The sequence below is a fragment of the Terrapene carolina genome, unplaced genomic scaffold (assembly GCF_002925995.2).
Source record: "Terrapene carolina triunguis isolate 2854851 unplaced genomic scaffold, T_m_triunguis-2.0 Scaffold147, whole genome shotgun sequence".
In the NCBI taxonomy this organism is placed as follows: domain Eukaryota; kingdom Metazoa; phylum Chordata; order Testudines; family Emydidae; genus Terrapene; species Terrapene triunguis.
This window is the reverse complement of record NW_020664498.1, coordinates 1978674-2050762: the sequence shown is the minus strand read 5'-3', so window position 1 is coordinate 2050762 and position 72089 is coordinate 1978674.

Here is a 72089-nt window from a genome sequence, read left to right as displayed (position 1 = left end):
TTCTGAGGTCTTGGTTCAGTAGTCCATCCCTGTTCAACAAAACACTTAAGCCTGAGCTTAAAGCTCATTAACTTAATCATATGCTTGAAGTTAAGCACAAGCTTATGTGCTTTGCTGAACCAGGATGGGCATAAGGCAGTGCTTAAATACTTTCCTAAACTGGGGCCTGAGTGCAATGATAGGCATGCGACAAGATTGGGAGAGAAACGTCTGCTATCCATCCTGCCCACTGACTATGACTGGGGCAGGGCAAATGAGAGAGTAACCAGAGGGAGAAGGTGAGATTGAGGGAATTTTACTACAGTTGCCACAAATGCCACAGCTAACAGTCATTGTTTTGAAACAGTACTCTAGGACACTGCAGGGTGTTTATCAGGGCTGAGAGCCAATCAGTGTGATTGTTACAAAGCATAATAATTAAGATGATTAGAATTAGATTCCAGTCAAGAAACTGGTCAGTTCCCAAGTGCATATAGCCTGGGGATTGGCTAATTTCCTGGCTTATGATGAGCTCACTAAGGGCTGCCATACATGGGAGGAAGAAGGGTTTGTGATGGGTGGGAAGTGGAGCTGGGTTGGGATGCCTGCCTATGAGATCCACTCTGGCTGTCCTCAAAGAGGAAACCACTCACTTTTCCACAGTTAGCTCTCTTAGTGAGAGGTGCCAATCCTTCCCCTTTCTTCAGTTCAGTAAGCAGCATGCCTTGCTGAATGGAGCCGAAGAGAGGTGAGCAGGGAGAGAGAGGCTGACAGCCAACTTGGAGTGGAGGGGCTCTTCAAATGATCATTGTGAGGGCTGCAACTGGGGCTCATTTTGAGGAGAAGAGAGAAATGGAGGGAACTGTGCCAGCCTGGGCCACGGGCCACATGTTTTGTTGTTCTGTTTTGTTATGTACATAGCCACATGTAGAGCTCATTACTATAGTTTCATTGTGAAGTAAAAAGGTAAGGATGAGTGTAGCAAATCTACATCCTAAAGAAATGGTCACGCTCACTGCCCATCACATTCTTAGCTGTGGTGACGGTGGTGGCCTAAGTTGCCCTAGACAAGTATATCCCTCCTCAGTATCTCACTGCAATTTGCTCAAGGTGTGTACCTTGCCTTGGTGTCCTAGGAGTTAACAGTCAAAGGAGACAAAACACATTAAACTTGTAGCGAGAAAAATGTTCTGAGACCCATACAACCCTGGAGTACAACAAAGAGACTACGGAAGAAAATTAGAGATTAGACTTTATTCACAGGGTCTGAAAAGTCAGGAAGCTAAGTGGGTACATCAACAGGCTAGTAAAATAGTGTGCGGACATGGTATTTATACCCTCACTTCTCAGGGTGAGGCAGGAGACTCAGATGAGACTTGGGGCTTGGTTCATGATCACTGTTCAGCTTTGCTGCACCATCAGCTACAGGACCCCCACTGGGGAATACCTCCAACGTAAGACACCTGTCTGGTAGGTGCAGAGCCAGCTCTGCTGACGCACCCCTCCCCCCTGCAGGACCACTTGGTACAAGGGGTATATTGGGGCATATTAGGAGTGGAAGGGGGCATTGCAGCTGCCAGAAGGCCCTTACGGACCATGCCAGTCAGAGCACAAGGTAGAGTATCCCTGAGGACTGCCCTCAGCTGCACCAAAAGCTGAACTGTGGGAAAGCACAAACCATCTCTCCTCAGTCATCACACAGTGTTCTGTGCCAGTGCAGGGTTGAATCAGACCCTCTGTCAGTCTCATTCTCTCCTGCATGAAAATATTTTTTCGATGGTGGAGGAAGTTCTGTTTTGCTCCCTTTCAGCTGTGCCCTCTGCATACACAGGCTTGAGGATCTGCTTTTTACTTTGGACTTTTGCACAGATTTTAGTTTCCAGATGAGGTGTTTGGAAGATTCCTGGTACATTCCCAAGAGGAGAATGTAATATAGTGAGCAGAGTCTGTAGCTCTCCGTTGCTCTTTAACCAACTTTGCCATCTTGGATTTTCAGGATATTGACATATTGAGTGAGAATTATCTATTCTTATTCAGTGATTCAAGATATGTAGGTAGCAGAAAGTATACGCTCTGTAAGGTGTAATTATCTCTTTTTAGCATTGAGCTCTTCAATGCAGCTTTGATTGTGATACCTCTACATAGCCTGATTAAATCAAAGCCAGGTTAGGGCATTAGGATTAAGGACGTAAATGAATTGTAATTACATCAGAGCCAGTCAAATTAGCAAGTCATCAGTAATATAAGCTATGCTAAATGGCATCTAATTCTGAATAATAATTAATTTGGTTCTTCCATTAAATAAGACCCGACACACTGGTCCTTTATCAGCCCACTAAAGGCTGGTTAGCCTTAGGCACCTCAAGTGCTTATTGGCCCAATGGAAGTACAGGAGTTCTTACAAAACAACATTATAAAGACTCCCTTTTTCATCCTTTTTCTTTCATCCTCCTTCTAAAGTCTGAAACCCAACATGTGCATGACCCTACTGGTTCTCAGTGCAGTAGTTCTCTGCTGCTGATCTCCTTTTCTCTCCAGTGTGTCTGCTCCACTGCTGCTGTTGCCAGAACTCCACTATGGGCACTACATGGACACAAAGAGCTTGACAAGTCGGAGAGAGGGGAGGGGAACAGATAAGAACAACAAAAATGATCAGTGGGTTCCTGGGGGAACTGATGTGAGGCAAGATTTAAGCAGTGCAGTGTGAAGGCTAAGAGAGGACATCGGAGCAATCTAGACCCTTCATAAATATTTGTAAACACCAAGGAGGGAGAGGAACTGTTGGTATGACACATGGGGATGAAATTAAGAAACTCAAAATTTAGGATAAATCTCAGGGAACAAAACTCACCTCCTTGACAGTGAGAGCAGTGAAACTGTGGAATGAAGTCTCAAAGGAAGTTGTGGAGACACGAATATTTGGGAATTTTGAAATTAGACCAGAAAAAAAAATCCTAGCAAATATGCTGTAAAAGCCATCCAGCATCGGCAGGTGGATGGACTGGCAGATCAATAGGTCATTGCCATTTCTCACAACAATAGTTCTATTATTCCGTGTCTATTCTGGAGATGCTGCTGCTGCCCTCTTCCTATTGGAAGTGATTTAGTTTTTGTTTGTCTGCCAGATGCAGTTCACTAGCCAGTCTCTCTGAACTGTGGGACTGATGTCCCAGTGCTTCAAGAGCTTTATAATTATAAATCTTGGGCAAAGAAAACCACATTAGCTGTTCTGAGTTCTTGGCCATGATCTGGCCAGCCTGCGCTCAGTGCAGGGCTAGAGGGGAAGCAAAGCTGGCTTTAAACCACCTTTGCATTCCTCAGATCCCTGGAGCTGCAAGGGGCCAGTTTGGCATGCCTTCCTATGTAATTTGAAGCAGGGCTGTGATTGTGGAATAGCAACACAGCCACTGATTGTGAAGGTGAGTTTCTTCCTGACTTTGTGTCAGATGGGCGTAGGTTTCAGTATGTTTGAAGAAGTGTTATACAGCAGCCAGCATAATCCTGAGTGTGGCCTTTGGGTGCTACTGTAATATAAATATTATACATCAGATCTGTCTCTGTTTAATTTCTAAATAGAGTTTGGGTACATTGCACTCTTCTGTAACTCACCTTTGAAATGATCAACTCCTTACTCTGTTCTGGGGAGACCATATGACAAATTAAAGTGCTGCTGGGTATTAAACCCAGAACCCCATGCTTTCTGAACAATTGCCTCTAGCAAGGAGGTGCTCAGATTAATCAAAATTAACACATTGGGTCTACTATCCAGTTAATTCTGCATGTAGTTCATCTTCAGTCATTTAAAAATATTGGTTTTTTTTCTGATTTGTTTGTGTCAGGGTTTTAATTCCCTATCAAAATATTTCTGTTTATAAAGATAGTGGCTAGGATGATGTCATGTGAAATACTTAGACCCCTGGCATGCACTTACTGTCCCAATGCTGCTCTGCTTACCTGAAAAAAGCTAACATTTCTACCAGTCATGAAGCAGCACAAGCACATGTGATGGGGTTAATATTTAAAAGGAAGCCAGATTCAAGGGGTGGGGAGAGAGAGAGTAGGATTCCAGATGCTCTGCCCTGGCCTACTGGTACACAAAGGCCTACACAAATTTGTAATGTTCTTGAGTGGGTATCTCTCACAGGAAGATTTCTCCCTGAATTATGATCCTTCCTCAGGTAACATAAGAAAAGGGATATACTTAAGCACCTGCTTAATGTCAGGCACATGCTTAAATGGTTTGCTGAATCAGGGGCCAAAAAAAGAAACTGGCTTAACAACATTTTCTCTAAGTGCTGTAGGTTGACAGAACCTCTCCCAGGCCCTGATCCTGCAAAGTCTTACACACATGTTTAACTCTACATAGTGTGAGTAGTTCCAGTGAAGTCATAGGAACTTGACTTCATATAGTGTGTAAAGTTAAGCCTGTGCATATGTCTTTGTAGGATCGGGACCCTACTCATCTGAAAATCTAAAAAAAGAATCTAACCTGTTATAGTAGGTCTCTTTACATTGCTACGAAAGACACCTAACTCCCACTGGCATTGTCACTGTCCCTTTGAAAACCTCCCTTTAAATCTTGAATAGCTAGCCAAAATCAAATGCGTCATGAGAAAATAAACTTAATCATATCACTTTCATAACTTCCTCAATCACATTCTCAGTCCCTCATTTTAAACAAGTGAAATTAACATTTGGCTATTATAGTTCAAACAGATTTATCTCCCTTCCCTTCCCCACCCCCACCCCCAATAATTTTTAACAGAGTTCTTTGCAATGGTGCTTTTCTTGTAATTATCCCTGTGGAGAAATTCTATTCATGTTCACTCATGCTACAGCAAGACAGGATATCTATGTAATACATTTGCTTAATTGTCAGATACCATGAATTCAGGAGAAATGGTAACTGGGGTGAGACCTGCTCTTATTTGTTCTACTCGATTTGCTCCAAAGATTGGCTGCTCCTGAATTCACCTAAGAGCATCCTACTTTTAAAAACTGCCAGTGCTAGTTCTGCATGAAGTAGAGCCAGTGTTATGGGGTTTTATAAATAAAATCCAGTGACATTCAGAGGCTTGCAATCAATTACTTGGCCACTTGGCCAAAGATCTGTTGTACTGTAAATGTTTATACACTCAGTGCCTCAAGGCCTATATAATCATTTGGCATACACCATTTGGTCCACAAGTGTAGCGTGGCCTTGCTTACAAAATATGTTCATGATGGCAATTGGTAATAACGTACTGCAAACTGCACAGGCTAATGGACCCAGTAAATTTAGTCCTGGATATGACAGAACAGGTGAGAAATCTGAGTATCATTTTAGCCAGAATGCCTTCTTCTGAAGTACATGTGTGTGTTTGCACACCATATCTGTATGAATGAATATGTACATGTGTGTGTTGGTATGTAGGTATACATACCCCCATGCACACATCTAATTTATATGCATACACACAAAGTTAGGCTTGGTAGAATTTGATTTTTATTTTTGTAAATTCAGTGGTTAATAATGACTTTTATTTTTAACCTTTTTCTTTCAATTTTTATCAATTGTAATAAATTTTAACAGGAGGGCTGCAGGGGCCCCTCGTGCAGCCACAGGGCTGGTGACACCGGATCCCTACAGACATAAGGTGTAGGGAAGGCGGCAGTCCTGGTGGGACAGTGCAGACACCACCCAGCCAGGACCATAAGGAGGAGACTGAGCCCCCGGCCATGGAGGAGGCCACACCACAGCTGCATGATGCCTGCTCAGGGACAGCCCCTGTGCGCCCATCCCATGACTGAATGGGCAAGGCTCTGACAGTGGGGCTACAGAGAGTTCCCTGCATGGCTGGGATACTGCACGGTGAAAAAAGCTGTGCTCACCCACTGGTATCAATGGGTTTTTTTCCCCATTGATTTGTGTGTGTCAGGTGAAATCGACAACTAGCTATTTAAACTGAATCCTGCCAAGCTTTAACATATTGTGTATGAAAAATCTTGAATTATTCTCACAACATCAGTGAACACTATAATTAATACACTGAGTAGCCTGTGTAAAATATGAGGCATAGATCTATCACACCTATGCAGAAACTATAATTAATATAAAAAGAATGCAAAGAGTCTCCTTCAGCTGTGTTCAGAGCAGGAGAGACAAAGGGAGACAGAAAAACAATCATAAATTAACAAAATTCTTCCTCGGAGACGGATTTCTTCCTGCTTTAGTGACTCATGTGCTGCCTCCTTCATTTCCAGCAGCATGCTTGCAACTATTGGTGAGGTGATGATGGATGTGATGATGCTTAAAATATCCCAGTGTGGCCAGCTCTCTCAATTTTACTGAGAATCTTACAATACTGAATATTTTTCTTAAAGCCCCAGCTACAGGAGTCCTGTGATTACTGGGGAATTTTTTAAAAAATTTACATTCCCATCCCTTGTGCTTGCAGAGAAAGGCTTGCAATCATGAACCCTAAATGCTCCCACACCAGAAAGCAAATGGAAAAAAAAATCCAACATTGATTCTTTTTTTAAAATCTTATGATTGTTAAGCCAGCCTCGAGGTTGGTGTATTACTATCCTTCAGCAGGACATCAACAAATAAAGCAAAAAATTAGGGATTGAGAAGGGAAAAAGAACAGGCATTGCAGTGAACATGGAAGAGAGAGGTTTCCCAAAGCAGCCAGTTTTAATTACTCACATGCTTTCTTCCTGTGACACATCTCTTTTCTTGCTGGTTTAGATAAGCTGTGCTTAGAAACAGATGGCAAATACCCCCAACCCAGACAAACAGCAATGGAAAGAATTGGCCTGGGTATGCAAGCTACAAATCTGACTTGAATATGAGGTAGCTATACACAAGTCACTCATTGATCAAAGATGCTAAAACGTATTGTCAAACTGAAAGGCTGGTTCTGATCTTACTGAAGTCAGTTTCAAAACTCCAGTTGGGGATCTGGCTCTGATTTGGCATAGTTGCTCACAGGGGGATTACCCCAATTCTGGCAATCTTTGGGGGACATAAAGTCTGTGTAGCAGTTCCTACAGCATGCCTCTCCTTGTGGTTGCTGTAAGACAGGGCCAGAAGTGGGGAGTGGCCAGAGCTGCCCTTTGCCCCCTGCAATCCCCAACAGCTGTCACAACCTGGTTGGCCTATTAGACAATTTAGAGCAACTGTTAGGCTCTTATAATTGTGTCAGGAAACCAGCCCAGCAATCAGCTGCAATATGAATAAAGGATAATACTCATCTGTCATTGAATTGGCTGAAAAACCTACAGAAATCAACTTGTTTTATGTTGGTTGGTGCAAGGAAGCATAGATCAGGAACCTGGTTTACAGGCTACTGGGCAGCAGCCATGTCCACACCCCCGCCCAACAGCTCTGGTGAAGCAGGGAACAGCAACCTATGAGTTTGCTACCAAATTCATGGTCCATTTTGGTCAATTTCATAGTCATGGGATTTTTAAAATAGTAAATTTCATGATTTCAGCTATTTAAATCTGAAATTTCACAGTGTTGTAATTGTAGGTGTCCTGACCCAAAAAGGAGTTGTGTGGGGGTCGCAAGGTTATTGTAGGGGGATTGCAGGACTGCTACCCTTACTTCTGTGCTGCTGCTGACGGCAGCACTTCCTTCAGCACTGGGCAGCTGGAGAGCAGTGGTTCCCGGCTGGGAGCCCAGGTCTGAAGGCAAAGCCGCTGCCAGCAGCATCACAGAAGTAAGGGTGTCATGGTATGGTATTGCCACCCTTACTTCTGTGCTGCTGCAGGCTGGGTGCCGCCTTCAGAGCTGGGCGCCCAGCCACCAACCCCCACTTTCTGACCACCCGGCTCTGAAGGCAGCGCAGAAGTAAGGGTGTCAATACTGCGACTCCCTGCAACTCCCTTTTGGGTCAGGATCCCCAATTTGAGAAATGCTGGTCTCTCCCTTGAAATGTGTATAGTATACAGTAAAAGCACACAAAAGACCAGATCTCATGGTCCATGATGCATTTTTCATGGCTGTGAATCTGGTAGGTCCCTACCTATGAGCCCTGTGGGTTCAAGCACCACTGGATGTCCTGCCCCTGGAGGTCCTGACTGGCAGAGCCTACCACATTCCCTCATTGGCCCACAGATGCTATTTAAGGCCTATGGCAAAGAGCTGGAGGTTGTCTGTGAAACTAGGTGGATCCCTGGCTTGCTGCTTAAAACAGACCCTGCTGCACACTCCTGCTATCTTGCCCTGCTCCTGATACCTGGCCTCAGTTCCTGGTCCTCTGCTCCACTCCTGACAGCTCACCCTGCCTTGGTTCCTGGTCCCCTGCTCTGCTCCTGGCATCTTGCCCTGTTTCTGTTCCACTAACCCTACTTCAGGTGGCTCACTTGGTGCGGCTCATTGACCCTTGACTCCTACAGTGAGACACTGGTACAGGTCACAGCTTCTCGCCTTGACCCTCTAGACTGACCTAGGCCCATGTTCTTGAGTCCCCTCCAACCCAGACCCTGGCCTCAACCTATGCCACCATTCCTGGGATCCTGACAGTCAGAGGGAAATAAATTGGATATCCAGATCTCATGATTATCCCACTCTAAAGAACCAGAGCATCAGAACCCAAATTTACTGATGCTCTGTTTATTTAATTCCAGCTCTAGATACTTATCCTCCTGGAAGTGGAAGCCTATATCTTGACATCAAATTGTGCCCCTAGTAGCATAAACAGCTAGTACTGAGAGGAATAACAGTAGTATCTTCCGATTCAGCCTCAGGAGGCCTGGGCGAATTGCCATAGATTATATTTGAGCAATCCAGGTAATAAAAAGATGGCTTTTGGGGTCTGTTGTATCTGAACCTTTGCTGTTATTGTCTTCCTCTTCACACTGAAATGGAAAAGGCATAGTTGTTCTGTCTGTCTTATTTCAGTCTCTATGCCCTGATTGCCAGGGAAATCACAGCCAGGATAAGTACTGTTAGAAACAAGTATGGGTATAGTTTGGAATCTCATTTTTCTTTATGTCATTTTTCTTTATTGATGCCTCATCTTAAGTCTGTTATATACAAGCAAAGTGATAGGCTACATTAATTGAAAAAATAAGCTGTGTCTAGCTAAGGATACTTGGCACTTGAGAGCACTATTTATCGAGGAATCTTAAAATATTTTACAAACATGAAGCTTCACATCACCTAGTGGAAGGGGATATTATACCCCTTTCACAGATGCTTACAGAAATGTCAGGACTTGCCCAGGTTCATGCAATGAGTCAATAGCATAACTGGGAATAGACTCATCACTCCTGACTCCCTGTGCTCTGTTGCAACCATCCCATGTTCCATGGTACAGCCCAATTTCACATGGTACTGCACATGTGAAAAAAAATCAAATGTAGCGTTTTCCTTATAAAATAAATTACACTTTAATAATGATAATAGCAGAGTTGAAAGAGGAGATAAATCATGGGGAAGGAGAAAATATATGTTGGGTTTTTTCGCTCCTCATTAACATCCCCAGAGGAAACATCTGCATTGTAAGTTTTCAGATGCTGTTGCGCCTCATGTTGTCCCACAGTTAAAACCTGTTTTACTATCCCTTCCAATTTTCAACAGATATTGCAGTTAGTGGAAGCGGCAAGAAATATGTCCCTTCAAGTGCCTATGACTTGGGGTGTAGGGTACCACTCAATATGCACCACAGAATCTGACCCAATGTGATATTTTTTGTCCCTGGATGGAGCCAGAGTTTGAACTGGTATGTGTCATGTGACCAGAACGAAATAAAAATGAGGGAGAGGATGAGACTTGGCACCTTCAAACTGCCCAGTTGTAAGTCATCGTTTCATGAGGTACCAAAGAACTTGAAAGGAGAGCACCAGAGTAAACCGTGAAGGTGGAGGATGGTCGTGTGATCGAGGCCCTGAATCAGACCGCAGGAACCTGAGGACTATTCCTGGCTCTGTTAATGGCTGTCTGTGTGGAGTTAGGTAAGACACTTCATCTGTGCCTCAGATTGCAGTCTGTAAAATGGGCATCATAGCACTTCTTTTGTCTGGTTAGATTGTAAACGCTTTGGGGCAGGGACTGTCTCTATGTGTTTGTATAGAGTTTACCTCGTTGAGGATATTACTTTATCACAAATGATAATCAAAGTAACTCTCCAAAGTGTTAACTTTACAATTTCATAGTTGACTTTTTCATATTTTGTAGGGACAGAAATAAACAGTAATGTTCTTAGTCTAGGATTGTCTAAGTTTCCTAAAAGAATTAGATGCCCAACTCCCTCCCCTAACTACCTTACGTTAGTACTGAAAATGTCAACCTTAATTCTCTTCCTGTCTTGACTCTGATTAAGCATGTCCTAGGCTCATAAACTGGATGAAATCAGAGGGCTGTTTCCTGTGAATGAACACACCAAATGATCAAGATCACAAGCTGGGTTTTCCCAACTTTAAGCACTTTTAGGGACCACTCCTTCCCCTCGATGCACATAATGTACATAACTCCCATTAACATTAATGTGCGTTACGTGCACACTTGGAACGGGGGAGCAGCCCTCTACATCTGTGCATCTCTAATTGCTATCGGACATATATTACAAGTTACTTTATCAAGCTACACAGGGGACAATGGAGAGAGGATGAATCACAAACTCTTAGCTCCTTCCACATAACATATGAGGTGGCGAAAGACAGAGAAGCAGAGAATTTGTTTGAAGGGGTGGGGGCAGGGCACTGTGGAAAAGGAACTGCTGTCCAACATGAAGACAGACAAGGATGGTGGACAGGAAGAAATGTGATATTTGGGAGCGTAGGGGCTAGTCTAAAGAATATGTTTGTAATTGATCATTTGGATTTCCTTTGTAGTACACAACCAAGGCATGCTGCTGAGGCTGATTAGCAGCAGAAGCAAGACACTCAACTCTTTTTTTTTTTTTTTTTTTTTTTTTTAAATCTCCTTCCCTTCCCACAGGAGGCTTGGAAGCTGCTGTGCTACTTTCCAGTGACCTTGCATTAGGCTGTAGGGAGGATGAATACACACAGCACAAGCAGGCTTAAAAAGCGAATCACTTTATTTGAGTGTGTAACATACATGGAAAAAGAATGCTAGGATAGTGCAACGGGGTCTATTGGCCTGAACACAGGACTGGCAGCCAGAAGCTCCTGTGTTTTAATACCAACTCTGGCTTCTTCTGTAGCCTTGGGCAAGTCAATTCACCTTAATTTCCCCTCTGTTATTTCATTCTGACCTTGCCTTCTTCCATCCTGCCAGGGGCTGAGCACCCTGGCCCTTAGACAGCACAGTACTTATGCACAAACTTAGCTGTAAACACAAGTAGTCCCTTTGACTTCATCTACAGAAAAAAATGGCTTCACTGGGACTATTCAAGTGCTTTAGGAACAATTCAAAATGCTGATAGGGTGACCAGATGTCCCAATTTTATAGGGACAGTCCTGATTTTTGGGTCTTTTTCTTATGTAGGCTCCTATTACCCCCCACCCCCGTCCCAATTTTTCATATTTGCTGTCTGGTCACCCTAAATGCTGAGCACCTTACAGGGTCCAACCCTCAAAGATATTTGCCCTTTGGGCCCAATGCTATCAGGTTCTGAGTGGCCCCTAAGCTGTTGAGCATGCTCAGCTTCCCCACTGAAGTTGTTCAGAATTGCACATGCTCAGTAACTCATAGGCTTGGGACCTAAGTAATAAGCATTATTGTTATTGGATGGATAGATCATATAGGGCCAGATCCAAAGCCTATTGAAATCAATGGGAAGACTCTCATTGACTTTACTGGACTTTGGATCAGGCCCATACAATTCAGACAGGAGTAGCATGTGTATACAGTAATAATGGTCCAGACCCTGGGTCACGCTGTGGTCACTTTGTATCATACCACTGGCACAAAGCAGCCGTAATATTATTGTAGTTGCCAAAGGGTGAACATCCCACTGTAGAGGGATCCTCCAGTGGTATTGGCTCCTACAATCTGCCTCCCAGCAAACGGGGTGTGGCTAAGGCCTCTGCACACCGACAATCAATACCCCCACCACTGTAAGAGCACCGTGGGGCCATTGGCAGCCAGTTTACGTTAGAGTTTTGAAAGTTGCTCTGCAATTTATGTCAGGGGATCAGCCCAAAACACAGCTTTGTCCAGGCCTGGGGCAGATACAAGAGACTTTGGACCCACTCTCTTCCAAGAGGCACACTGTGCATCTCAGCCATAGCCAAGTATCTGGGCCACCACATGTAATGCCAATAACTGCACTAAAGTCAACAGTGATGGGATAATGGTGGAATGTGATCCAGTGAATTTATACACTTTCATGTAAACAAGGGAAGCAGATTTTCCTGGAGTTTAATAAAGAACTGTATAGGGTCAACAATGAGCCAGTTTTTAAACCATTTAATATATGTGCTCTGTTTAACAGCACAAGTGGCAGTCTACAGATGCCTGAAACTGGTTTCAAATTAAAGAATAGAAAGTTCAGTTCTGGAGCACAACAGGCAACGTGCATTCAGTGGCAGAGGAATAGCCTCCTCTGTTTTAACGATGTATTATTATACTTCTTTCTCTTGGAGATCTCTTTAGTTTTCTGACATTAAGTATGATACATATGGGGAATAGATTGAAGTACATTAATTGCCTTATTCATCACATCATTAAAATTATAGGTATTGCTACGGAGTAGCTGCGATGTCTTATTGTGTTTCTGGTATACATCATTAATAAAAGCACTCCTGTTAGTGGTATGCAAGATGTACTTTCTAAATAACTGCACAGTGATTTGGGGCTCACTTATGCAACATATTGCTACAAACTATTGTAATACCCCTGGCGCTTGCTTAAACTCATTGGGCTGGTGATGGAATTAATGAGGCTGCTGCTGCTGCAGTATGCTGAGCACGCTCAGTTCCTTTACTGTTCTTTGTCTGCAGTGAGGCTCTTGTCTTTCAGGGCTGGCTGCCACTCTGTCTCCAGGGCTGATCCTAGAATCAGATAATGAACAGCATATCAGTGCAGCAGAGGGGGTGGGGATGGGAGAAGACTTATTATTCCTTCACTCTCAAACAAAACAAAATCATTGAACTGTCAGGGTCATTAAGGACCCTGGGGTTGTCATGGAAACGACCTTTGGGGGTTTATGGCTGTTAATGCATGAGTGACTGGCTGTATTATGTGTGTGTGGAAAGGGTCATAGTTTTGTTGGTGGCTTCTAAAAAAACGGGATTGGATGGCTGGCGATCAAAAAGAAATCGCTGTGCTTCATGGTGTGACTATTTTGGATGTAGCAGGCTTTGGGAGGGTGGGGGTGGGGTGGAATGAAAAGCTTTACTGACAAATATTTAGACAGATACATAATTGCTTGTGGATTTATTATTGGTAATGCAACTTTATTTTCAAGTTTTAGGAGATTGTCAGATTTCCTCATTCTGTCTTGGGATATTTACAAAACCATATACAAGTAATTTTGGTTCAGAGAAATTATTTTGGGATCACCCTGCAAGGCGATGCCTTGAGCAGGACCCAGGGATCAACAGTATTAGGGCTGCTCTAGCCTCTGATCCAGAAAGGAAGGATGCGCTTTTGCTAAGTCTCTGGATCAAGGACTAAGGCGACCTGAGTTTAATGCCTCGCTCTGACACAGACTTCCCACATGACTTTGGACAACTCATGTAATCTCTCTGGGTGAAATCTTGGCCCCATTAAAGTCAAAGGCAAAACACTTCACAATCAACTTCAGTGGGGGCCAAGATTTCACCCTCTGTGTCTCAGTTCCCCATCCATAAAATTGGGGCTAATGATACTTTCTGACATCAAAGGGGTATTTTAAGGATAACACATTAATGAACCTGCGACACTCAGATATTGTGATGAAAGTACCCAGAAAGAGAGGCTCAAAGTGGAGTTACACCAGAGATCAATTTTGCCTTAAGCTTTCAGGTGGAAGCCGTCTTGGCCTTTTGCTTTACCAGCTCCCTCTGCTGGTTGGTTAACAAAGTTAATCTTTGTCTTCATTGGAGACTAACATGCTTCTCTTTGCTGGACACTTGAAAAGCTAAAAGGGCAGATGAATGGCAGCAATTGTAGAGAGAACAAAGTGAACCTAATATAAAAACCTGGTGACGCCATCTCGAAGGCAGTCCTGGTGAGGAAACACCACCCTCGATATCAGAAATAGTGGGGGAAATGAGTGATAAACAACTAATATTTATTTTGTAGTCGGTAGTAATATCCTTTAGTTTTCACTTTTCGACTGCCAGTAATTTCAAATCTCTGTTCCAGTAGAAAGCTCCATGTTTAGAGTGGGTCAGATTCTGTGTTTGTTACACCCTAGTACTGAGAAAACTAATGGGGTTGTGTGGGTGTAGAATTTGACTTAGGCTAGGTCTACACTACCCGCCTGAATCGGCGGGTAGAAATCGACCTCTCGGGGATCGAATTATCGCGTCTCGTCAGGACGCGACAATCGATCCCCGAATCGACGCTCTTACTCCACCAGCGGAGGTGGGAGTAAGCGCCGTCGACAGGAAGCCGCAGAGGTCGATTTTGCCACCGTCCTTACAGCGGGGTAAGTCGGCTGCGATACGTCGAATTCAGCTACGCTATTCGCGTAGCTGAATTTGTGTATCTTAAATCGACCCCCCCCCCCCGTAGTGAAGACCTTCCCTTACTCTATGTTAACACAATCCAATGGTTAGGGTGCTAGCTTGGGAGACCTGGATACAATTCCTCCCTTCTCCACAGATTTCTTGTGTGACTTTGGGAAAGTCACCTAATCATTCTGTGCTTCTAATCCTCTGTAAAATAGGATAATAGAACTTCTCTGCCTCACAGGGGTATTGTGAGGATAAAAACGTTAAAGACTGTGAGGTGCTCAGATACTATGCTGACGGGGGTCAAGATAGATTGGTAGACTGTGAACATGGGATCTTTCCTGATCTTTCAAAGTCTGTCCCTTCACTGAAGTCTAGGATGCCATCCTCGGGTAGCTGGCACACTATAAATAGGTAGAAAAGACTTGAAAAATACCATCTAATTTATTGAATTAGCATGATCACTTCAGAGCTCATGGTCTCTTGTAATTACAGCAGTTAAAACACTTCTCTGTTAGAATTGAGAATTTTTACTCAAAGAGATTAAGGAGATAGCTCTATCATTAGAGAATTGAATGTGTTTGATCTGCCAAAGATCTGTAATAGTTTAAAGGTTATGCAACTTCATGTTCAGATACAAATTTTCCTGGCAAATGAAGTTATATAAACAATCCTGAATGAGAATAGGTTGATATAAGAATTCGGGAAAGCTAAAGAATTTGTGCTATTTAATTTCCTATTTCAAATAGAAATGAATATGTTTTCTTTGCTGCTTGTTTGATTGGCTGTTGGGCTAAGGGTCATTTAAACAAGCTATGGAATAAACATCTTTGGAGATAGCAAAACTAGGCTTCCTTTTCATATACAGACACTTAGGGATCCTTATGTGAGACTTGGTAGTTTAGGATTTCAGGCTTACTTGAAAACACCGTCTTCAGTTTCATTTTACAAGGATTTTGTACCCTTTGATACTGAGCTGAAATAAACTCCAAAGATTTAAAGTGAAAGTCAGTCAAGATCAGAGTTTCATTTGTTTTGATGCAAAACTGTAAATTGGCCCAAATTTCCTTGACACTGAGCCCAGGTTCCCTCAGAAGGTTTGCAAGCCATAATAAACATCCTGGTGAACCGAGGACTGGTCTCAAGTTTGTGATGAAACCTGAAACCAGGTGACTCTCCTATGGTCTTTGGTTCCATTGTAAACATTCTTCACAGCTCTGGTAATTAATTCAGTTTTGTAACAGGGTGTAGGAAGTGTCTAGATAGCCCACAAAGAAGGCTCCTTCCAATCAAAATGACTTATTATCCAGTTCATTCCACTCCAACTCATTAAATGCATTTTCTATTGATATTTCCCTGGGCATGGATCTTACCGTTCCTCTGCATGCTTTGGGAGGTGGGATAACACAGTGCAACCATTACTTTGCTCTCCATCAGACTGAAAATACCAGCTCAGCTAAGAAATGTGTATGGATCCTGATCTTGAGGTCTTTACATAAATTTTTTCTCAGTCTTCATGCAGTCAGAATTCCCTCTGATCTCCACAAGGAACAAAAATGGCAAGAATTACAATGTGACTTTTTTCACCGGGAAGATATAAATATGGCTGCATTGTACAAATTCTATTTAAGTATTTATGGGTGTTTGGGGATCAAAAATATTTCCAGCATAGAAACAAGCACCTAAATCAGACAGTTTCACTTCTGTCTCTGCCATGGAGATTATTAAAAAAAAAAAAAAAAAAAAGTATGATGGCTTTGTCTCTTACCAGATATCTATTGCTTGCCAGGTGTTGAGGGAACCAAATTATTCTGAAATGGCTCACACTTTAGTTAGAAATCACTTTTACAAGTTAGGCTCCCTTCTAATGTATTACATTTATTTTCTCTCTCAAGTATTGTTATCTAAATCTACACAGACACCAAAAAGTGAGAAACAGCTTCCTTTGTCCAGGTAGTTCACACACTGCCATATATTTTAATGTACTAATGAGCTACAGTCTCCTCCTCTTCCTGCCGTTTCAGCATTTAATAAATCAAGCCATAGTGTTTCATGGGGCTTGTTTTGTTTTTATCAATAACGTTCTCAAGTCCTCTTTTCATTCAATAAAAAGAGTTTCAATCAAGCACCCCTATCAAGGATAGAATTTGGGTCAATACAGATTAATTAGGCCCAGATCCTCAGCTAGTGTAAACTGGTGTAACTCCATTGACATCAACTGAACTCTGCTGATTTACACCACTTAAGGGTGTAGACCTTAATTCCCACTGCAGCAAACTCACTTGCTTCCTTGGCAGCCTAATGGGGAGCCTAGCACAGGGGCACCATGCTAACCAATTGGTGTCTTTAAACTAGATAACATTCATTTTCTCATTGGGTCTTGGGGGATTACTTTTGTAATTACTCCAGGTTCTGTAACTGTCTCAGATTTGCTCTGTGCCAGAGAACCTGAATTTGTATCAAATAATGCATAATTCATATGGCATGGACTGCAATTATGAGCTAATTGAGGGGTGTAATGTTTAAAGAAAGGATACATTATGAAGAACATCAAGAATGTCGGAAGGAAGGAAGGTTGTTCAGCTCATTGAGTCTCATTGCTTTTAATATTGTTTGCCTTAAAATAGCACTAATTGTTTTTTGAAGGATACAAGAGAACCCTAAGTTTCCCACTTCAACAACATTTCTTGGTAGGTAACATTTCAGTCATTATTCTTCAGGGGAAAAGTAATTCAATTGTCAGGTGTGAAATTATTCCTTTCCATTTTACCCACTGTCCTACAATTTATGCTTGATTATCTACCCAGCGGTATCCTTACTCTTAAAATCAGGTGTATTTCAATTAATATGCCCCTCTTAATCCTTTCTCATCCTTCAGATTATAGGGATGAAGGGTTTTACGTTATCTTCACTGCCATACTTTTTGCTCCCCTGATCAACCTAATAATCAAGTTTTCTTTGTACCTTCTCACATATTATAATATCTACTTTTGTTCTGATAGATTGAATGGTTTGCTGGTAATTTGAACAGAGTTCTTGGCCTCTCTCCATGTCTTTGAATGATGAGGACATATAGCACCATTAAGAAAATATTTGTGTTTTTCATTTCAAGCGGCACCTTGGCTGTATGTATGGGGGAGGGGGAATCCACCCCTTCCATACAAAACCAGTGTCATCAGGCTGTTGGTCTCTCCGGGGGGAGTGAGGGATGAAATTCAAACATTGGCAGGAGGTCGGGAGCTGCAACTGAGGTTCTTGACAGCTGCTACTCCAACCCATAGACTGGAAACAAGGTTGGGGACACTCTGTGCCACTTATGCAGGGAGTCAAGATAACTGGATGTGTGTAGATCCTCCCCTTTTGCTCCCATTTTGTGCCAGTTTATTTGGATCTGAAGTGAAGCCCCCTTCTGTACCATGCAGGAAGTATGGAGACCTCTGCATAGTTGGTCACACCGTGACATTCTGTGCATCTCCAGTGTGTGGCATCAGGGGTGTCAAGGTTCCTTCCCCACTCTGAACTTTAGGGTACAGATGTGAGGGCCTGCATGAAAACTTCTAAGCTTAACTACCAGCTTAGATCTGGTCCGCTGCCACCACTCCCAAGGGCTAGCTCCCTTCCCTGGGTAGCCTTGAGAGACTTTCCACCAATTCCCTGGTCAACACTGATCCAAAAACCCCTTGGATCTTAAAACAAGGAGGAATTAATTAGGTTCTTAAAAAGAAGGTTTTTAATTAAAGAAAGAAAGGTAAAAATCATCTCTGTAAAATCAGGATGGAAAATAACTTTACAGGGTAATCAGATTCAAAGAGCCCAGAGGATCCCCCTCTAGCCTTAAGTTCAAAGCTACAGCAAACAGAGATAAACACTCTAGCAAAAGGTACATTTACAAGTTGAGAAAACAAAGATAAAACTATCACGCCTTGCCTGGCTGTACTTACAAGTTTGAAATATGAGACACTTGTTCAGAAAGATTTGGAGAGCGTGGATTGATGTCTGGTCCCTCTTAGTCCCAAGAGCGAACACCCACCAAAACAAAGAGCACAAACAAAAGCCTTCCCCGCCCCCCAAGATTTTAAAGTATCTTGTCCCCTTATTGGTCCTTTGGGTCAGGTGTCAGCCAGGTTACCTGAGCTTCTTAACCCTTTACAGGTAAAAGGATTTTGGTGTCTCTGGCCAGGAGGGATTATAGTATGGTACACAGGAGGGCTGTTACCCTTCCCTTTATAGTTATGACAAGGGGCATGAAGAGCACTGCATAAGCCTTCTGCACCCTACTAGTAGAAAAAAAATTCACAGCTGAAAACAAAGGTATATTTCTCTTTAATTACTGGGTGGGGAGCATTTTATTCATCAGAGTATCACAACTAGGTGTGGGAGAATAGTCTCTTCACCAATTTGCAAAAAAGTCTTCAAATTCCAAAGAGACTTTTGATTCAGTTGTATTTACTCTGAAAATATTGAAACTCAACTAAAATTAATACCTACAAAAAGCATACTTTTTCAGGTCAAATCTCCAATATTTATGTAAAAATTGTATTTTAAAAATATGACTTAAATCGGTGTTAATAAGTTACACTAGTAAGCCAAATCAGAGAAGAGATCCAATACACGTGACTTACATAAGTATCCAAGACAGCACAGATTGCATATTGCAAAAATTTGTAATCTACAATTTAAATGATTTTCAGACCAAGAATTATCAGCTTAAAAATTCACACTACAATGTGAGTAACAGAGAAAGTGGGTAATTTCATTATCTGCATGTGAACAATTCACTAAGAGGAAGAAAACAGGCTAAATTAGCCAAATAAATTATCCATTTCGAATTGAGCACTCGGCTTTAGACAGGACACAGTTTGTGCAGTGCAATGGCTGAGACAACAAAAGATGAAATATCTGGTTCTATCAGAAAATTGTTAGATGTACTTTTCTTACAGTTGGGGGAGTCTCAAGTAGCTGAATATTAATACAGAGATAGTTGTTCAGGTGCAGACTAACGTTCCATTCATGATATGTCCAGTCTTCCACAATGGCTAGTACTAGCTGCTTCTGAGAAATGTGTCAAACCCCATAATGCACCAAACAGAGCAACATCATTTCTTGGGCTTGGTCATGGAGAATTTGTCTCTGACCCTATTTTTGTGTTTCTCAAAAACGTTCTTTGTCTTTACTATCCTAAAAGAAATTCTGTTAGCTAATATTTCCACATCACTGTTTACCCTCTTCTTCCAGGTCATGTATAAATATGATGAATATCACCTGTCTCCATTCTGATGTCTGAGCTGGCAATTTTTCCCATGGTATCCTCTGCTATGGTAGCTATACTATCTCTTACCTGCATTTTTGTCAAAGGTTTCTCAGCTCCTGGTTCCCAGATTTCTCTAATAGCTTGTGTGACGCATGACCAGAAAGGGTTAAGCATCCTGCAGGATAATTGACCCAAATTCAACTCTTAAAGACATTTTGGTAGATAATGTTTGTGTTTTTGTGTATTTACATATATATTGTAAAAGGTTAACAATGTAATCAAACAGTCCCTCTCTATGCTGTATTCTGTTAATTCAGAGATCAAAAGGACATATTAACATTTAGATGAACTGTAAACATAGGATATAGTTGTATTCATCTCTCTTTGAAATGTATAGCAAATCACCTGAGAATGATGAAAAATGGGCAATTGTCTTATGTTAATTGGTGTTGATAATTACCTGTGATGCTTAGGAAATTGATATACTTCAAAAGTCCCCATAATTGCCTATTGTTCACCAAAGGACTTGGAGTTGTCACAAGAAGGCCTGAAACTGTATAAAGATGCTTTGGGTCCCAATCCTTTTTATCTCAGACCTGCTTAATGCTTCATGTGGGGGAAGCTTGAGTCGAAAGGTTGAGATCTCCAGAATCCCAACCTGGAATTACCCTGAATACAAACATTGGACTATAATCTATTAACTAATTCTGAAAGAACTCTATGCAACTACAATGCTCACCATCTGTGCTATGAATCTGAACCTCAGATCTTTTAACCAATACCCTCTCTCTTTTCTTTTTTAATAAATTTTAGTTTAGTTAATAAGAATTGGCTGTAAGCATGTATTTGGGTAAGATCTGGAATATTCATTAATCTGGGAGGTAATGTGTCTGATCCTTTGGAGGTATTGACCCAAGTCAAATATCCTCATCATATTTGACTTGGGTGTCTGGGTGGAGGCCTAAGGCTGGGTTGCTTTAAGGTAACTGTGTTGTTGGCTTCTGGGTAACCAGTGAGGTACTATAGAAGCTTTTTTGTGCTGGTTTGGTAAATCTAAGTATTGGAATATCCACCAGCTTTGGGGATTGTCTGCCCCATTCTTTGCAGTTCACCCTAACTGAGTGACCTCAGCTGGCTCCCCTGGGACTCCGGTCACAGCTTGTTTTAAGTGTTCCTAGCCCAACTTACTGTCAAGTCCCTTCCTCTCCATTTCACTACTTGATCTATTCCAGCCACACTGCTAATAATGGGCCCAATCAAAAGTTTGTGGAAATCAATAGAAATATTCCCATTAACTTCCGTGGGCTTTGGACCAGGCTCTATGTGTTTAGTGTCAAAGTGTCTCCAATCACTTACCCATGATTGCACATCCTCTCTCTCTTCTCCTTGTATAGCCACTGTGGCTACTTGCTGCAATTGGATTGACTAGTTGCTGGAGGGAGTAAAGGCACTCAAACTTCTGTTCAGATAGCCTTAAAGTAAAACATGGCACACAGGCCACAGGGTCTTCTTCATTGCCTTAACATTTCTGAACTGATTTTATTCAAACTTGGTTTGCTTTGTAAAACTCACTATGTCTCAACTGTCAAACCAGGACTGGAGACTGGCACTGCATTTTGTATGCTATTATCAGTTGTATTACTTGGCAAGCAATTTAGACAGATATAAAGAGATACTATACTTTGAGGCAAGGCACCTTCCTGTCTTAGGTCCGCACCATGATGTCATCCTATCAGCACAAAGTCCAGCATTGTGAAGTCAGCGGTGGGAAGTATTTCCTGTCTTGTGGTGTATTTAATAGAAAGGAATTGGGAGGTTATAAAGTTCGTTCTTTCTTTCTCTCCTTCTTACCTTCTTTCTTTCGGTTTGTTGCAAGATCCAGTGTAAATTGTCTTACTTAAAAAATAGCTCCCTTATTGAAGGAGTTGGATTTCTTTTTTTTATTTTGTTTGGTTGGTGGAACTTGAGTACAGATTGAAAATGATGAAGTTCTGATGAAAAGGGATTAGGTATATTAAACAAAGCAATGTTCCATCTATCCCAGTTGAACAGGGACTTTGAGGATCTCAGTAAGTTTGCAAGGAGAAAGAGTGGGAACTTTGAGCATCTCTAGTAATTTAGCTGGGAGGGACTGGGGTAGAAAGCAGAGGATTCATGGGTCTAATGGTGTTTGGTGTTGAAGGATTGCAGTGGGTATTTTGTGGAGTTGACTGCATCAGCTGCTGTATTGCTAACTCTGCTTCTCAGAACCAGACTATACACTTCTTCTTTCCCCGCTGAAAGATGACTAAATTAGGGCAGCTTCCAACTTTGTCCTCACAAAGCCATCAGGCAGAAACCTGGGGCAGCCTTGGAAAATCAAAGCCCACTGGAGACATGGAACAGAACAATTTCACAGAAATTCCAATAGTGATATATCTGTATATAATACACACACACACAGCGCCTCTATTTAGGGTGTGTGTGTGTGTGTGTGTGTGTATATATATGTATACATACACACACACCCCAACCAGAGGTATGTAGCTAATGATTCCTATATATATATAAACTACAAACCTCCTCTCATTCTCCTATTGTGAATTCTGACATGACTAAGGGCATGTCTACACTTACCTCCAGAGCGATCGATCCAGCAGGGGTCGATTTATCTTGTCTAGTGAAGACACGATAAATCGACCGCCGAGTGTTCTCCCGTTGACTCCGGTACTCCACCGGAGCAAGAAGCGCAGACAGAGTCGATGGGGGAGCGTCAGCCGTCGACTTACCGCAGTGACGACACCGCGGTAAGTAGATTTAAGTACATTGATTTCAGCTACGTTATTCACGTAGCTGAAGTTGCGTAACTTAGTTCAATTCCTCCCCCCTCAGTGTAGACCAGGCCTAACACAAAAGAGATTGCACATCAGAATAGCGCGTGAGAGCTAAGCTCTGAGGAGTAAAATATCCCCCATGAGGGACACAGGTGGAGACCTTTCTTTGGGACTAGTTGCTGTTTTCAATCTAGACAGCAGGGTTCACCCTCTGATGACAGTCCAATCTGTACCCGCAGGTTGATTGTAAAGGGGGGGATTCATACCCCCTTAGGGAGGATAGACAGCTGCGCCCAGGCACACAGAGCAAGTGGCTGGGGAGTGGCCCCACTGTCTACTACAAAGGTTCTAGCTCTGTGATGTCCAGGTCACAGTAGTGGGGCAAAAACTAGTTCTTTGTTTCTAAGGGCACCTTGGCTTAGTGCACTGTAAGAAGAGTGAGAGGGAAGAGCCTCGGGGAAACCATTGCAAAGAAATACTTCAGGAGAGGCATAAATATGCAGTTTCATCAATACTCCTGACTCAATCCTCCCTCTTGGGGTCTTTGCTAGACCGCTCTATGAGGGAGGAACATGGCAACTATTGAGCTGGCAGGCCAGCCTATTTGATCGCATCTTTTCGGGGAAGCCTGGGAGAAACTGTGGTTTCCCTGCTGCCTAGATTCAAAGCTGTATGGTCTGGGTGTGAAATGCAGAGGCTCATCAGAGTGTTGTTAAGCAAATTAGATGCTATAGAGATTTGTCCTGCTATTGAGTGTTAGTTTCGTGATGCTGAATGCACAGAGCATTTAAAATACCTCCTGAATTGTTTATCTCTTGCAACCTGGCTTGTTTTCAAGAACTCACAATGTCTTAAGTATCAGACCAAGTCTAAAGTCTGTATGTATGACTGTAAGAAATACCAGTTTGCATGATATTATCAATTGTATTATTTGACAAATAGTTTAGAGAGGCATGAAAAGATGCCATACACTGAAGCAGGTCAGTTTCCTCTCTTTGCTCTGCATCATGTCATCTATAAGCACAAAGCACATCATTATGAAGTCAGTGGTAAGATCAGCACAGTCTCTGAAGAAGTATCAAGATTGTGACACATGGTTCTGTGATGCTGGCCTCCCTTTCAGGATGGGACTGGAGGGCTCATTACAGGGGTACAGAGCAGCTGCCTGCACAGGCTCCTGGCCCTAGGGAAATACTATATTTAAGACATAGGCACAAGGGGGCAGAATTAAACATGAAATTTCAATCTTAACTCTGCAGTTTCCTTCTACTCCCCCAAAACTATTACAGTGTACAGTTATGGATAGAAATAACTATGGAAAATATAAATTAGGTGCGTGTAGCATTAATTTGGCCCTTTAAGGATTGGTAAACAGTAGCTTCAGACAACAATAATTGCAAGCATTTTAAAAAAACCTTTGAAAAATAATTTCTCAGCAATGGAAAATATCAGCAATTAAAAAAAATTCACCATATTTTTCAGTGTATTTGAATATTTGTAAATACTTTTTTGAAAGAATGGTTATAGACCATGATCTCCATCCCAGCCATGTATGCTCTCCTTTTTTGGAATGACTGCTTTAGACTTTATATGCTTCCTTTTCTTTTTCCTTTTAATATTTCAAAACCTTTTTCTTTTTCCTTGTTTTGTTTTTGTCTGTTGCTTGTTGTACAGGCTATGCCTTCCTTCACATAATGTCAGCTTTAACCACAGCTTAAAGTAGTTTTGATCTGGGTATTTCCATAGTTTAGCATTAAAGTGTTTGCATCCTACATAAGTAGCAAGGTAGGCAGACAGCAGAACACCTTGTGCAGGTCCTGAGCTCTGGCAGGCAATGGGATCAGATGAATTAAGGTTTTTTAGGGCACTGTGATCCATGGGGAGCCAGGGAATGTTTGACTCTAGATTCACAGGTCCCCAGTCAACCTCTGAGAATCACCCACTCCAATTGCTCTGTTTGATTGTGTGTACCCCACACTTACACAGTGTGGCTGTTTGTCCCCAGCTAATGGCTGGACCACACAGAGGATTATGACTCTGCTACAGCCTTTGAGGCTTCCTGAAGACAACAACTCATGTAGGGGCATTGAATTACATGTGTATATAAATAATCAAGTACATGACACATGTACAGTCCTCTCACATCACTGACTTATGCCAGACAATGAAAATCATAATAACTAGATACAAGAACATTAATATGTACAAATGTACAAATATAAACAAAAAGAAAATTATGTATGCAATTAAGAACTTTGCTTAATTGCATACATAATTTCTTCAAATGTAGCTTACTGTGAGGATCAAACAAGCAAAAGAGCAATGCTATTGAGTTGGGTGTTAAGCCTCACTTTGCTTAGCTCCACTGTTAGTAAGGTTTGTAAGAAGCCCTTTGTTATCTGGAGGAGTATGGAAAAAAGTGACACACACTCAGAAAAATTCTTAGAGCCAGTTTTTAATTGTCATTCATTAAGAAATTAACAGGTTTACTTGTCAATTCCCAGAAAAATCATTCTGAGTAATTTATTTTATATCTAAAATTATTCAAATAAATTTTGTAATTACAAACACACACATAGAACAAATGCTGTCTGTTTCCGGCAGATACACTAGGGTTCTAGTCCTCCAAAGAACTATGCATGTGCTTAACTTTACACATTGGAGTAATTCCATTGAAAGTCAATAGGATGGCTCACATGCCTAAAGCTGAGTGTTTGCATAAATCTGGTCTGAGGCCTAGACTCAACAAAAAGGTTTTAAGTGCAAAACTCAACTCTTTTTTAGCTACGGAGTCACAACCTGCAATGTAATAATTTGGAGCTAGTGGCTAGTTCCTATGCAAATCAAATTGTCATGCTGTGCCTGTGCAAGCAAAAGTATTTAACTCTATCAAGACTCTTTATTGAGAGCATTGTTTCCTATTTTCAGCATAACTGGTTCAAAATAATGTGAAGAGATCGATTGGTTTTTGTTAGTAGCAATTTGCTACCATAGAGAAAATAAAAGGAAAATGTGATTGCGTCACAAAGATGGGGAGTAAATATTTTATTGTCTCTTTGTTTCAGGATTTTAGCTTTCTTAAAGATATTGATACTTCTAAAGTGTACTGTATGGTACCATGACTCACTTGCTGAATGGGCTGTCACTTCCTGTGATTCACTGATGCCTGTTATAACTTTAGATTAAAAACAAAAACACTAATGAACAGAAATGGGTTTATTGCTTCAGGTAATAATAATTAATCCGAACTTTTCCCTAATTTAAGGGCTTGTCTTCATGTACAGTGCTATAGCAGCACAGCTGCACCAGCTGTAGCGCTTTAGTGAAGACACTCCTACATTGACAGGAGAGCTCCTCCCATCAGCGGAGTTAATCCACTTCCTCGAGAGACGGCAGTTATAAAAACAGCCCTACTGGGTCAGTCCATCCAGCCCAGTATCCTGTCTACCGACAGTGGCCAATGCCAGGTGCCCCAGAGGGAGTGAACCTAACAGGTAATGATCAAGTGGTCTCTCTCCTGCCATCCATCTCCACCGTCTGACAAACAGAGGCTAGGGACACCATTCCTTCTCCTATGTTAGTGGGAGAAGCCGTTCCAGTGATATAGTGCTGTCTACACAGGAGGTTAGGTCGGTATAATTACATCACTCAGGGGTGTGGATTTTTCACTATCTGGGGGAGGAGGGATAGCTCAGTGGTTTGCGCATTGGCCTACTAAACCAAGGATTGTAAGTTCAATCCTTGAAGGGCCACTTCAGGATCTGGGGTAAAAATCAGTACTTGATCCTGCTAGTAAAGGCAGGGGGCTGGCTTTCAGGGTCCCTTCCAACTCTATGAGATAGGCATAACTCCATTATTATTACCAGTATAGGTCTGTAGTTTAGACCTGGCCAAGCCAAACTGAATTCAAGCCATTCCTGAGTTTAGAGAAGTGGAATTACCTTTAATAAACATTGTGATGCTTTGTCAGAAGCACCGCCAAGAATGTGAGGGGAATGTTCTCACATTTTCCTTATGGTATTCCAGGACAGCTAAGATCAGGAAATATTAGAAATATCTGGGAAAAGTCTGATTACATGACATTTTCAGACTCTCAGTCAAAGTGGTTTACGTTAGCTATTATCGGAACTGAATCACCAAAGGGTAGATTATCAGTTTGCAATCTAGCCTGGAGTATGGGTGCCATGTTGTTGTGCTGTTGCAGCCTGTGAGGGAGATTGACTCTCCTTGGGTCATAATCTACCTTCTGGTCTCCTCACTGCTCCGGGAGGGCATAAACCTCCAGGTCTTTATCTGTCGCACCATATACTCTCCAGTGTGCTGGTTAATGTCCTTGGGAGCATTAGAGAGGATGGAGTAAAGTTACCCCCGCTGCTGTTCTTTCATGCCTATCTGAATGAGTGTGGAATGAAATGACTTTGTGGATCTGCTATCCCAGCATGTAGGAAGTCGTGATATAGCACACCAGCACAAGTGAATAAGGGGGCAATTTCTTAACATCCCCTAGCATCCTTGTGCAGGACAGGCCTCAATGTGTGTCCCCCAATTTTTTTAACATTGCCCATTAATGCTAATAAACTAGAAAGACATATGCCACAATAGGGCCTGACTTGAACTTTTGGGGCCATTCTGCACCCACCCAGATACTTGGCTTGCCTTCATTCTCCTCTTTAGGCTGGGCTCCCTGCTCAGACTACATCTCCCCTTATACACCATGGTATCCCTCCGGGTGAGGGGTCATGGCAGTCACATAGCTGCAGTACATCAAGACATAGTCCAGCTGGGGAGCGTAGCTGGGAAATGAGAATGATATATTCAAATTATAAACCCCATGAGGCACCATAGCCGCATTTCAGAATTGAAATATTTTGGTTTTCAACTGTAATATATCAGTTTTCTAGTGTTCTGTTTTTACACATATAAATATAATCTCAAAATTTTCCATGGAAATCAGACACTTTTCAAGAAAATGTCATTTAGTTGAAAACCCAGTTTTCATTGAAAAACAGTTTTGATGGAAAGTTTTCATTAACAGCCCTAGATGGGACCCTTCATGTCAGTAAGGGTTACCTGCATGAGTAAATACTGTAGGATTGGCCCCTGAGAATGATTCACTTGAAGATACGTTTATCCCATTAGGTTTAAATCACGCCAGCATGGGGGCCAAGGTAGAACTTGGATTGGAGGCTGTCTGAAGCCCTAACTAATAGTTTAATCTACGGAGAATCTGTGCTGGTTTTAACATCAGAATTACATTACAATTTTGTTCCCCAGAGTAAAGAATATATTGTTTTCCTAAGAACAGAAAAGTGGGCAGTAAATGAGAATAAAGTGAATGGCTGGATACAAAGATGGCCCTTAATTCAAAATAGCAAATACAATTTAATAAGCAGCTAAACTATGATCATTTTTATTTATTGCTTTGTAAATGTATTTTAAAAGACTGTTTTTCCTGCACCTGGACAGGCTGCTTTAATGTATGCCACTGTTATTAGAGCTGTAATGAACAAGCAGTCCTAAGTATGTGCGCTTTAGTAAGGCTATAGAGCTGGAAGATTAATGAGATGAGGCTGCTGAAAGGCACAGATTGTTTCACGCTTCTATAGTGCTCCTTAGCTCAGGGCTGGTTTGAAAATGTACAGCATTGTTCACTAAAGCCCATAACGGGTTGCTTGGGTCAGACAGATGTCAGAATAATCCAGTAAGGTACAGACTGTTAGAGACCATAGACAAACAGGCAATGGGTTCAAATGTGATTTAAATGGAGTATTAAATGATTAACCTTGAGAGCAATTACTCTGCAGATGAGTAATCTCTCCCACAGATTTGTAGTACTTCCTTTCTTTCGGTTCAGTCCCCAAGGTTGCCCCAGTCATTTTCCAGGTAATACCATTACCATCTCCCGATGAAAGATCTGGTCCTGCTGTTCGAATAGCCCTCTTGAAAATGCCTCAGCCCATCCCCCTTCAAATGGTTTCCTTGCTCTCCCACTGCTAGTGTTCTCCAACAGCCCTTGCTAACTGTACTCTGGTCTTTCCATTTCCAGCATCCTGGTTCCTGATAGAACAATCCAGTTGAGAATCAGCTGCAGAGAGATAGGATTCATGAGCAACCTAGGCTGAAGACTAGAGACTATTTCTGGCAATGGTAAAGCAAGGCTTCAGGGGAGAGTCCCCACCTCCCCCAGTTTCCTGCTGCTAAAAACTTCTGGATCTCACAACAGGCACTCCCAGCAGACCACCTTGCTGATCCTTAAAACAGACAGTTCCCGGGTTCTGTTCGCTTGAGAGGTGGCCAGTGTCTGAAGAGTTAAATGAAAAGCATATAGCCGGAGAAGTTATCCTTGTGCATCAGTTACCTTTTCTCTGTCCCCTGCCCATATCTCCCATTGTTGTCTCCATTAGAACATTAACTGGGATTTGATCTTTTCCATTAAAATCAAACAGAGAAACATCCTTCAAACATCATCTTTTTCAAGACCCTGAAAACACAGCAAGATAAGATCTCTCTACCACTTCATATGTTTTTTTCCCTCAAACTGATTTTAAGTTAAAGCCCATGTAACAATAAAATAGGAAAATATATGGTAAATGAAGGCATATCATACAAAGAAACTACAATAATATTTTTCTGTTGGATGATGTTTGGTTTAATTTCCTAAAGTATATTAGGCAGTGTGTTAATGTAATCTGATATTCACAATATCCCAGATCTCTTTATTATAGCATAAACAACTTGTCCTGCTAATTTGCTGCAGTATGTAACTTGTGGTTGCATATATAGGTGGGTAATGGTTAATTGCTACACAGTTCTTTTTATTAGAGCTGCACAGATAGGTTGGAAACAGTTATTAAATCAGCAGTATGCACATGTTTATGAAAATCATGTACATTTACAAACATGTCAATCTAATTAAATCTGTCAGCAATAATTCTGGAAAATCTGAACAAATGCATTTACAAAAAATAGAGAAAGTGATTTTGAGGAAGGTCTTCCTGTGGTTTCCTTTCTAAAAAGGGCAGTTTTTTTTTTTCCAATTGACAATTTTGCAAAGGCTCATGCAGCGTTTTGATTTTTCATGCTGTAATATTCGTCCCAAGTGGGTTTTAAGAACCCCACATTTAAAGATCTGTCTGGGCATGCGTGCATGCTTGCATTGTTTCCTAGCAGCATGGGTTTCATAGTGGCAATGCATGCCACATATTGTGATATCATCTGCACCTGTATCCATATGTATTTAAGGTAAACCAGATTAACCCTTAGACCTATAGCTCTGCAGGAAGACAAGACTGTTATTAAAATGGTTGCTTTGATGGGTCTGTAAAATGTAACATTATTTTGCAAAATACGTTGATTTTATTTTCATTTGCAGGCTGCTTGTTAAAGAGCACTGAGAAACAGGCACCTTGACTATCTAGTATGTCCATTTTGCTGAAACTTGCTGACCCATTTCAGCAAAACACTTAAGCATACATGTGACGTCAATAGCAGTTAAGCATGTGATTAAGTACTTTGCTGGAAAAGGTTGGATTTAAGAATGTGTTTAAGTTTTCTGTTGAATAAGGGCCTAGCAGTTTTATCTGAGATAATAAGAGCTGCTGAGAAAAGCATCATTATATGGATATGGGCCTATACAAGCATCTTATTCATAAAACCAATGACAAAATTGAGTATTGCCACTCTGAATGGACACAATTGGGCTTGTTATATTAAAGGACACCTAGGCAACAAGCAAGAAAAATTTAAAACCTACATCATTACTGGGGCAGTGCTAAAATACTGTTCCAGGCATGTGTGCATTATTCTGTTGAGTAAGTCTTACTACATTTATATTGTATTGAAGTTTTTGCTGCATACTCGTTTTCAAATTACAAAATCTCTAATAAAGACACTATGTCCAAAGTTTCCAAAGCTAGGATCCTAAGGTTAGGCTCCTAAATTTGCAGTTAGGATTGTCAGTAACTGGCCTGATTTTCAAAAGTGCAGAGCACCCAGCAGCTCCCATTGATTTTAGGGGGCCTAGGCAGGTGAGTAAAGTTACTTATAATTAGAGCTGGGTGTAATACAGTTTTCCCATCATCAGAAAAATGTTGAGATTTTGAAAATGTATTACTTTATTATGATATCATAGCACCCAGGAACCCTATTAATGATGTACTTTGGGACATTCTAGACCCATTCCTTGATGGCATTGTTATATTTTCTGACAATGCTGAACAACACACCATGCATGTATGTTCTGTCATGAAAAGGCTATGCCTACATGGCCTCTATGGGAAGCTAGAAAAGTGTGCTTTTGATCAGCCCTCCATAGAGCTACCTCCGGCTGATATGAAAATGGATCCATGCAAGGTAAAGACAGTCCTTGAGTGGGTGGCACTGCAGAACATTTGGAAACTACGTCTCCAGGGGTTCACAAACTTCTATGAGTGGTTCATCCCAAAGTTCTTGGAATGGATTGCTCCTCTCACTGAGCTGCTCTGCAAAAACACCAGGTCCCTCTGGTCTCCCAAAGCCCAGCAGCCTTCAAGCAATTAAAACTTGTATTTACCACCAGTCCCATATTGGTCCATCCTGACGCCTTGCCCACTTTCATCATTGAAGCGGACGTGTCCAACTTGGCTACTGGAGAGGTGCTATCCCAAATGCCCAGTGCTCAACAGCTACTACATCTGTGCACCCTCTATTCCAGGAAACTCTCAGCCCCCGGAACAAAATTACAAAAGTTAGGACAAAGAACTCCTGGCAATTAAAACCATGTTTAAAGAGTGGCACCACTAATTAGAAGGGGCCTGATTCCTTGTCCAGGTGTGCACCGATCATAAGAACCTTGATATCTGCATATGGCCAAGACCTCCAACCATTTATAACTTCAGTGAGCCTTATTCTTTTCACACTTTGATTTTGTATTTCCTATCCCCTAGGAATCAAAAATAGCTAAAGTCAACACTTTGTCCTGTAAGGGCAAATATTACGCTGACCTAAAGCACTTGAACCCAAAAACCTCCTGCCCCCTCAAGAATCACCTTTCTGGGTGTGGCTCCTCACAAGATCTGCTCACCTTCATGCAATAAGCCTTGGCCCATGGGATGCCTCCAGTCAAGCAGGAACCCATAAGTAAGGAACCCCAGGATGTCCGAGACGGGGTAACCTACAGAAAAAGGCATATGTTTGTTCCTCCCAGGCCTTCAAGGACTACAGTCCTACAAATATGTCCTGTAATATGTTTTATGCTAGATATGCCATGTAACATATCTTTGCAAAGTTTATGTTCTACTGAATGTATTCATCCTATTTGTATGCATGTATCATTTTTATATCTGAAGTTATGTGTGTTGACTCTATGTTTGTATTTAAAGTGTTTGCTGTAGGAAGCACGTAAGACAGATTTGGTCAACATAGTGTGAAGGGTTATTCAAGTAATTGGGAGTACTTATCTAACAGTGGGCTTTGGGAGATGCCAATCCACATCTAAGCTTGGTTGGGAACATTCAAACTAACATGTAAACAATGGAGTCGGCCTGCAAAAAGCTGAATCATTCATAGACATGTGACTTGCCCGGGTGACTGCAAAACGCCATCTTGTTGAGGGGATTTTACACAGGAGAAGAGAGGGGTTTCCACCCACAAAAGAGACTATATAAGCCCCTGGAAACCCCTCTGACCCTGCCAGCAGGTAGGAGATCTTGGGGGACAACTACTGCACTGGTGGGGTGCAAAATAAACTTTATTAAGAAAATGCAAAAACAGGGAAAATTCAATAGTGAGGGGTATGGGGTTTGTTAAAGTAGACAATTGGGGAGAGGTTTCTTTTAGTAAATAGGATAGGGGGTTTCAATAGTGGGGTACAATACAGTTGGTAACCAATTAACACTGAAGTATAAATGTAACAGGTAGCTAACAATTTCTATGTAAAGAGTGTGTCACAGCAGCATATAACCAACTAACAGTTATGGGTAAAATGTGTTAAATAACCAACAACTTTAGGTAAAAATGTGTCCCAGTGGTGTAAATGTAAAATGTGAGGGGTGTTAGAGAGAAAAAGGGGTAACCAATGGGGTTTTATGCTAGACTTCAGTAATACAATTGAGGTTTGGCAGCATTGGGAGCGGGGTGAGCACGTGGGGGAAGGGATTAAAAGAGAGAGAGAGAGAGGAAGAAAGTGGTAGAGGAGTGAGGTTGGGGGATGGGGGAAGAGGAGCACGTGGTGGAGCAGAGGCCAAAGGCAGAGGGAGATTTAAACTTAGGGAGACACAGAGAGCAGACAGGCTGCAAGTTTAAACAGCAGGGAGACAATTATACAGAACACAGCAAAATCTTATCTATGATTTAACTTAACCAAGACTACACAAATTAGCAAGTAACAAAACACAATGCAACAATGCTTTAAGCCTAACTTACAGAGTACAATGCAAGCAATTTTCTAAACCTAACTTAACCACAGCTATGCAAAATGAAATTACAACTTATCTAGACTAAAGGCTAAACCTAACCTAATGGGTGCACCTTATACTAGGGGTAGTTTTAGAGGGCAGAGTGATGTGTGCCCAGGATACAGCTTCAAGGGGTTAGCTTGGGTTTGCCTGCTGGGGAAAGAAAGCCAGCAGCCAGAACAAGGGGAGTGTGCAAGAGGTTTTTCCTTACCAATCCCCAAAGCAGCAGCAGGAACAGCAGTTTCAGCATCAGAGGACGCAGAGAGGACTCGATTCACTTACAATAATCAGGAGATCTCCAGGCACAAATTCGTTGTTTGTGGGAGGGGAGTTTAAAATGGGGGTACACTCAAAAACAAATGAGAGCGGGGAGAGGGCCCCCCAAAGACCCCTAGCTGATCAGACCAGGTGGCAAAGCAAGGACCTTCTCTGGGGGTCTGATCAGAAAATGTCTGGTTTTAAGGGCAAACTCAGGCAGTTTCCCGCCAGTAACTTTGATTGGTTCCCCTTAATCCAGGGGAGGAGAGAAGGCAAGGAAACTGCAGGTAGGCACAGGACATGTCTGGGCAAGTTCTGAGTCACAAGTATGACTCATATGCTCAGCTATGTGGCCACTTTAGGTCTTGCATACCTGGGCAGAGCACCCTACACCGAGCCGGGTCCGAGCAAAGAAGCTAGACAAAGGAGTGAAAAGCTCCCCCCTCCCTGAGCAGAGCAATGGCTCCAGTCAGTCTGCACAAGCCATTTCCATGAGCAGGGCCAGGCTGTGACTTTGGTCAGTTCCATGGCCCGGGGGGGGCACTCAGAATCCAGCAGGGGGACAGCTGTAACAGACACCCTCTATTTTGTCTTCAGCTGGCTCAGAAGATAGCCTCTCTACCCCAAAGAGATGCCTGAAATAAATTGGAACAAAGAACAGTAACTACAGGAGTGTGAGGGAATGCTGTACCCAGACTAGGAGGAAGTCTAGTTTGTAAAAGAAGCTTATTAGAACATCTCTGAGGGTGAGATTTACCTGCATTTAGTTTCTTACTGTATTAGGCTTAGACTTGTGTGTTTTATTTTATATTGCTTGGTAACTTACTTTGTTCTGTTATTACTTGTAACCACTTAAATCCTACTTTTTATATTTAATAAAATCACTTTTTACTTATTAAGTAACCCAGAGCAAGTAATTAATTCCTGGGGGAGCAAACAGCTGTGCATCTCTCTCTATCAGTGTTATAGAGAGCAAACAATTTATGAGTTTACCCTGTATAAGCTTTATACAAAGTATAATGGATTTATTTGGGGTTTCGATCCCATTGGGAACAGGGTATCTGGGTGTTGGAGTCAGGAACACTTCTTAAGCTGTTTTCAGTGAAGCCTGCAGCTTTTGGGGGATGTGGTTCAGACCTGGGCCTGTGTTTGTAGCAGGCTAGTGTGTCTGGCTCTACAAGGCAAGGTACTAAAGTCCCAAGCTGCCAGGGAAAACAGGCTCAGAGGTAGTCCCAGCACATCAGGTGGCAGTCCCAAGGGGATCTCTGTGACCCAACCCATCTCGCTAACAATTCCAAATATGTTTCAGTTTGCGACAAACAGAATGTTTTGTTTAAACATTTTCTAAATATTTCATTTAAATATCCACCTTCTTAATTTAAATTGTTTACTATACTTAGCTTAAATTTCAAAATGAAATGTAATTTAGAATAAAAAGAACCGATTTTTTTGCTGCACAATTTGGAAACATTTTTTAAAAAATGTAAATGAGAAATTTGCCAAAACCAACCCTTTCCACTGAAGATTTTCAGTTTCAATTAATTGGTGATGTCTGACCAAAAAAGAGCTTTGCTGAAAAATTCCCAACCATCTCTATTTATACTGCCTAGCTTTTATAAAGCACTTTCTATCAATAGAACTCAAAGCACCTGACAAAGGAGATTAATACATTAATTATACAGATGGGGAAACTGAGCCAAAGAGCAGGAAGTGATTTGCCCAACAGACCAGTGGACTGGGACAAGAACCCAGATCATGAGAGTCCTAGTCCACATCTCTATCCTCTAGACCATGGGTAGGCAACCTATGGCACGTGTGCCGAAGGCAGCACGTGAGCCGATTTTCAGTGGCACTCGCACTGCCTGGGTCCTGGCCACCGGTCTGGGGGGCTCTGCATTTTAATTTAATTTTAAATGAAGCTTCTTAAACATTTTAAAAACCTTATTTACTTTACATACAACAATAGTTTAGTTATATATTATAGACTTATAGAAAGAGACCTTCTAAAAACATTAAAATGTATTACTGGCACGGAAAACCTTAAATTAGAGTGAATAAATGAAGACTCGGCACACCACTTCTGAAAGGTTGCCGACCCCTGCACTAGACCCTTCCCTTATGGCCTAAGTTATACCCCTGCACATCCTCAGTAATTCTATTGGCTTCAGTTGATTTACTTTGAGTATATACAGCTGTAACTGAAAGCAGAATATGCTCCAATGTGTACAAGGGGCTTTTCCTACTCTGTTGAAATCAATGGGAGCTTTATCATGGACTTCAGTGGGTGTGGGATCAGTTTTTAAATTTCCTCCTGCTATCTCACAAAGAGTCAGCTTTTCCTGTAGTTACAAATATTTATAATTTTGTAAGCGTCACGAACAAATTCTTTCACCTTAGAAAATGTCCCAGTTTATGAGTAATATACATGTAAGTATTTTAGTTTTGCAAATACATATTTTAAAATGTTAGAGATAAAGGTGAAGAACTTTGACTTCATCATTTTTTGGTTTGGTTGAATACTGCAACACAGCTATTTTTTCTGGAGAAGACGACAGTAGCTATTATTATTACTGGAAAGCCCTCAAGATGGAGTACTGAGCATCTGCATCTTCCATTGATGACCACTGTACTTGTAGGTGTTCATAGGATTTAGTTTATTATTTAGCACCCCATATTTACAGCCTGTCTTTGTTCCCAGGATTCCAAGCCATTTGTGCCTCTTGATTTGGCTCAGAAGATCCAGTTACAATGGAGATTCTCACATTTTGTGTCATTTTACAATTGAGGTTACATGTGGGTTTCAGTAACTAAGAGAAGATGATGCACATATAATTAATATCACTTAGTTGTTGTTGCATCTCCAGCTCTTGTTTCACCTATTTATGCCACTGGGGATGGACTGGTTTTTGAGAAGCTCATTGCTTTTAGAAGTGCTTTTCTCATGGGGGCATTTAAGATATTCAGAACAGCTTTCTCTGTTGAAGAAATTCAACAGCAATGAATAGAACAGCTTGATTAATCATATTTTTACAGTTAAATACGATAGAGGCTGCCAATACTTTATTATTATTATTTTATTTTAAATAGCTACACTCTAGGATATATTAACCACTAATTGGGAATGTCTGGGGGAGGAGGGGAAGACTTGAGTTATATAGATGAGGAGGGTCTATCACAGCATCCTTCACAAAATATTTCATATCAGGAAGCTCTCCACAGCTGTAGTTTTCAGTCTTTATTAGATCTATTATGCAAACACAGAAGTCTTCTGAGTCAGCAAAAACACAGCAAGTTGGTATGTGGTGTTCATGCAGCCATGTAAATTACTCACGTTAATCACCAAAGAGTTGATTGAAGTGGAGGTTGATTGGTTAATTTGTTCTCAACCTTGAAGAACTCATGAAAATTGATTGTTATAGTAGTCATTTAAAAACATGTATGTCACTCTCTTATGGTTTAGCTACATCCCAAAGACACATAAGAACTCTTGGGTCATTATTAAAAATGTTACTTCTAAATTTGACAAATTCCTTCCGGTAGTGGTACCTGTAAGTCATGTACAATGTCTTCCATTCCACAGCTGGATTACAAACAGGAACAGTTCTCGAACAAGTCATTGCTGTCATGGTGAGGGTGGAGACCTCTACAAATAAGGGAAATACCTGTATTATTTTTGATAAATAGCATATGTACCTCAATTTACCTGTGTGATATTATCCTGGGTGGCTGCATAGAGTTAAATCAAAGGAGGCTCAACAGGAAACAAACAGGCAAAGTTAAGGTACAGCTCTGAGAATACCAAGGGTCCTAGGGGAAACAATGAAGAAGGTATTAATTGGGGAATGCCCCTTGCCTGGCTTCAACTAGGCTCACAAGTTTACTTTCCCCAGACCTAAGCCTAGGGGATAATAAAACCTTAAAGATGCTGGCCTAGGGAAGAAAAGGCCAGAGATTCCACGAGCACAGACAGGGATGCAAGGACAGAGAGAGAAAGAACATGCTGCAGAAGGGCAATCTGCTTCTCCCAACCCAGAGATGGAGGTAGCTGGGTTGAAAAGAACTTACTAAAGCTTTCAAGGCAATATTTTTTTTGTTTTGTTTTATCCTGTTACTCTACATGCTACATACCTGTGGGTGAATTAATAATGCTTTGTTTAGAAGAAGCTGTTTGAGTCATTTTAATCAGCCACTGCCACAGGTTCCCAGAGGAAAAGGCCTAACCCAGTTGGGCCTGTCAGGTTAACACAATTGGTAAGCAGGGGGGAAACAGTCCCCTATGTATTTGTGCATCTAGTTTGATTAATTCCTTGGGAATTAATCAAACTAGATGCACAAATACATAGGGAACAGCATCTGCTAAGTGCCATTTATATAGGTCACTATTTTCTGTCACCACTACCACCATTCACAGTAGTCATTATTCTACAGTAACTACAAAGTATGAGGTGCTGGGTTCTGTCCTCACTGATGACTCTGGTGTCCATGTGTATCATAGTAATTGATGTCTGCCTGTGAAATGAGCTCTAGAGCTGCGGAGTTTTTCCCCCTAACAACCATGTCACAAAATCTGCACAGCAAGGTGTCTGAGTGTCTTACTTCTTGTGCTCACCCCTATTTGATAGTAAATTTGTGTGTCATGCAGCATGGTTTTTCCCGTCAAGAATATATTAAATATACAAGAACCAAGAAAAGAAATTGACCATTGCATGCAAACCTCTGATAGCTTCCGCTGGTCCAGGGCAGAAGGTTACATCTTCCAAGAGCTGCAGATGAACAATAAAGTGCCTGCCAATAAATTCTCTTTTTGTATTCAAAATCCCAGTCTTCTAAAGGTCAAAATCAAATTGACTAACTCATGAGGAGGGGCTATCTGATAACTGCAGCTAGAAGGAAGCACAATAGCATATTTTGATTCTGAACAGGTAGCAGTTTCACTATAGTATATACAGCATTTTTCAGCTGGGCGCTGCACTACCAGTTGATTAGAGGCTTTTTGTGGTTATAAATGACAGTGAATTGATGCAGATCAAATGTTAGCAATAAAGACAGATGACCTCCTCTACTGAGTAGGAGGAATTCAAACCAGTACCCTACAAAGGAAAGGATTTGTATGCTATTAACAGCCTTATCCCCAGGTCTAAAAAAAAAAAATTACAAATTTCTACCCAACTTCTGTGGAGAATTTTTTTAAAATTTCTTATTTTTACAGATGGTTCTTTTTGTTCAATAGAAAACACTCTAAAAGATCCAGGCTCTGCATTCAAAACTCTAGCACCTGGGACAGGCAGCTGAGGAGGTAGAGGCAATGGAAACTTTCAGCCAACTTTATGCTTCCTGTATTCTGAGGCCAGGCAGGGGCCCATGCTGGTGTAAGTTAATTTATAGTCTGTTTATCACCACCCTCTTTGGGCCCTGAAAAGGAGAGAATAGCCATAGTATAGTGTATGTCTCACACACACATACACGCACACACACACACACACACACCCCACCACTGTACTTTGGGGGCTGGGAGCAATGCTTGTGTGAAACCCTTAAACCAATTTCACACCAGCCAGGGAGACTTCCCTGCAGAAGCGATATTCCCAGGGTACTCTTTATGTCCGTGTTAAGGGCCTTATGTTGCCAAAGTGGCCCAAAGCAGCTTTAGCATAATTGAGAACCAGGTCCCTTGTCTCTTCCACGGAATAGCAAATCAGCTAAAACGACAAGGAAGAGCTCTTTGTCAGATAACACCTAGTTAGCAGCATGCTGCCATGCTCCTCCTGCTACACACAGCAGCAGCTTCACTAGCCAACAATTGTTGTGGAGCGACTAGTTCATTAGAAACTTTTACTACAGATGGTGAATTGGTGCAGACCAAATGTTAGCAGGAGCCAAACCTTCTCTTGCTGTTCCTGTTCTAAAAGCAGGGGAAGGCCAAACCCTTCCTAATGGGCCCGCATTTACTTTACTCTGGCACATAATCTCCTGAAAAGAAAAGGGATGGAAAATATTATTATTAATTATGTTTGTTATAGTGATGCCTAAGGGTCAAACAAGTATGGGGCCCCAGTGTGCTAGGCCCTGTACAAACACAGAGTAGTGACAGACTGCCCTTAAGCAGGAGCGGCGCCAGGGTTTTTGGCGCCCTAGGCTGGGGTCCTTCCACGCTTCTGGTTGTCATCGGCAATTCTGTGGCGGGGGGGTCCCTTCCACGCTGCCAGTCTTTGGGGCACTTCGGCGGCAGGTCCCGGAGCGAGTGAAGGACCCGTCGCAGAACTGCCGCCGAAGACCTGGAGCGCGGAAGGACCCCCCACCGCCGAATTGCCGCCAAGGGCGGCAAAATGCCGCCCCCCCCCAAATCCTGGTGCCCTAGGCAACCGCCTAGGTCACCTAAATGAAAGCGCCGGCCCTGCCCTTAAGAGCTTACAGTTGACATAGACCAGACAGACCCAGTTTGGGGGAAGGGGTATAAACACACAAGCAGAGTGAACAATGAGATGGCATCAAATGTAATGGTAGTTCCAGTATTTATTTTTTTGGGTGGTGTGATGCGGTGAATACCTCACAGGCGCAAAAAGAGTTAACATGACCCTGAAAGGCCAGTTGTGCTACCTGGTGGCACAGGGAGAGGGGAGAGGAGAAAACCAGGTTTAGAGATAAAGCCCAGCTAGGGAAGGGCTGAATGGCAGGAAGTTTAGAGCAAAAGAGGACTGCAGACAGACAGACACGCACACACTTTCTCTCTCTCTCTGACTGCAGTCACTTCTAGAGTTAATGAGAAGGAAATCTGAGAGATCAAGCCCTGTATCCTTACCTGAGTAGGGGAGGCTGGAAAGTGGCCACTAGTGGTATAGAACAGCCTGCAGAGCAGGTTCTGGTGGGAAGTCCAGGCAAAAGGGCAGGAACTGGATTTACAGGGAAAGAGCCGTGGGAGGGAGGGAAGTAAGGTCAAGCCCATGGAGGGTGAAATTGTGTTTTTGGTTATAATTTTATGCTGGGATTTTGTTAGGGGATTCCAGGGGCAAGCCCTGTGAGTTCTGGCCCTGAAACAAGAGTGAAGCTGGAAAGGTTGCAGAAGAGAAGGTCTGAGACAGGCTGGGTAGGTAGAAGCCCAGAGAAACTGCAACAAGGAGTGGGCTAGAGCAGATCATAGCTGCTGGTTATGAGGTCCCTGAGCTGAAACCTGGTGTAGTGGGAGGGGACTGGGTTCCCCTACCAGCCCCTGGAGAAGGCGGCGTGAAGCCTTGGGGAAGGGGAAATGGACCAGCCGAGAGCTTTAAGAGAAGGGGTGTGAGGACCACAGGGCTCAGACTTGGGGCTGAAGACCTCTTGGTGAGGTTAATTTGTTGAATTCCATTACCCCAGAAGGAGTGGACTAAATCGTGTCTTGGCCAGAGGGCTGAATTGCCAGGGTGAGTGACTGCCACTATGCTAGAGCAACTGGTAGGGAGAGAGGCGCTACACCATGCCCAGCCAGAAGGAGGTATTCTAACGGTGAGTGAATACCTGCACAGTTGGATTTAATTAGTAGGGGATCAGCTAAATGGAAGGAAGAGGGGTAAAGGGGACTGGGTAGGGGCAAAGAGGGAAACAGGGTCAGGTGTGGAGAGACAAAGAGAGGTGAAATTCCCTTATGATAACCATGTTTACCAGGATGTCATGTGCACAGCATCCTGACTAATGTAACGAACTTTATTCGGCTATAAAAAGGAGGATGTATTGTTCTGTGCTCAGTCGTATGCATGATGTTTGACAACATGAAACCGAGACCTGTGAATGGTGGCTACTTGTTACATTTAATCCTCATCTGTGTATTATGTCTCAGCAGATTTACACTCCAGGTGGAGCATGGTCCTTTTTCAGTGGGACGTTCAGGTGTGTAGAATTACACACATGCTTAAATGTTGACAATGTCAGGGCCTTTGATGTAAGATTCAATTTTCCATGAGAATTCTCGTTATCTTTTCCTGTTCTCCTGATAGTGCCAGTCTACTTTCGTTGAACTAAATCAGTTAATTTGGATAAGTGGTTACTTAGCCAAACTGAAAAGGAAACCTTTTCAGATTCAGCTGCTGCTCTATGTTAAGTAACTGATCACCACTAACTAACACACCTACTACCCCTAGATACGTTCTTAGAAATGGGATGTTAAACATACTTTTAATTGATCCATTTTGTGCTTAATTTGTTTGTACTTTGAGATCCCTTGAGCATGAAAGGTGCTTCATAAAACTAAATGCTCTTCTCTTAGGTTATTTCTTTATATAGTAATTTCACTTAATAAACACAATGTTCTTGCATAATTACTAATTACATGTTTCTACTGACTGGAGATTAGAGCTGTTCTGCAGATTGGGTGTAAAAATAATTACTGTGTAAATCCTGTATGCTGAAGAATTAAGAAAAAAGGTGTTATTTGCTCTGAGCCAAACCCTGATGCCTAAGAAAGAGCTGGTGAAATACAGTGGGATTCTGCTGTAGAGGGGGATAGGTTGCAGGGAGCTGTGTTCTGTGAGGACACTCTGCTCCACCAAATTCAGGTGTGGAGTGGGGGAACAATGCTAGAGGAGAGAGTGAACTACTGGACCCCTAGCTGCAGGAAGCTCTGGGTCTGCTGTTATACATATGGAGCAGCGTCATGCTTCTCTGCACCCTGGGGTGGGAAAGATGGCATTCTTCTTCTGGTCCCTTGAGACCTGCCCATCCCATTTACTTGTCCATGTGCTGGGAAGAGAACTTGTCCTTTGCAATTACATAGTACAGAATCAATTAGTTCCCTGTTACAAGCATATTCCAATAACAGGTACTCTGTTGAATGACAAGCAAAAATCACTGCAGCATTTGGTTGTGTGGGCATGTGAAACAGCTGCATGCTGATTGTATGTGAATATTCATCAGTGGGCATAGCTCTTCTGAGCATTGCTTTAAAAGGGGATAGGAGTTAAATTAATAGCTATCAACTGCAAAAGAAAATTATCAACGCCCCTGTATGTGTAAGTTAAATAGAATCTGAAACACTAAAATGAACCACTGACTTAAATCATCTCCTTGTACCTCCTTCCCTCCCACATGCAATCACAATGTGTTGCATTAAGGCCAAAGCAGTGGTCCAAATTTTCTTTTGCACATTACTGGACTTTTTTTATATTAAGTGGTATTTCACTTATTTTTTTGAATTCCTGTAATATTTATTTTTTAAAAGTTCCAGGACAAAAATTAAAATAAAACCATATCCCATGAGCAATTGTCTGCTGCTCTGAAAATATTTCATGGCACTTGCAGAAGTACAGGTTTTGGGTGTAGTGGAGGATACCAATAATAAAGGTAGCATTGTCGCGCTTTTAGAGCTAGGGGTGATTATACATAAGGACGGCTGGGGTCAGTTCCTGACTCGGTTAAGGATTTGCTGTGTGACTCTGGGTAAGTCACTCAGCCTATCTGTAACACATTATGATACTCCTCAGGTAGGTAGGTGAGTAACCTGCAAGTCCTTATTCAATAATGTTTGTGCCATGCTTTGAGATCTTCAAAGGAAAGGAACTCAGTTTGATAAAGTAGTATACTATTACCACTTTGGCCTAATGCCCAAATATAATTATTAGGGGGCTTGAGTTAAAACCCTGGATCTGAATATGCCCAGACTTTAGGGATTTGAGATCCAGACCATAAAGCTTGCTGTAGTGAACGATTCCTAATACCTACTGAGCTTAGTTACTATGAAGATAACGCCACAAGCCTACCCTTGCAGAATTTTCTTTCCAGTTGTTCCATGGGGGACAGCATTTTCCTTTCTGTTGAAGTGGCCATTGGGCCATCCCGGAGACCCCACAGATCCTGTATGGTTTGTACAAGGACAGGGCCATCCAGGGGAAGGCCCATACCTGCATGCAGGCTCTAGCTGTCCAGTGGCTGCACCAATATACCAGTGGAAAAGCTCCAAACAACCTGTAGCTTCCCCTCCAAAGCTACCTTTATGGAGGGCTACCAGCTGTGGAAAGGTAATATGGTCTGACACGGTTAGCCTTTCTGGGTAATCTCCACAGGGCTGGTTGGGGAGGAGGGTATGTATGTTCACCTCAACCAGCCTATCCCTTCTCTGACCCACCTCCTTCCTGCTTTTCTCCCCTTCATAAGGTCCAGAAAAAGTGAGAATGCTGCTGTAGAGACAGTTGGCCCTCCCTTTCCGTATAGGAGGGAGAAGTCCACAGGCAGGTCTTAACTGCACATTCAGGCCCTGTTTTTATATACTTACGTTATAGCATCATCTTATTAACAAATTGATTGAATACAATGATCATTAAAATTCCCTCAGCTGTTCACCTGAAAGTCCCTGGTACTTCTCTTGAAGACACATTCCATAAGGTAGCCAATACTAAATGTTAGGAACAACTGGAATTTTTAAATGAACAATAGTTTCTGAATCAAATAAACACATGAGAATGGATTATCCCCGGGAGATCCTCTAGAAAGTAGAGCTAGTTAAACATTTTCCAATACAACATTTTTCTATCAGAAAATGTTTCATAGACATTGAAGTTTTTCATGGAAATGTTAATTTTGATGAAATGTAGTTTAAAAAAAAATCAGAATGTAGTATTCTGATAAGGTCAAAATATTCCACTTTCACGTTTTCAGAATGCAAGTCTGATTTTTTTAATTTCAAAATGACTGTATTTCAATTTTTTTAGTTTATTGAAGGCAAACTTAAGGTCAAAATGAGAACAAAATGTATTATCAATACGAAACATTTTGCTTCACCCAAAACAATTTATTTGCAAAGTTTTGTTTTTCATGAAGTTTCACAATTTTCTGTTCTGCTTTGGAACAGAATTTTTTTTTTTTTTTTGGTAATCACAGAACTTCCTGTGAAATGGAAAATCTGGTTCCTGCACAGCTCTACTAGAGTTTTGGGTTAGATACCTCCGACCAAGAAGCCCAACATAAGGAGGGAAACTGGGGAAGGCAAACCCTATAGTATGGGTTATGGAGAGTATCATTGGTTCAAATGGCTAGGGAAGAATGGTGAGTTCTTGCTAGGCATATCAGTAAATCGAACTCATACCTCCACGTTATACTTGAGCTGGAGCACTGCCAGTATTTGCAAACCAACCCCACAGGTTTCTCTTCACAAAGTCTATGAGAATTGAGACTTTTGAGGCTTGTTGAGCTCTCACTTTAAATGACACTGTTTACTCAGAAAAGGCAAGCTAATCTCTTCAGTGATTTAAAAAAAATTCTTGGGCTAAGAGATTACATAAAAAAAGTCAGCCTCCAGCAAATATTTATGACAGAGTTATAAATATATGTAGAATAGTGTTTATAACTCTTAAAGCCATACTTAAACTGAGTGACACAGGTTTTAATTAATGAGTGGTTTGCTTTTATTTTCCGTGTGTAGTAAAATATTAAACTTGAGTTTCTCATCACAAGAGATGTATATGCTGAAACAAAACCACATATGACACAATAAAATGCTAAAACTAGTAAATTATGACTCATGCTACTGATTTTTGGAAACGTTTGAAATGATTATAAAACGCCTCGAGAACGGATGGCTCCAAAGGGGCTGTGATAGCAAGTGCATTATAAATAAAATGAGAGGTAGGTTGCCTAGTATCCTGTCTTATAACTGGCTGATCCCCCCCTCAATTGGAAGTGGCCAAAAAGCATGACAATTTATGGGGTATAACGTTCCCTTTTTAAAACCTAAATCTGAAGGATTACAGCTGTTTTTACCTGGTGGAGCTTTACTCACCGATCTTAAGTGCATTGCTGGTTTTTTAACCTCCCCCAATCACATATACGCCTTGCCTTCCAAATTAAGGTCCTAATTTTGGAAAAACATAAGCATATGCTTAACTTAATGCACTGTGCGTAGTTTAACTAAAGTCAATAGGACTACTCACAATGTGTTTAAGTTAAGTACATTCATAAATCTGTGCAGGCCTGGGGTGTAAATAAATACAATTTCACAAAAAATGGTTCTTTTTTTTTCCTGTCAAGCATTTCCAAATTCCACTAATCTTTTTATTATTCATGTACAGGATGAAGCCCCATTTGAATAGCTCTCTGAACTAGTTAAGATTATAGCAAGGATATTTGATCAGGATTTGAGGGAGAGATAATGATCATTCAGATACTGCTGAGAGGATGGGTGATGCATGGTATCGGACATGAAGAATAACTCTAATAATATTCTGTTTACAATTGAATAGAATTCTTATCAAGGGGGCTTTTTGGGCCTTGACATGTCTGCAGAGATGAACTAGAGTCATTTAAGGTCCATTTCTTCAGCCTTTGTTCATGACTTAGTTCCACTGAATTCAGTGGGAGTAATCATGTGAATAAGTTCCACTAAGTCAAGTGTAAGGGTTGTAGAATCATGTCTGTTGGTTGTTCTTAGTCTATTACAGTGCGATGGAGAGTCAATAGCAGTCTTTACATTGGCTTCAATGGGTTTTAGATCAAGCGCTTTAATCTGACATAATTTCCTTTTAAGGCCAGAAAAAAATTGTACCGTTCTCACCTGAGTTACCAAATGCATATGGACTAAAAGGTCTTGCATGTTGTTGCTTATGTAGGCTGAGCTGTATCCCAGCTGGGCCTCTCCTTCCTCCACTATGGTCAGAACTCTATTGATGTTGGTGAAAATCAGAAATCTGGAAAAACCTGATTAATTTGGGTGGCAATAAGGTTCTGACCAGATTGAAAACATGTCTGTTCTGGAATGGATCTAGCTAGGGATCTGGAAGGTCAGTGCAGTACAAAAGGAGTAGTCATGGGCCTCTTCTCTTCCTTTTGCTGAAACAGTGGGCTTCTTTACCCTGTGTTTCTTCAGCTGTCACCAAACTTAAGCTCCCATGCTAAAGGACATTGCAAAGTGAATTCAGTTTCTGAACAGTTTGCCAACGGTTTGGATGAACTTTTTCCCCCTCTATGCAATTCTGTACAACACAATCCCCACTTTCTCCGTTCTGGTACTGCAAAGCATGGCCTTGTTAGCATGAAGTTCTTGTCTCCTATAGGCTACAGCTGTCCTGATGGTAAGTTAATGTCTACTTATAATACAGAAGTCAGTAATATATGCAGCCATGCTGACCTAACATGACCTAGTTGAAGTAAGAACAGTTTTTAATGGCCGATGGGACCTTCCAGGTTATGTTCCTTGCTGCGCTGATATGTAAAAAAAACCTCCTATCATGGTTTTTCATTGCCCTGCACCTGATTACATTTTGGTCTGCAAGAAGTGCCCCTTGGGGTAAGTAATATCAATTATACACCCCAGACATACAATAAAGATTTGCTTCTCATGTAACCATAGCATTTTTCTTAATCAAGCCTTTGTAAAGGTCTCTGGCAAGATGAAAGAACTGTCTCACTGACTGCAATGCTGGGACAAAGCATGACATCTGGTGATGTAAAGAGGACACTGAAAAATCAGGCTTATTGTCAAAGCACCTGGGTGTTTGTTCAGGTATACTGAGGGTACAGCTGCACTCAAAGGCACTCTGTTTTGACACCTGGGGACTTCTCAATGTATAGGGGCACGTGTCCATCAATTAATTGTTTTGGAGGGGAAGATCAGTACGGCTTATTGGTATGTTCTCTTATATCTCCGATATCTTGTTTTCCCCAGACTTTTCCCCTGATATCATGGTTTTAAAACAGTAGTCCTGAGGTTCCCACAGTTCTTTATTTACAGCTAGATTTATGTACCTATCCTTTTCTCTAGTGAGAATGTCAGTGATTTCACATAATAGGGTTTTCAACTCTCAGAATCTGACTGGGATTCTGAACCCTTTCACTGAAGGAGGTGTCTTCAGGAAAACAGACAGCTGGTCCAAAAACATGGGGAGGGGAATAAGTGTGAAAATGTTTCATTAAAAATGTTGATGAAATTTGAAACACTATTGCCAGCTCTGAAAACACAGCCTCTCTCCCCTGAAGTCAGTGGAGTAACATGATTTACAGCTGCTGAAAATGTGGCCCATTATCTTTTGAAATTTAAAAAAAAAAAAAAAACTATTTTCTAGTGCATTATTGATGGTCACTTCTCAAACTTAATATCACTTAAATATAAAAATATGCTACTGAAGCATTAAGGTTGTACCATTTAAATGAACAAGCTGGGAAAAGGAAAAGGGAGAGTTACTTCAGTAACGTTAGTGCAGCCTCATTGAACATTAGGTATATTACATACTGTATATTTTACAACTTAAGAGCATATGATACTACACATTTAGCCAGAAAACAGGGATAGTAAACATTACCTGTGGTGCATCATGGCCAGGTTAACTTTGATGTTGGAGTTGTATCACATTTTTTGATTTTTTTTGGTTGGAAAAATGTTTTCTATTAAAAATTTATTTATAATACTTTTAAGGGTTAGTAAATAGGTAATAATGGTTGAATTGTTTGAATCCAACAGCTCAAAAGGTTGCTTATATCCATGTCTTATTCCCATCTATGATACCTTCCACTGATGTGCTTTCAGCCATCTGTTACACATACTGTTCATGTCTAACATTTTTAAAAAACCTCATAGTCATATATGAACCCTTTAGAAACCATTTATAAATAGAACTGCATACAAAGTATGAGTCTGATTTTTGCATGTGTTAAACTCTGCACTATCAGTGTTCAATTAACACAGTCTTTGGCATTTAATTTCCTAGGTTTGGGGCTTTTTTTAAAAAAAAAGGGGGAAAAGATTGTGGAGGAATACATCACAGGAAAAGAAAACTTAAAAGTGGAGCTATTCAGCTTGTACAGTAAATGTGCCATTTGTAAACGCTTTGCTATGTACTCATTCATTCTGAGACTTTTACAGACTTCCCCAGCATTGCTAGTAGCACTTCTAAGCTCCTTGCTGTGAAGCTATTCAGCTAGCCCTGCTGAAAAACTGTGGGTACATTTTTTTTTTTTTTTTTACAAGGAGAAAGGTAACTCTCCTGTGCTCAAAACTTGTAACAAGCATTTTACTAAAGTTATAAAATAAGTAAAATTCATCAGTGGAGTGGAACCAAGTACAAAAAATTTCATCACATAGGCTTGATCAGTTGGAGAGTCAGCAGCATATGAACAGAGGTGTGTGTGTGGGGAGGAGGAGTGCTGATTCTCCTTGCACTGACCCTGGGGTAAATCAGGAGCCAGTTCCATAAAAGCCAATGAAGTTAGAGCACAGGGAGGGGAGAATCAAACCCAAATCAAACCAACACACCTATATTAACTGTTAATCATACCTGCTATAATAGTGATATAATTGTCAACATGTTTATATATTGGGCCAAAGTTCCTCCTCTATCTTGGTGGGTCCTGCACTTATTGGCGGATTTTCTTGCCGCAGAGATTCACCATGTGGGTTGGGGAACAGCCCAGAGACCTTCCCCTCGGGAAGAACCCACAGTCCAGGTCAATTGGGAGGTTTGGGGGGAACCCAGGCCCACCCTCTACTCCGGGTTCCAGCCCAGGGCCCTGTGGACTGCAGTTGTCTATAGTGCCTCCTGTAACAGCTGCATGACAGCTACAACTCCCTGGGCTACTTCCCCATGGCCTCCTCCAAACACCTTCTTTATTCTCACCACAGGACCTTCCTCCTGTTGTCTGATAACACTTGTGCTCCTCAGTCCTCCAGCAGCACAGCTCTCCCTCTCAGCTCCTTGCACCTCTTGCTCCCAGCTCCTCACACTCACACCACAAACTGAAGTGAGCTCCTTTTAAAACCCAGGTGCCCTGATTAGCCTGCCTTAATTGATTCTAGCAGCTTCTTCTTAATGGGCTCCAGGTATCCTAATTAGCCTGCCTGCCTTAACTGGTTCTAGCAGGTTCCTGCTTACTCTAGTGCAGCCCCTGCTCTGGTCACTCAGGGAACAGAAAACTACTCATCCAGTGACCAGTATATTTGCCCTCTACCAGACTCCTATACCCCACTGGTCTGGGTCTGTCACAATATCAACAGGAAAAAATAGTAATGTCCAGCTAGAACCATTCAGAAATTCACCTCTCTTGCTACTATGGGTCAGAAACGATCCCGATAAAATAAATATAGAAGACCAATGTTCTGTAAGATCTTCTCAGAGGCTTAAATCTTCTAGCCTAACAAACATGAGAAGAATGCTATCATCCCTCTTATATTGTTCCATTGGAGGTGGATGTAGGGTGATTGACCCCCCACTCCCACTCTGAGGCCCATTCCCACAGCTGGCACTTGTAGGAGACTGGTTCAGTACATGCAGATGCCTGCAGCTGACCTGGCCCCTAGTTTGCCCCTTGCCAACTCTCCCCTGGGCCATAGCTTCCCTTTGGAACCATGCTAGGTGATTCTGCCAAAAACCTAATAGCCAGAGAATTATTAGAGACCACAACAGAGATGAGGATCCCACTGTAACAAACACTCTAAAAGTCTAAATAAACAAGACAGACAATGTGCAAGAGGGAAAAGACAGGCTAAGTAGCTTGTACAAGGTCATACAGCAGGCTAATGGCAGAACCAGGACTAGAACCCAGGTCTTCTGATTACTAGTCTAGCACTTAGATTACACTGTCTCCCAATTTCTGTAGTACTGACACAATGACATGCATCCCCCATGGCTCCTCTGGTCCTGCCTGGTCTCTATGTATGGTCTCCAAAATCCATAGATCCCTTGTGTGGGCCCTGGAGAACATGAGAACCGTGCCTACCCATCCTCCCAGTGGGCTACCTTAAATAAGATAGAACTAGCCTGATTTGCTGTGAACCTTGAATTGTACTTCTTTGGATTAACAGGTTGATCCTATTTCTAAAGAGGTTTCCTCATGTGTTAGCGGGAATGTAACCTGCAAATATTGGAAAAACAACCAAAAATCTGAGTTTCACCCAAATGCCACTAGTAATAAAAAATAAGGGAAGATGCTAAATGAACAAATAATGTTACATACATGCATGGACAACATTATTTCTAAATGAGGTTTTGGTGGGTAGAGGAGTTAAATCCATGTGTCCAAGTACAGACAAGATATGACTTAAAAAACAGAAAAATGAGCAAAGTTTAGTGCTTTTCAGGAAAACGTCTTAGGAGAATTTGGGAGCATTTATGGTATTTTTGCTTAAGTGATGAACAAATAAATCAACTTATTCATCTGCAGTAAGCAAAACACCAGCCTCAGACAGCCATTATCATAGCTTCTGAAGGGTTTTTTTTTTTGGTATTGTTTTTGTTTTTTGCAGTGTTTAGGTTACTTTTAACATAGCATAGAGTGCTTGAGAGCCTTTTTTTCTTGTTTATCGCCTATTCCCTCTTGATTTTCCTCCCACAGCCCCACCTACAAGTTGGAGTTGGGAATTTAAAAGAAAACAACAACTCTGAAAGTAAATATGTTAGAGACGCAAAAACAAAAGCAAATAGTATTCTCTCAGCATACATTATCCTATTCAGAACATATGCCCTCTATATTTATATCTTCCCTTCTCTTTATCCCAAATATACCAATGCAGTGGCCAAATAAAATATCCAGTTCCTACTTTCAGCCTATAGTCTTTAGAGATTTAAAGCATTTGCAAGGTCTGCATGGTAGGGGAACTATTTATAACAGAATTTAAACCTGTTTTGCACCAAAACAGAACAGAGACGGTTGAGAGGTAGTGTAGCTGCCACGATATACTGTGAGCACTTCATGCAGGGATAGGAAAACCAGTTCTGGTGAAATAAGAATGCACCTAAATTTCAACCCCAGCTAGACCCTCCCACCAAGCCCTTACAAACAACAGTGCACCTGCAGCGTCTCATTCATGCCTGGAAGACCCAATTCAATAAAGCACTCAGCTTAACTTCAGTGGAACTTAACTATGTTCCTGAAGTTAAGCTGGTATGTAAGTGCTTTGCGGAATCAGGGGCATGCTGGGAAGCTAAATATTCTCCTGGACTCCTTGCCACTGAGATCAGGAGAAGGAGTGAAACCTATCAGAAAAAGAGAGAGAGAGTTTGTGTGTAAAACAGAAGACTTGACAATCCTCCCAAACTGACAGGATTCTCACCCCTGCCAGCATGAGAAACAGTGCGGCTTTAAAACTATATCCTAGTATGAGTGATGGTACTGGTTCTACTGGTATTCCCCATGTGCAGTATAGCGAATATCATAGAATCATAGAATATCAGGGTTGGAAGGGACCTCAGGAGGTCATCTAGTCCAACCCCTTGCTCAAAGCAGGACCAATCCCCAACTAAATCATCCCAGCCAGGGCTTTGTCAAGCCTGACCTTAAAAACCTCTAAGGAGATTCCACCACCTCCCTAGGTAACCCATTCCAGTGCTTCACCACCCTCCTAGTGAAAAAGTTTTTCCTAATATCCAACCTAAACCTCCCCCACTGCAACTTGAGACCATTACTCCTTGTTCTGTCATCTGGTACCACTGAGAACAGTCTAGCTCCATCCTCTTTGGAACCCCCTTTCAGGTAGGTGAAAGCAGCTATCAAATCCCCCCTCACTCTTCTCTTCTACAGACTAAACAATCCCAGTTCCCTCAGCCTCTCCTCATAAGTCATGTGCTCCAGCCCCCTAATCATTTTTGTTGCCCTCCGCTGGACTCTTTCCAATTTTTCCACATCCTTCTTGTAGTGTGGGGCCCAAAACTGGACACAGTACTCCAGATGAGGCCTCACCAATGCTGAATAGAGCGGAATGATCACGTCCCTCGATCTGCTGGCAATGCTCCTACTTATACAGCCCAAAATGCCATTAGCCTTCTTGGCAACAAGGGCACACTGTCGATTCATATCCAGCTTCTCGTCCACTATAACCCCTAGGTCCTTTTCTGCAGAACTGCTGCCTAGCCACTCGGTCTCTAGTCTGTAGCAGTGCATGGGATTCTTCCGTCCTAAGTGAAGGATTCTGCACTTGTCCTTGTTGAACCTCATCAGATTTCTTTTGGTCCAATCATCTAATTTGTCTAGGTCCCTCTGTATCCTATCCCTACCTTCCAGCGTACCTACCACTCCTCCCAGTTTAGTGTCATCTGCAAACTTGCTGAGGGTGCAGTCCACGCCATCCGCCAGATCTTTAATGAAGATGTTGAACAAAACTGGACCCAGGACCGACCCTTGGGGCACTCTGCTTGATACCGGCTGCCAACTAGACATGGAGCCATTGATCACTACCAGTAGGGCCCGACGATCTAGCCAGCTTTCTATCCACCTTATAGTCCATTCATCCAGACCATACTTCTTTAACTTGCTGGCAAGAATACTGTGGGAGACCGTATCAAAAGCTTTGCTAAAGTCAAGGAATAACACGTCTACTGCTTTTCCCTCATCCACAGAGCCAGTTATCTCGTCACAGAAGGCAATTAGGTTAGTCAGGCATGACTTGCCCTTGGTGAATCCATGCTGACTGTTCCTGATCACTTTCCTCTCCTCTAAGTGCATCAGAATTGATTCCTTGAGGACCTGCTCCATGATTTTTCCAGGGACTGAGGTGAGGCTGACTGGCCTGTAGTTCCCCGGATCCTCCTTCTTCCCTTTTTTAAAGATGGGCACTACTTTAGCCTTTTTCCAGTCATCTGGGATCTCCCCCATCGCCATGAGTTTTCAAATATATCAGTGTGTCTGGATCATTCAAAATGGAAAGTATTTTTTAAATGTGAATTCTGTTTGCTGTACCCTCTTACCCTTCTGTCCCTGAGACTGAGCTGCTAGAGTTATCCCTTATATCCATACATGAAAACCCAGGTGTAAAATCAGGATTAAGCAAAGATAAAGGAACCCTGTCCATTGCCACATTGGATAAACTGTTCTGCTCCAATGATGAAGCTCTTGCAAAAAAAATTAAGAAATCTCCTTGGTCCACTATTAAGATTCACACTCTCCTCTGTCTCCCACCAGCCTGCACAACCCATGCAAGGAGCTATCCCTCTGCCTTAAGTAGAGGAAGGAGAACTGCACTCCCTCTACCCATCTGCTCCCTTTTAATTCAACCCTGTATACAACCATACCTCTTTATCTCTATCCTTCGTACCCACTCTTTCTCATCTGGTAACTCTCACCCTCCTTCAGCTGCTCCCAGGAAATGCACCCTAGCACAAAAGCAGGAAGACACCTCAATTCATTCTTTTATCAAAACAAACTGTTTGATAAACAGCCATTGGACTGGTGGAGGGTGGGCCAACAGTGGTAAGCAGCACTGAGGAGTGAATCTTCAAATTTTAGGCTCTAGCTTTTTAAGAAGAATGATTCTTAAATGGTTAGAGAACTGGCCTAGGAGTTGGGAGATATGGGTTCAGTTCCCTGTTCTGCCTCAGATGTCCTGTATGGCGTTGGGTAAGTCACTTAGCCTTTCTGGGCCTCAGTTCTGTATGTGTAAAATGGGAAGAATCACGCTTCCCTACCTCGAGTGTGGTGTTGTGAGGATAAATACATTCAAGACTGCAAAGTGGTTTGAGATCTACTCCTGAAAAGCACTATATAACAGCTAGGTGTTGTTTGTTCTTAAAGGCGTCCAACTCTGCCATCTGCTGCTGTTGGATGGATGGCAGAAGGACAGTGTGGAAAGTGATCCCTAAACCATCCCTATTCATGATCCCTAAACCATCCCCACTTAAGCACAGGCTTCTGTCCAATTTCCTTTAATGACACTTAAGCATGTGCTTAAATGTTTTGTTGAATAGGGATGGATTTAAGCACTGCTCTGTTAAATCAGGGCCTCAGTGGGCATGAATGCTCATGTGTTGTGTTTTTAATCTTCAGTCTTACCATCAACGAATTATGGTCAGTTCGGGTTCAAAGAGACTCTTCTTTTAAAAGAGCCTATCCTCTTTCCAGCTGTACTTTTGGGTCTGGTTAACCTAGGGTTACCATATTTAAGGTTTTAAAAAAGAGGACACTCCACGGGGCCCTGGCCCCGCCCCTTCCCGCCCCCAACTCCGCCCCTTCTCCAAAGTCCCTGCCCCAACTCCACCCCCTCCCCTGAGCGCCCCGCATTCCCCCTCCTCCCTCCCAGCCATGCGAAACAGCTGCCCGAGCGCTACCGGCTTCACAGTTTGCCGGGCAGCCCCTAGACCTCCAGACTCGCTGCGCTCCCAGCCGAGCGCTTCCCCAGTGCAGCCGGAGTCCGGGAGGGGAAGCGCCCGGCCAGGGGCGCAGGGTCTGGAGGTCTGGGGGCTGCCCGGCAAACCGTGAAGCCGGTAGCGCTCGGGCAGCTCGGCTCTTCAGCTACATAGAGCTGAGGTGTCTGGGGGGAGCAGCAGCAGCCGCCGCCGCAGCGGGGAATCCGCCTGCAGCTCGCCGCCTGCCGGAGCCGCTCAGGTAAGCAGGGGACTGGGGCAGGGATGCCGGCATTTTCCCGGACATGTTCGGCTTTTTGGCAATTCCCCCCGGAGGGGGATTTGAGGACCAAAAAGCCGGACGTGTCCAGGAAAATCCGGACGTATGGTAACCCTAGTTAACCAGTGTGAGGCATAGTGCACGAGACAGAGTACTTCCCACTCTTTTCCTCCTCACAGTTTTGTTTGGGTTGCTTGCATCACTTTTAAAATATTGATCCTAGCAGAGAGTATTGACTGCTTGTTTCAGTACAGCCCAGCGCAGCTGGATGTAGCACTTTAACTCTCTTAGGCAAAAATGGGCAAACTCCCACTGAGCCAGCCAGCCATTGATTAACATCAAATACTCACAGCGCCAAATGTCATTCGGTACCTAGCCTCCTACGTTATTAGCCAGTGTCTGGTTCAGAAGACACAAGGATATAAGTCCAATTCTACATTACCCCGCGAGGCGAGAGAGAGAGAGAGATGCAGCGATACAATACAATCCAGATGCAGTATAAATGGGCAGTTGAAGCTTAGATGCACAGGAGCAGACTACAATTTTCTAGAGCTGGCTGTTGAACCACGATCCACAGGTCTCTGTTTCAGGTTGTCAGTCACGGCTGACTACAGAATAATATGCCCTCCTTTTGATAGCTAAATAAAATCTGTGACATTAGGCAGGATACTCTGTGCTTGGCCTCCTGGTAAGTATGGTAATCATAAGGGAATTTCCATCCCATTTCTTTTCATGAGCTTACACACCAAAGTAAATACAGGCCCATTAGTAGGGGGCTGACCTTCTCTTGCTTTTAGAACAGAAACAGTAAGAGGAGGTTTGGCTACTGCTAACATTTGGTCTGCACCAATTCACCGTCATTTGTCAGCAGGGAAAGCCTCTAATGAACTGGTAGCAGATTCCCCTGGCTCTGGTGCAATTATTGGACAGTGGGGTTGCTGCTGTCTGTAAAAGGAGAAGTGTGGCTGCCTGTTTCTAAGTAGCAGATTACAGGCTTTTCTTCGTTGGTTTAGCTGATTTGCTTTTATCTGCAAATACTTTTTTTTTTAATTAGGCTTTTTCTGAAAAATGTGTCTCTATTACTAACACCAGTGTGAGTTCATCTAGTGCAAGATAGGGCTCCTGCTACTGTCAGTGTTTTTACCACTGAGCTCTGAGCAGGTTTAGACAGCCCAGTGCTTAGGATGCCAGCAGCCAGCTTGCACTGGCACTCTCACGAGTGAAGCTGCCTCAGCCTTAGAAAGTGTGGGAAATTATTTTTCAGCATAAAGCCTAATGCAAACACAGCCGATGAGATTAGAGTTTGATACACACGGCCTGAATCTTTTGTAGTGTACTTTACCAAACTCAAAGTAACCTACTTAAAAATTCCTTAATAAGATGGAGCGGGGGATGTGACTGGATGGATAAGGGGATTGTCAATGGAGAAAAAGCCTTTTTCCCTCTTGGTCACTGGTTCAAACCCCCCTAGGTCAGTAGAATATTAGCAGAAAACACTGTTTAGAATGTGGGCCAATAGGGCACTGGAATGGGAATCAGGAGCCCTGTCTTCAGCTGCTGGATTTGCCACTGCCCTGTGGCATGAGTGTGGATAAATCACTTACCATCTGTGTCCCTCTGTCTCCCCGTAGAGCACCTAGCACCAATGGGGCCCTCATCTCATTTGGGGCCTGTATGTGCTTCTCTGATAAAAACAGCAGTAGCTCCTTTTCAACTAAGGTTTTAAATAGAGCTTGTAATGATATAAGCAACATGCCAAAATGTTTGTGTTGAGACTTTTGGGGCCCTGAATGTTTTGTGAGCACAGCAGTAGCAGTGGTTGGTTTATGATCCTCAGGAAACCAGATACTCAGATCTACTCAGGTACCCAAATAAATTCTTTAGGCCACGATACTTCAAAGGGACAGCAATCAAGTTTTTCCTTTGGGTATTAATGCTGAAGACTCCCAGGTTTATCACTGTCTCCTTCCACGCAATAGAGTGAACAATACTGCATGCTCTTTGAGCTCTCACATTCCCCAAACTGATACATTTCTCTTCCACTGCTAAAATGAAAGGGAAGAAAGAGTGAATGTTTCCACCTAACTTGTATATTCCTCTGCATACTCTCATGAATGGGTTGTTTTGACCTCTGTATCACACTGTGATCACTTTTAGTATCAAAGTCAAATGACTGGGAAAACTATCCAGCTATGTGAAGAGGTGATAGGTCATATTGTCTGATATTATTCATTCATACCTGCTTCCTTGCACAGTGAAGGGCATTTTTGTGAGCAGCTTGTAAACTTTTGCCAACAATTTTTACCTGCGGCGTTCTGCTCTCAAAGACGGAGGGAATCTCAAGTTTCAGTGGAATGCTTACACTTACCTATAGCATTAAAAACATAATGGATGAACTGGATTCCGTGTCTAGCTTGGAGAATCTCTGAACTTTTCATGTCTTCATGGCTCTCTGAAGCCTACTTCCTCCTGATTCTATACTTCCTGGTGGATTCATAAGTTGGCACAATGCTATATAGGAACTGCCATGTTAGCACATAATTAATTTTCTCAAACAGCATGTCTAATGGTTAAAGCATGGGACAGGAGACCTGAGTTCTGCCATTGGCTTGCTGTGTAATCTTGGTTAACCAATCATTTTCCCCATCAATAATATGAAGCTCAAAATACCCAACTTTGTAAAACACTTTGAGATCCTTAAATGAAAGATTCTTTGGTCCTTACCTGGCCCAACTTTCAAAAGATTTCTGAGAGGGCTAATTAACATATGTAAAGCACTTTCTGATCCTGAGGTGAAGGGAGCTCTCCATGTGGCACGTATCTATTAAGCATGTTTCTGTCTTTTCAGAAGCTTGGGTTTTTTGCAGTGTAGTCAAACTCATCATTTCAACACATCTCATGTGATAAACACTTCTGTGTGTAAATATGGGTCTAGATCATCCCCTTTCAGGGAAAAACTTGTGGGCAAGGGCTCTGGGGATAGAAATCCGAGTGGTGTTCCCACACAGAGGTGGTCTCTATATCATTATGTCAGGGATAGAGCAGGGTTTGTTCCCCTCACAAGCCAAGTTCCAAACCTGGTGGAGCCCCAGGAATCCCTGGGAGGACAGAGCTATCCATTAAGAGGCCCTCTGCCTCTGAACTTGCTATGGTTCTTGATGGCTTCTCCACAAGCCGCCACTACCCCATGGAAGGCAGGGTCTACAAAAGGGTAATATAACTCCGGCTGCATTGTTTTTCCAGGCTATCTTTGCAAGGCTGGAGTGAGGACAATTTGCATTCCTCACATCTCTGGCTTGTCATTAGTCAGAATGCTGTAGATGGGTGGAGGTTCTGATCTGTTCCCATTATAGCCAGTCCAGTTTGCTCATACCTACCTGAGTGGGAATTCTAGTTGACTCCATTAGACTCCTCTATCTTCAATAGAGACCAGTTGGTTTCTGCTGTTGAATGTGTAGGCTATTGGATGTGTTGCTTTGGTCCAGAACCATTTGCTAACAGGTACAAATTTTCAGCTGGAATTTCTCCTCGGGAAGAATACTGTGACATCAACACGACAGCATGGTTACTCAGCAATGGTTAGCCTACAGTGTGGTGGAATAAAGGTGTTTGTGTATTTTTCCTTATTATTTTAGGATCTGATCATGTAAACATTTGTGCTTTACTCACACAAGTAGTCCCTTTGAGCTAATTATAATGCAAAAGGGAGCAGCCAACCCATGCAATTGAAAGACAACACATTCTAAACATTAGGCAACTAATTTGCAGAGGGCACATGCTCAGCACTTTCTGAAAAACAGATCCCATTAAGGTGTCTGAAGTTGGGTGCCTGAACTAGGAGGCCTCCAAAATGACTAGTCACTTTTGAAAATCTTGGTCATCATATATTGGATGAAATCCCAAACCACTGGTGATCACATGTCATAACAGTAAAGAGGTCAAATTCTGTCCCAATGTGTACCCATCCCCATGCAAAGTTTGGCCCAGGTTGCAATTTAGCTTCAATATCGAGGACAAACTCATTCCTACAGAAGATCCCCCTGCAGTTTCAAAGGTTGGCTTTGTTTTTTGTTTTGTTTTTTCCTTCTCCCTCCAAAAATGGTAATGTAGAGTTACTGGCATAAAATGTCTGCTGTGTTTCAATTCAGAAGTGACTGTTTTAATTGATATGTATCTTCATATCAATTGAAAACAAAGAAAAATATATCAAACCTTCCAAAAGTTTGTGAAATTTCATGGAGGGATTCATCCAGGGAGATCTCTAGCCCAGGATTGAAAACTGCAGAAATTCTGTCAAGCTTTGGATAAGCTTTACAAATAACTTATTCAAGATGAGCAGTAAATCTTTCGAGATGTCTGTGCTGTGATCTTATTTTATTACTGTGTCAGATGGAGTATATTAGGCTCTGGCCAGGAAAAGAGTTAACTCGCTCACTGAAATGAAAGACCACAGCTGCATGCCCTAAATACAGATATGGTCAGTATAGCTGGGCTGGCCCAACTGTCAAGACTTAAGTAATTCCCCAGCACTCTATAACAGGGAGGTGCTCCTGAGAACTGGATTGTCTTATAATAAGGGTTAGATTCTTTGTAGGGAAAGTAGAGAGAATAGGGCCTAAAAATCTCTCTTTTTGCTGGGATCATGCTTTAACTGCACAAAGACTTAAAAACTCATTTGAAACCCTCATCATAAGCAGATTTGATTGTATGTTTGACCATGACTCTGACACTAAGTAGTGTAATCTTTTGTTGAACTCTTAGTTTAAACCTTAGTTGGGGGAAGTCTTCTGGGTGCTTCCACAAGGTTTTACAGTGCTCAGTTCACCCGTTCAGTTGCCCTTTTAAAAACAATGGTGTTAGCCTCAAATCTGACTGGTGTCCAGGGCTTGTCATGTGCTTTATAGTGGCTAGATATAGAAGGTAGAAGAATATATAAAGTGTGATCCTTCCTAGAGGGAAAAAGGACAGTTCCTCTCCCATCTACATAAGTGATGTTAGTCAGAACACTCTAAAACATTGCATCAAAGGAAACTCTGCTGTGCTATTATGCACATTCCATTGGGGGAAGAAGTTATCTAAGATGCTGTTGGAGGGAGGGGGGAAACTGGAGTCATTTGAAGAGATTAAATCCACCTGATGAATTGAAAGCAGATTTCAAGCTATTGCTTCAGATAGAGGTTTTAAAGCCTGTAACAGACTCCAGCAGTACAGTCACTGCATCCTTCATTGTGATTTGATCAAGGGCATTTTGAAAAACACTAGAAAGTATCCCTGTTAGTTCATTTGCTCTCTGGCATTATTTGAATATCCGGTGTCTATAGCAGGCAGCCTGAGTGAATAGTGCGAGCAGCTGAAGCACAGCTCTTAGAAATGGACAGTCCTATAACTGTGGTTATGAAAGTATGAGGTTGTTTATTAGAGATTATAATAGTTTTATAGTTAGTATATGAGTTTAAATAATTACTTTATAAGAAATAATGGGCAACCATATGCTACAGCCAAGAAGGAAACCCTCAAACACTAGTGTTCATTTGTGTAATTGTTCTTTCTCCAAATTGTCATTCTATCTGTCACTGCATTATTTTAATAGAAGCTAGAGGCACATCTCTTCCTTTTTTAAATGAAAGCTTTTCATACTAGGGCAAAGAGACCATCCATGCAAAAACCAGTTTATTTGGCTAGTTGATGTCGTTCTTCAAAGTATCTGAGTGAAAATGATATCTTCTTCTACCATGACTCAGAATGCCCTGCTGCTTGACCCCATATAATGTGGACATAATAACCCTGCAATTATGCCCTCACTGACTCTTGTTATGTAAATGACTGACATAGCAAGTCCACCCTAGTGATTAAATGGCAGGATCAGGGAGGAAAACAGTAGGTGACAAAATACTTTCTACAGCTCTCTTTGACAAGTAGTCAAAAGTGGCAAGGAAAGTTCTGAAAACCAAAAAGCGATCCAAAAATGTATGTGTGGGAAAATATCTTCTTCTTGAGCAAGGAGATTCAGACTTCACAGCCAAAGATAAGTGCTTGGTTTGACTGCTAACCTTGGGGATTGTCTGTGACTAGCTAGCTAATGCTTGCTCATGTCAATGTCATTCCACTGAGTTATATAAAACACGAGGGTTAATGCAGAGAACAGGCTATTTTGACAAAAGGCGCACAGCATGACAACATTTTGTCATTCTTGCGCATGGTGATTTTCAGGAGACTCTAAATACTGTACAGCTCCTAATCCTTTCATGCCTTTTAAGTTCTTAATATTTTCATTACATAAAAATGACTTGCATGTGTTTCTATAGGGGGGAGGCCTTTTATCCAAAGTGCTCTGCAAAGTCTCAGAACCTAGTCCCAGAATCTCTGACTAAGCCCACATCTCAGGGGCTAGTCAACTGTCTGTTGCAATGATACATCCTTTTCTTATATAGAACCACGTGGGATGAGTAGGTGGCATGCTTGACTGGACTGATTCACGTTAAATGACACAGGCCAGCCAAAACTGTCACTTAACAGGTTTAAACTGCCACCTTTGTACTTTTAACTGGTAAGCAATGACACATCCCCCACCTTCACAAACAACAATGAAGATTTTTTTTTTTTTTACAAGGCAAACAGCAGCTCCAGGGTTTGTGTGTGGTGGTTATAAAATAATCATGCCTATAGGGATCAGAGAGGCACTTGGCTGTGCCTCGTGCCTCATAAGAACCATAGGGTGTAATTGCCTAATGATGATACCCTCCCCCCCCCATCATCTTATATTATTTAATGAATTCCATTACATTGTCTTCAAGCTCTGTCTTGTGGTCATCATAAAGAAACTCAAACATTATCTGCGATACTGATTGCATCAGCAACTCATCTTCTATTAAGATTATCTCTGCAATCAGAACAGCCTGGAATCTGTGTACAACATGGTGTGGGAGGGTGAGGGGGAAAGAACCAAACAAAGCAGCTTAAGGCCCTGATATTACACTTAGAGCCATGGGGACAGACTCCTGCACATCCTGGGAACCCCACTGAATTCAGAGGTCTGTCGTGCAGTTGTCAGGATCAGGGCCCAGTTCATTAAAGCTTTGTGCAGAACTTGATATGAACAGAAGTTTTCAGTTGTTACTAGATTCACAGAGTTTAAGACCATAAGGGACTATTAGATCAACTAGTCTGAAATCCCATATGACACGGGCCATTAAATTCCAGTTGCGCCCAATAACTTTTGTTTGGCTAAAGCATGCCTCCCAGAAAGGCACCCGGTCTTGATCTTAAGACTCCAAGAGGTGGAGAATCGACCACTTCTCCTGGTAGTTAGTTCCACTGGATAATCACACTCACTGTTTTTTAAAAAAAATAGGCTTTATTTCTAACTTGAATTTGTCTGGCTTCAGCTTTCAGTCATTGGTTCTCGTTAAGACTTTTCCTACTAGATTAAAAGGCCCTTTAGTACCTAGTAATTTCTCCCAGTGAAGGTATTTATACACTGTAATCAAGTTAACTCTCAATCTTTTTGATAAGCAAAACAGACTGAGCCCCTACACCTTTAGGCTTGGCAGTTCATAGCCCTGGCACTTCTGGGCTTCCAGCGTGAGTTACAAAAATTAAAAAATAGCTTGAGCACCTCTTCCATTACAAATTAATGCACTGCTCTTTAAATCTCTCACTGTAAGGCATTGTCCCCAGCCTTCAAATCATTTTTGTGGTTCTTTTTGAGGCTCTGTTCTCAGACTTATTGTTCCAGTTTCAAGTTAATTATTTAATTTTGATTTTATAGCATCTAACACACTAGGCATTTCCCATAAATTAAATTTGCCAGATTTAACTGAAAGATTAAAATAAATAACATAGGACAAGCCCATCAAATCATTATAATGCTAAACACTGCAGATCAAACAGCTCCATTAATTATTTTTCTCTGTGTGTGGTTAAGAAGTGAAAGCAAACGTATGAATAAAAGCTCTTCCCTGTGTTAAGCATGATCTTTTAGGGCTTGATCTAAATGGGAGTTTTTCCATTGACTTCAATGAGCTTTAGATCTGATGGGAATCCTTGTTTTTTTCCACTAGAAATGACTGGTAGCAAAATATTTGAAGTGAATTTAGTACCTATGAAAAGGATGGGACTAAGAGGCTCAGAAACAGATCTGTTTTACTTATCCAGAGACAAGCTACAATAGCAGCAGTGCAAACTTTATACTGCCTCACAAATCAGCCTTCACCCTATTGAGTAGAGACATTTATATGCTAGGAAAATGCTTGTGCTGTCATAATGAAGTTAGTAAAACTCTGTATGTCTGCAGGCAACCCACAAATGGAAGAAAAGGGCTGAATTAATATATATATATATATATATATATATATATATATTTGCAATAAATAGTTTGACCAGCTTTATACACTAGTATTTACTAGAAATCTACTTGCTTGTATAATGATTCAGGGTATTATGTTTAGTCTCTTCTTTCATGCTCATCACCATACTATCTAAGCCCATCACATACATGAGTGCACATATCATCATCAACGACACAGTAAAGTATTATCCTCCATTTTCCAGATGTTGCCGTGAAGTATAGTAAAGCTAAGTAACTTGCTCAAGGTCACATAAGAAGTCTGTGACACAGCTGGGAATAGAACCCAGATCTCCAGTGTCCCAGTTTGCCTTACCCACAAGACCCTCCTTCCCCTTCCTGCTAGTTCAGACTGACATATTTTGCCTGAAGGCAAGAGAATATTAACCACAGAGCTACCGTTAGCCACTTTGAGGGAATGTTCCATTTCTTAAATAATAAGAGCAGAACACAATCATATTACATTATTGTTGTTTAATGGCAAATATGTTATGTAAACTTGTAATTAGGGAATGTTTTTTTGCCCCAAAAGAAATTTTCATTACACAGAAATGACAACAGCAAATTATAATAAAAGCCTCAAAGCTAAGTATGAAAGTAGGTTTTAATTTCCAGAAGATTTATTTTAGTCTATTGCTGACATCAGCAGTTAGTCAAGTTTGGCTTGATTCATTAAATATTTTGTTAGTCCCTTCCTGTCAAATCTTAAATGCATATTTTTTCCTCATTAAAGAAAGGATATGATGAGCTTTGAAGGGCATATTTTTCATAGCCATGAACTGGGGTTCACCAGTGGGACAGATACCGCCACTAAAAGGAGCATTCAACTAGACACAAAGGCAAGCTGTTAAAAACATTGGGGTGATAGTAACTCGGTAAATGTAGAATTTTTGTTCATCATCTTCACTTTTCTCAAGCAAAATTGACATTTTTATCATATGTCTGAGAAATGCATGAAAGGATTCAGGAGTAAAAAATTAGTTTTCTTTTTGTTAGAAAAAAAGAATGAAAAATTACATGTTTATTACAAAAATAACTGTTAGAATAGGGGGGCAACAATGATCTAAGGTTGATCAGAGAGGTCTGTAATATATGCACCAGCAATTCATTAATTGTAGAGTTTTATATTCATGGTCTAATGGATGCAGCAGTGAACTGAGATAGTCAAGAGATCTGAGTTCTATCACTTGATGCACTTGTCTGCCATGTGAGCTTGGACAAGTCCTTTCACTTCCCTGTGCCTCTGTTTCTTCTCTTGTCTTTTTGTTTGCCTTTGGAGAAGGGGCTGTCTTCAGTCCCAGATTAACAAATGTGTACTTGATTCATGTGCACAGGTCTCCCATCATGGGGGTGAGGAAGGAGGCCTGACTGCTGGGGCTTTGGGTGGGAAAAACCACACACAAACAAAAACAACCTAGGGTCTGGAAAGGGGTGGGGGTCTCATGGGAAGGGGGACTCACCTGCATGCTGTGGTGAGAGCCAACAGGCAGCAGCGAGGAACTGGGCTAGCTCACGGGACCGGAACTGCTGTGAGGTAAGTGGAGGGTGGACTTGCACTTCAGTAGCCCCACTAAAGGCAGCACCCAATTGCCTCCTTTGGGACTCCCACCCCCCTGGGGACATGGAAGGGGGGGCTCCCCAATTGCCATAGTGCATTGGGACCCAACGTTTTTTAATCCAGCATTGTATGTGTCTGTATGGAGCCTAATGCAATGGGACCTGGATCTCAATTGGAACCTCTGTCATGCAAATAATAAAGAACAATTGTTGAGACAGAGGGATTAAAGCACCAGATAATTAATAGCTTTCATAAATAGAATGCAAAATTCAGTACATATTTTGCAAGGGATCTAAAGAGGTCTCTTGGGATTGCAGTGGGCTCTGCAATAATCATGATTAGTTTTATTTAAAAAAAAGAATTTACATTTATAAGGCTACCTCCATCTCCAAGGATTCCAAAGTGTTTTACTATCAGCATACATAGTAAAAGTGCAGCCACTTGTTTAACAATGCATAGCAGCCTTAAACTACTGTTTAGGAAAGGAAACCAAGTAAAATATCGAATCCAGTTGTAACTATGGAGGGATTTGGGTAGGTAGAATAGAATTAAACATACTGGAATTTGGCCTGAATACTATGGTGGCTTGACTCTTTATAAAAAGTATCCTGATGTCAAGTGTTGAGGAAGACCTCAGCATTTCCATGTTATCTGAAAGACAACAGCCCCAAGCCGCACAGCATTCTTAACATGATGTGACATTGCTTCAGTATTGACTCAAAGAACACCATTTACTTAACATCATATCCCAGAGCACCTGGGTTTTCCTGAACATCTCACATCAAAGGATGAGAAGGAACACATTAACAATATTCCAGTGCTCCACACTGATTAGGCCTCAACTGGAGTATTGTGTCCAGTTCTGGGTGTCACATTTCAGTAAGGATGTGGACAAATTTGAGAAAGTCCAGAGAAGAGCAACAAAAATAATTAAAGGTCTAGAAAACTTGACCTATGAGGGAAGATTGAAAAAAATGGGTTTGTTTAGTCTGGAGAAGAGAAGACTGAGAGGGGACATAATAACAGTTTTCAACTACATAAAAGGTTGTTATAAGGTGGAGGGAGGTAAATTGTTCTTGTTAACCTCTGAGGATAGGACAAGAAGCAATGGGCTTAAATTGCAGCAAGGGTGGCTTAGGTTGAACATTAGGAAAGACATCCTAACTGTCAGGGTGTTTAAGCACTGGAATAAATTGTCTAGGGAGGTTGTGGCATCTCCGACATTGGAGATTTTTAAGAGCAGGTTAGACAAACATCTGTTAGGGATGGTTTAGATAATACTTAGTCCTGCCATGAGTGCAGGGGACTGGACTAGATGACCTCTCGAGGTCCCTTCCAGTCCTACAAGTCTATATTACTCCATTTTCTTGTCTCCCCCATTCCCAACTGAGGTATTTAAACTGGAGGAAACACACACATTCAGTTACCCAACACACATGTCACATCCTCCTTGGGAGTGAGAAGAAGGTCTTGTGGTCAGGGGATTGGGATGGAACTCAGGAGGTCTAGTTCAATTGCTGGCTCTGCTGCAGACTTCCTGTGTGACCTTGGACAAGTCACTTAGTCTCTCTGTGCCTCAATTCCCTATTTGTATAATGGAGATAATACTACTTCCCTCTTTTATAGGGAGCATTGTGAAGCAAATACAGTCACTGGAGAAGAAAATATCCTTACTTCTCACCATCAGAATAATTTTGGTGTTGCAGATGAACATATACCACACCCACACAAATAGCTACACCCAATCAGAACTCAGGAAATAATAGAACTTGCACTGACTACATTTTTCCCTGATGTTTGCTTGTGGTTAGAGAAGTCTCACTCCCTTTTTTCCAAAGCAGAGCTCTGCCTTCTATTTCCCTCTGCTGGCCTGCAGAAAAGATGGTTGCCATTAATCTGACAAGTTGTTTCCAGCTGCTGCAAGCATGTCATTAAAAGAGCTTCCTAACCCACTCATCAATCTCTTTGACATCTGTCATACAGCTTAGATCATATATATAATATTTTTCCCCAATGAAAGAGTCATGCTGTAAACATTCTTTCATTCCTCTAAGGCTCATGTCAAAAAGAATCATCGACTTATTTTCAGCATGTCCAACTTTCCATGCTAATGGTGTCTACAGATCTACAAACACTGCCCATGCTTATCCTTTCCAAGTTACTGACAAGCTTCAGGGAGGAGAGATGTAGAGGCTGCATGAAGTCTGCTGCATACAGGGTGGACAATCTGATAATGAAGCCAATTAGCTCTTGTCACTCTATTTTTATTCTTTGCTCCCATTGATAGATGGATGAAGAAAGCCCTTTGTTAACTGATCTGCAGCTAGGCTCTGGATATTCCCATTGCTGTTTATGTTTCTTACCCTTGGTTCTTCTGACCTGTTTCTCTTGAAGGTTTAGACCCTGTACTGTCTATGACTGACTGGATAATTCTTGTATTCTTTTAGCCCTCTCTTTGGTGCCATGTGCCAGAGACTTTTAGAACCATTCAATCTATATAGCATATGATTATTTCAGTTTGCCATTTTTACACATACACTTTCACATTAACATCCAAAATCTGGCATCACTTTTCATTGTAACTCAGATGTCAGGATGGATTGAAGCCATTCCTTGGAGGATGTGCATTTGAACTGGCAGAGAGTAAATGACGGATAATGAACATAAGCATATTTTTTGTCAGGACTTCAGCATATCATTTGTTGGAACGCATATTCTAATGAATGCCACCCACACCTACCAGATGTGTCATCCAAGATTATGCCAGTTCCCTAATAAGACTATTGTTTGATACCCAATGCCACTCACTGGAGGGAAATGGAGAGAGTCACAGGACTTCAAATTCCTCATTAACTTGTTTGTTAATTTCAAGAAGTTTCATGAGATGGTGCAAAAAGCCGGATGCAGAGTGGGGGATGCTCTCATAGATTTATATTAAATTTGAAGCAGAAATGGTAATTGATGTGTGACTAAAGCAGAACAAAATTCAGCAGTTTCATTTTGTAGGCATTCATGTCAACATTTTCCTTGGTTTCATAATCCCAGCTTTGGCTTTGAATTTCATGTATCAACAAGCCTCAAATCTCCAAAGTACAACTGCTAAGTGTCAACTTATCTCGTGCTGAAACCATGCAAAACTCTAAATTTTGCATTATTTTGATGCAAGAGACTGTGCCAAGACTTGGTTCAGGGTGGTTTCTTGAAATCTTTGTGACCATTAACAAACCTTTCAATGAACCTGATTGCAGTTTCGTGTTTGTATTGAAACCAAATGAATTTTAATGTGATTTAGAGTCATGTTTTTGCACCTTGCTGACACCAAGGAATAGGTGTACATTAAATCAGACTACTTTCCATGCAGTAGGGGGCTCAAAGGTTCTGTGTAATCTTGTAAGGAGTAGGGGAACAATACATTGTAATACATTATTTCCTGCACATCCATGCCTGAAAAACATGTGAAACAAGGTAGTCTAGTATCTTCTTTCTCATAAGATTGCCAGCACAGTTGTGCAGTCTGAAGAATTCGGAACATTTGAGTGCTGAACTGAACTTCCTGTCACAACCAGGCTATTAGTAGTTTTAGGAGGTACTCAAGGACATAGGGTAGGGCAGCTATGGGAGAAGGCTGTTGCTTGCCCTCAGCAGGATATGGAGCTCAAAAACAGCAGTGGGAACTGGAACTGTCCATTTCCCTGTTTTTTCTTCAGTGCAGCAACACGAAGGTCTGTGGGGGAAAGGAAGTCCACATGGAGGGGATTGTTAACCTGATGGTAATAGAGGATTGAACGTCTCAAGCATGAGACATCTGGGTAAAGCCAGAAGGGCTGGGTTTTTAAAAGTTAAAATGTTGTAAAATGTCAACCCACAGGCAGAGTGATCATCTTGTTTTTATGTTGCCTCCTCCCTCTGACCTTTTTATGTTGCTTGCCTTCAAAGTAGTTGCCTTTGAACCAACCTGCTATGGGCTTATTTCAAATAGTACCTTACTTTCTGTGTGAAGTCCCGCTGTACTACTCATGGAGTAAGACAACACTAAATCTGAGTAAAGGCATTGCAATCTGGCTCTAAATCTGAAGGTGTTTGGACCTGAAGTTTTGGCTCATACCTACCAGTAATTCCATAGTTTTAAATTTTATATAGATATAGCGAGAGAGATAAAAATTTGCACACATTGGTTTTCTGGAGACTCTAAATAGAGATGAACATTTATCTTTTGTCTCTGTGTTGGTCTCAGACACCACAACATGCATGGATTGGTTAATGAGAGAGAGAGATGATCTCATTGTCATCCAACTTAGACAAGTGAAATTCCATTGAACTCAGTGAATTATGATGGTGTAAAACTAGTGTGAGAAGAGACTCAGGCCTAGGGTTTATAGATTAACTCTGCACTACATCTGTCCTCCACAGTGTCACCCGCATAAATGAACCATCTCTGTAGTCATAGCTGACATGAAAAAAAGAGCACAGTTTTACATATACGTACGATGTGATTGGTATAAGAAAGATGCAGCAAACTCAAAAGTCATGTTGTTTTATAATCCATCCAAACAAACCTTTACATTGTTCCATAGTTCTCTCCTGTGGTGATCCCCTTCACAGGTGCATATGTAAAAAAACTGGATTAGATAGTCCTTGCTTCACATTGTTCTTCCTGTGTTTTTTATGGCTATGATAGTCAAAGGGCAATAACACCAGAGATTGTGTAATATTTCTGTAGGGGAAGGAGGTGGAGAACTCATTAGGATTTGCTCTCAAGCTCTTGCAGAGCAGTAGCTAAAATCCCATAAATACTTCCTGTTAGTCCAGCTGCTACAGAAATGAGCAAGGGTTTTCTTTTTCTCCCTCTTCTTTCCAGCCCTCACACTATCATTTCTTCACCATGAACTGTATTTAATATGTAAATAAAAAGCAGGCTTTTAGGAGATTTAACTGTTTCCCTTGGTATTTAAATTATTCAATTATAACTAAAGCTATTAAAATACAGTTAATTAAAATTGTTAGATTGTTTTCCCTTGCACTGATCACAGCATTGCCCTACTTCTCCCGCTAGCTGTTTAATTCCTATTAAAAATGATAATGCTTTGCTTTATTCATAAATGCAGTAACCTTACGCACATTCTTCAAGTGATCTCTTTGGTACAAACTGTGCCGGTTTTCTTCTTTTCTAGCAGTGAAGCGGAAATTTTGCTGTAGTCTTTAGAGGTTTAATCAGCAGTAAAAGGACTCAGAATTTAACATTACCAAGTCATGAGAAATAATGCAGCTCCCCAGGAAAAAAAATTTGCTTTATTTTGATGCAATATAATGTCATTAGAGACGACAAGAGAACCCTGAAGTTTAATAAAAGGTGGAATCTAAATAAAGGTTTCATAACTCAAAATATAAAAATACCAGATTTGCACTTTCAATATTTAATTCGAAAGGTTTCACGGCATTCTGGTGGGAATAACAACGTAGCTGAAGTACAGATGGGTAAGTGCTTTTAAATAAATAAATAAATAAATAAATAAAGGCTGCCAAGGCAAGTTCATATCTTCTTGATTTTATCTTAGTAGATAAAGAGCACTAAGTGACAATTCTGCCCCTTTCATCTCCCGCCACCTTCTGTGGCAAATAGGAGACTATAATCACATTCTGATATTCTAAAGGTGAGGGAACAGGAATAGAACCAACACAGCATGATCCCCCTCCTAGCCCCAAGGTTCTGGCAGCCCCAGCAGCCATCTGGAGCTCAAGGAGTCTGGGGAAGCAGGTGAAACCAGAGGGAAGGAGAGTCAGGGAGGTCTGGAATCCTCATTAATTAGATGATTTTGGAGTGCAAAGTCCATTAGAAGTTCCTTGTAGCCTAAATTTCTGATCCTAGTTTATACCCCACCTCCCCACCTAGTTTATACCCCACTCATAGCATGGGTTGGTTGGGTTCAGCTGTGGCACAGGGGCACATGTCTTCGTGGGGACCAAACATGCCAGGCAACCATGGGGGAGCAGTAAGACATCTAAAGGAGTTGGGTGCTGCTAGGGCATCAAATATACAGATATCTCAAAGATCACAGGGTTAGGATCTGTGTTCTCCATTCATCCATGGGCATCACACTGTTAGGAGGCTGCACACCCAGCATCCTCTGCTGGGCTGCTCACCTCTTCCCCAGTCTGTGATAGTAGAGCCATGTTAGGGAGAGGGAAGACACTACAGTTAGGCCTGAGTAGGGCAAGAAACTGTGCTAGTGTTATTAGTTGATGGTCTTCCCTTGCTGATGGAAGAAAATCAGGTGTCCTTGCTGATTACTTTAGCTATCTTAGATACAGCTTATCATGAGGTTTTGGTGACTGTAGTGCGATGAGTGGAAGTAGAGAAAAAGGGGTCCCGGTTTCAGGAAGCACCAAATTTAATGTGATCCAAGGGCAAGCTGGGGCCAGGCTGCTATCACACTCTCTAGAGCTTCAGCATGTTAAACTGACCTTTCAGCGTGCTCAGTAAAAGTCTCTTTCCTTCAACTCTGCCTGCCTTTTGCATCCCTTATTGGCAATGAAACAGTAACATCTCAATGAATCCTAGCAGGGATAGGTGCAGTTGCCTTTCTGTAGTTCTATTCCTCTATTTCCAGGAGATCCTAGATGTTAATCCCAGGAAATTACTCACCTGCCCTGAGGACATTCATGCAGGGTAGCAAAGAGTTCTCACCAGGCACCCCTCCTGTTCAGTGTGTGTGTGTGTGTGTGTGTGTGTTGTGACAAAGTTCCTCCTCTATCTTGGTGGGTCCTGCGCTTATTGATGGATTTTCTTGCCTCAGAGATTCACCATGTGGGTTGGGGAACAGCCATGAGACCTTCCCCTTTGGAAGGGGATTTACACCAATAATTACTATTGGAATCGGGCCCCTTGTACTTGTCATTGAGACTTGTTATCCCCTAATGTGTGTTATTTGTTCAGCACCTAGGGTTGCTGAAGGTCCTTTATTAAATCCAAATAAATACACTCTTGTCACTGCTCTACTTTGTGAACTGCTTAAATGTGCTTTTCGTAAATAAATCAAGTCCAACTTTTGTTTTAAAAAGTGAAAAGTTCATGGTTATTGTGCATTTGCTAAGTATAAGATTCAAATGAAAATGACAGAAGCTGACAGATATGATAGGAACGGGTAAGAGCATTAGTACAATACAAGTTTAATACTTCATAATGCATTGGCAGCTGTGTTCATTTAAGTAGTATTACGAAGTTCAGCTGGCCTAATGTTGCTCCATTTCCGAGCTGTCTGTTCTTACTCTTTGTGATTTAGAGTGAGAGAAGTTGGCTCCCCAGAGAATTCTGAGTTCTAGTTTAAGTTAAATCACCTAATGTGACCTTAGGCAGTTCATTTGGCCTTCTTGTATCTTGATAAATTCAACTTTTAACATTGGGTAGAAGCAAGGCCTGGCTCCAAGGCAAATCTTACAAGGAGCCAACCTTTCCTAGGTGAATTAAATGACACAGCTACACCTGTTATATCTATCTAGAGGACATTTAGTCATATCACCTTGAGCTGTGAACTTCCCGGATCTTCTAAGCTAAGCAAGTCCAGACCTGATTAATACTTAGAAGGGAGAACAAGGAAAACTCAGGTGCTGCAAGACTTGT